Source organism: Talpa occidentalis, unplaced genomic scaffold (assembly GCF_014898055.3).
Source record: "Talpa occidentalis isolate TD23 unplaced genomic scaffold, MPIMG_talOcc4v2.1 talOcc4.18, whole genome shotgun sequence".
Taxonomy (NCBI): domain Eukaryota; kingdom Metazoa; phylum Chordata; class Mammalia; order Eulipotyphla; family Talpidae; genus Talpa; species Talpa occidentalis.
Window position 1 is genome coordinate 18,155,020 of NW_023601851.1, and position 72,089 is coordinate 18,227,108.

Sequence of the window (72,089 nt, forward strand, 5' to 3'; positions counted from 1 at the left end):
ATACATGCAGCAAACTCCGCCTCATCAGTGTGTCCCACGTTCCTGCTAAGCGATAGGAAAAAAGTTCTGCATCCATCCTGTGCTATCAGTGTTAAAGTCTTTTCCACATCCTTCTGAGAGCAACATCCTGGTGTTCTCACCGCACTCCTGGAACCTGTGTTTCTGCTTTGTTCATAGCAGCTCCAGTTTCTATGTTGTGTGTGACTCTCAGCTACATCACACTGTCGTCATTCCTTTACTTTCCTCCCAATGATTCCCACGAGAAGGTGGAATTGCACAGGTCACACTGCTCCCAAGGTATGAGCCCCCAACCTAAAACTCTTGGTTCCCATGGCTTTAGAAACACCACCTCAGGCCACCCTCCCATGTCACAGAACATTCCTTCCAACGCTGAACAATTCTGGGTCCTCCTCAGACTCACAATTACTATGAGGGCGGTCACAAGGCTTGCCCCGGAACACTATCATGTTCTAAATAACTCTCCAGTCAACGCCCCTCTATCCTTTTGAGTTAGTCACTCGTCCAATAGCAATACATAGCCTCTATCCCAGACTGCAGGGAACTGTAGATATGACATGTCAGTGCAAGCCATTCACCTCACCTGAGCTCTGAAGAAAAGAATTAATCTCTATGATGCATATGGAGCACACAACAAAAACAACATCTCCACTTTGTTTCACTCATGCTGGTCAAACATCCTCTGTGGCTTTACCTCTCTATTATAAATGTATTTATTACATATTCTTTCCTCACAGAGTGTATAGCTTCAGAATGTAAAGATCATTTCTGTGAGTACTGTTGTTCTCCCTGTCATAGAAATTTATTCTGGCTAAATTCCCATAAACATACGGAAAGAATAAAAAAATTCCTCAACAGGTACCTAAAGAAAACAGTCTATGAGAATACACTGAGAGAGAGAATAGAGATACGTGATTACTGCAGAATAATCCCCATGTATCAGGGACTGCATACTGGCTTAAGAACATAGACAACCATCATTAAAAGAGCAGGACGAAATTCACAAGAGAGTAATATTTGGGAACTGAATAAAGAATCAGTTTGATATATGCAGACACACTCTCAAGGTTGGACACTGGAAAAGCACCTCCCAGCCTCCTCCCAGCCTCTCCTCCTCCCGGCCTGGCAAGCACTGACGACCTGAGTGGTCCTGGTTTGGGGATCATCCACAGTCCAAACTGTAATCCCTGCTCCGACCTGATGCTCTCCTTAGGATCGGTAACACAGTGTCCTGTGATGAGAAACAGTGTTGGTCTTCATCAAGTTCAACTTCAGTCTTTGAAAAGTAACAAATGCAGTGTGACGAGCTGTGCAAAAGAGGCCAATCTGAATCTTTCCAAATGAAAACCGAAAAACCCACAATGTACACTGCCTGCCATGTTCAACCTCACACAACACTCAGTTTCATAAGCAAGTGCACACTTATCGGTGCAGAAGACAGCATTGCACTAGAGTGTTACACTGGAGCTTCCTCACCTAGGGACACCAGGTGATTGCAGGTATCCAGCATCACATCCCAGTACAGGGTCCTCTGAGCTTCACTCAGGTACCGCCACTCCTGCCACATGAAGTTCACAGCCACATCTTCAAATGACACCGTCCCTTCTGAGAGAACATTTCTCATCTCAGGGCCGGCAGCCTGGGTCAGACAGAGCAAGTTCAAACACATCTTATTTTGTGGGTCTTCGGTCCTGTATAGAATTCGTAGTTGAAAGAGCCTCACCTCTACATTCACCCATTTGGTCCTACAACTAGAACTATAGCTTACCTTAATATTTGGAAGTGTCTATGATTCTAAGAATAAAAAGATGAAAAAAATTTGTTCCTTGAGGAGCCGATAGCCTGGCTGGCAGGTGTAACAGACACACCCGGAATCATGTGCTAAATGAGCTTCATAACAAATAAAAGCATGTGCAACTTTGTGTCAATATTTTACTCCTGTGACCTCAAAGCCTGGTATCTCCAACTCACAGTAAACAAAAAGTGAACCCGAAACCAGAATGTTCAAGCAATGAGGTGGCAAAAATCACAGGTAAGAGATGTTCAACTACAAGCAAGTATAAACCAGAGATGCACTATGGGGGGTGGAGGGATTAGGGTCAAAATAAGGGGGTGGGATGTATGGGGACTATAACCAAGATGAAAATGCATACCTTGTGCAGAAATAAAAAATGATGTAAAATATATATAAAATAAAATTTTAAGAAAAGATGTTCAGCTGACGAGTCAGAAGACGACAGAACAGGTCATCTCTTCTAAAATGGAAGGACAAAGGGGAGGAGAACTCGGTAATAACTTGGTGGCTGAGGTACGAGGAATGTTTTCCTAATATGGGCTGGTAGACACTGGAATTCCACACACAACTGGACATGTGTCTGATAGATCAGGAAGTCTATGAAAACAGAAATTTGGGAATCAGGGCCTCCCTGGTGACACAAGGTTTAAGTCTCAGCACTATGAAGCTATCGGCAGCTGCTGCAGCACAAATTTGATCCCCAACCAGGGAGCTATCCACAAGGCACAGCAGATAACTCCTGTCTCCCCACTGCTCCCCTCAGCAGAGTATTTCAGTCAGTCTGCCTGTTCTGTTCCCCACTCTGTCTCTGGTGAATCCTCTCATCACCTGCACCTGTGGCTTACACCCGAACGTTTATATGCATACATAAAATAAATATTAAAGAAATGAATTTGGGAATCTTCAAGATATTATTGATAGTTTTCATCACCGTAGGGGAGAACATGGTGACCAGAACAAAAGGTATCAAAAGAAGAGGAAAAACAACTAGAAGAGACAAATATTTCTTTTGGAGAAAGGAAAAAGTAGATCATAGCAATGAAAGAGTTTTGAAAAATAAGATATGCGGTATAAGAAAACAAACATCTTAAGAAATCGGTAAATTTATTCCATCATGTCCTTTCCTGTGTAGTAAATCCTGTGCACCTCCACATACATATAGAACAGGAACCCTTTAAAAAATTTTTTTTTCCATTTGTATTAGCTAAAAAAGGATTCAGAGGATTTTTCCTCAACACAAAACAAGTCCTTGACACAGCCACAGGCGACATCAACATTCCCAGTGAGAGAAAGACTAACAAAGATGCTCAGTGTCCCCTATTCACAATGGGTTCTGGTGACGCTACGTAACAACAAAAAAGACAACATACATAGAAATGGTCATAACTAGTTATAATTCATTCTTGGAAAACTAATGAAAGCCAAAGTAAAGCGACTCTGGAAAGGAAAACCCAGTGAGCAGACTATAACACACACCCGTGTTCACACACACAGGAGCTCCTGTATGTTGCCAGTGAAATGACGAAACAGTAAGCAATGCATGTAGCGGAACCAAGGGTAGAGACTCGCTGGAATAAAGAAACCCGGAGGGTTAAACAATGAATTAAACAAATGGAAAGACACAACAGCATCCAGGACACGATGAGCATGCTGCACTGACAGCAGCTCTCGCAAGGTAACACGGCACATCCCAGTTCTAGGAAAACAAAAATACATTTATTTACAGGTTCATTGATTAAAACACTAATACGAGAAATAAAACAACAGCAGAGAGAAGGTGGATGGCTCATTTCTGTGCACAGAAACTCACGGGGACCTCCCAGCAGGAGTAGGCTCAGGATGCCATAAAAGGGCCGTATGACGAAATGGGACAATACAATCTCCTTGCGCTTTCGACCCTGTTCAAAATGGAAATGTGCAGCGATGAGTAAAGGACTGGAATACACAGCTCTGCAAATCACATACCCAAGTGGGTCCTAACACATGAACGTGCTCAATACGACCAGTCACGAAGGAAAAATGAATGATAAGTACAAGAGATGAGATTTTACATCTGCTGGGATTGCAATGATTTAAAAAGAAAGAAAAGAACAAGTACTGGCAAAAATCGGGACCTGGCTCCCTTGCGCACTGTTGGGGCAAACATAAATGATGCAGCCAGGAGGGAAGACAGGAAGGTGATTCTTGGGAAAAGGGAACTCAGAATGACAGGAGGACCCACCCCAACCCCGGGGTGTTCACCAATAGCAGGGACAGCAGGGACGGGCAGAGACGTTTGCTCACCTACGGTCACTGCACCACCAGTCATTACAGCCCAAAGCAAAATCAACCCAAGCCCCAGGTGATGGATTAATGGATAAATAAGACTGGAAAATACACATAAGAGATTATTAATGAGCCTCACAATGGAACTAAACAATGACACACACTACAATATGAATGCACTCCTGCACGATACCTATGAAATGACAAAACAGTTATCAATGCAATAAAATAATAGATTCGCCAAGAAAACAAGGTGTAATAAGACTCCATTCATACAGGTCTGAGTTGTCAAACTCTTGAAAACAGTAAATGATGGACACATGGGCTGAGGGACAGAGCAGTTGGGAGCGAGTGTTTAATGAGTACAGTATTTTATTACTGGAAAATGAAAAAATCTGGAAGGTGGTGATGGCTGTATAACACTGGCAGATACTAAAAGCCAAAGAACACCACATGCAATTAACAGTGAAAGGACACTTTTTATTTTACATTTAAATAAAGGGTCAGGGGCTTTCCTGGTGGCTCAAAGGTAAAGACACTACCTATGGAGCTGTCCTGCAGCATGAGTTCAATCCCCAGCCAGAGAGCTACCCACATGGCGTGGCAGACCTCTCCTGATTTGCCCACTGCTCACCTCAGCAGTGTATATCAATAGATTCGCCTGTTTTGCTCCCCAATCTGTCTCTGGTGAATCCTCCCCCCTCCCACACCTCTGGCCCATACCCCAGTTTTTGTATGCATAAATAAGTTCGTCTTTTAAAAAAATGAATGAATGAATGAATGGAGGGCCACATTTACTAGGAAAGGGAGAAAAAGAAGCAAGTCACGCTGGACAGAAGAGCAGCCACTGCTGCTCCCCACAGTGCAAAGGTTTATAAAATGAAACACTTGCATGGTCACAGGTGACAGAAGAGCTGGTAAAATTAGGTTGCAAAATATATTCATTCTATCAATATTCTATTAACATCTATCAAAATTAAAAAAAAATTACCATTAACCGTAACTTCACCAAGAATCATACGTATGACAAATGCAAGCACACCTACTATACTCCAGACTCGATGACAGAAACCTGAAGCTCTTCATTAAAAACTACATTGAGCATCACTGACATAAACTCCCGACAACCAAAGGTCAAATGATGAACATCTGGGCTACCTGGTTTTACTCAGCAAGTGTCTGTGTCATGACCCTTGTTCAATCATGTCCCACTGACCCCTGAGTACATTCTCCCCCTGAACTCTGAGGTGTCACCACACCCTGGCCAGTTGGAGGCAGAAAAGGGAGCAGCCTCATCACTGAGAAATTGCATCCATCAGGTTTGGCCAAGAATGAAAACTGTAATGTGAAAGAAAGTGAACACACACACACACTTGCACGCACGCACGGCGGTGCTGTTGTTAGTAACCATTAAGATATCAGGTAATATTGAAGAGTAACTTGCATTGGGTGAGACTAAACTCTGGAACAGAGAAATCCCTTTCTGGTGGCGGGAGACCTGGGCTGAGAAGGATCTAATTCCACACAGGAGGGCACAACACAGAATGAGGTTTGCATGTTGCATGAGCTGCAGTTGCTATCGGGACGGCTACAAGCACAGTCAGGTGGGAGCCGAGCCTGTGGTACTAGGCCTGGGCAGGAGGCCCACGCTCAAGTGTAACTGGCAGAAATGGCAAAACACAGTTGACTGACTCACTCAGGAGAAGTGCAGACTGAAGACGGGAGACCAGATCGGAACACAGGGACTAGCTACATTCAGGAGCACAAGATACTCAAGCATTCAGGGACACAGAAAAGAAATCATCAGAGAGACCATGACAGAAGCAAACACAAAGAAATTTGCATCTTCCAAAACACTGAAGACGGAGGAAAACTCACCAACACATACGATGAGGTCAACGCTTCCCTGATACTCACCCCAAAAAAGACAGCATAAAAGGGAAAAATAGACCAACACCACCAAAGAACAGAGAAGCGAAAATCCTCAACAAATTCCAACTGACTTAATACAGCAACATGGAGTCTCCCTGGTGAAGCAAGGAGTTAAGTCAAAGCACTATGAAGCTATCCACAGCCCCTGCAGCATGAGATCGATCCCTAGCCAGGGAACTCACCCACACAGCACACCTGACCTCTCCTGTCTCCTTGCTGTTCCCCTTAGTTGTGTAATTCACCAGATCTGCCTGTTTTGTTCCCCGCTCTGGCTCCAGTCACTCCTCTCACCCGCCACATGTCTGGCCTGTACCCCAGCTCTTATATGGATAAATAAATCAATCTATAAAATCCCAAATGGAATAAATATTTGGTGATGTACTTGACAGAAAATATAGGGACACACTAAGGACAGTTGCCCCAAAGTGCACTAGGGAACACAACCCCAACACCCAGGGAAACAAAAGCAAAAATCAACAAGTGGGACACCACTAAACCTAAAAGCTTTCACACCTTAAAAGAAACCAGCCCCAAAACTGAAAGGCAGTCTACAGAACAGAAAAAGAATCTGCATGCCACACGTGACAAGGGGTTCATTCCAAAATTTATAACATCCCCAAACAATGCGAGATATCAACTGATGACTCAATTAAAAATGGACAAAGGGGAGCCTCCCTGGTGACACAAGGGGTTGGGACACAGCCTATGAAGCTCTCCACACCCTCTGCAGGGCGAGTTCGATCCCTGGCCGGCAGGGAGCAACCTGCATGGCGCAGCAGGCCTCTCCTGACTCCCCACTGCTCCCCTCAGCAGTGTGTTTCAGTAAGTCTGCCTGTTCTGCTCCCCACTCTGTCTCTGGCGAATCCTCTCACCCTCTGCACCTCTCACCTGTACCCCAGTTCTTGTATGCATAAATGAATAAATCTTAATTAGAAAATGGACAAAGGAACTATATACACTCTTCTCTAGAGAGGGAATTCTGACATCCTACAGACAATAGGAATGTTCACCTTAACTTATTTTAAGAGAAATGTAAATTAAAAGCACACTTAGATGCCACCTCACCCCTTGAGAAGGCCCAAATGAAAACGAATGGATTTATACAAAACGGGGGGTGAGGGGTGAGAATTTTATGGGGACTATAACGAAGATGTAAATAATTACACTGTGCAAAAATGAAAATGATGTAAAAATATGTAAAATAGTATTTAAAAAAGTGAAACACTAAAAAAAAAATATGGAATGAACAACGCTGGAGAGGGCGCAGAGAAAAGGGAGCTCTCACCCACGGCTGGTGACCATGACAGTCGCAACAGACCCTGTGGATGAGAGTGCAGAGGTTTCTTAAGGAAATAAAAACGGAAATTCCATGTAATCTGGATACTTCTACACATTATCCTCACGGGAAAACTCAAATTCAAAAAGATTTATCCCATCCGTGAGCAGAGCAGCTGTGTTTCCAACTGCCCAGTCATGGCCCAATCTACATCCCTTTGGCAGAGGCAGGGCAGGAAGGGTGGAGCATACGCAGGGGAGCACTGCAGGTCTGTGAGGAAGGAGCAAAGGGTCACACTGAGGATAAAATGGGTGGGCAAGGAGGTTATATTTTGTTTTTTTTTTTTTTTTTTTAAAGATTTATATATTTATGCATAGAGGAGCTGGGGTACAGGCCGGAGGTGTGGGGGAAGAAGGTGAGAGGATTCACCAGAGACAGAGCAGGGAACAGAACAGGCAGATAGACTGAAATACACTGCCGAGGGATGCAGCAGGCCAGTCAGGTCTGCTGCGCCATGTGGGTAGCTCCCTGGCTGGCCGGGGGATGGAACTTGTGCTGAACATACTACAGACAGCCCAATCAGTTGCATCTCAACCCCTTGTGCCAACAGGGAGGCCCTGGGAGGTGCTATTCTTGAGTGAAATAAGCCAAAAAGTAAAGACACATATGAGATGGCTTCACTCATCTGTGGAAAATAAATACCCAAAAAATATTTACAGCCAAAATACTTGAATAAAACTTGAACAGGGTCATTTGAAGGTAAAGATGACCACCAGAGGGAACAGGGGAATGGGTGGAGAAGTTAGGAAGGGAGGCAGACGGGGGATGGGCCAGGGTGGTTTGCTACAGGGGGAAACTAGGGGTAGGGCAAGACCCATTAGGATTGTAGGAAAAAACTGGCAACTATTTCAGCAGAAGGCTTTTAGTGCTACACATGTCAATGACAGATCGAGGAGGGAAAATAAGTAAAAGAATAAGAAAAAAAATATAAGAAGCTTTAAAACAATTAAAAAAAAATGAAATTTCCCAGAGGTCACACACGGTGTTCTCAAACATGGCAGGAACTTTTGGGGAGTGTAACTGGACTGGAGAGCAACTTAGGGTGTAGTGAGTGTCACTAGAAATGCATTCAGACCACACCAAGGAGAAATGCGCAGGAGCAGTGGAAACAACGGCCTGAAAAAAGGACTCTGAAGAGTCTACTGGGCACCTTCGGTTTGCAGGCCACCTGAGAGAAAGGCAGGGGCAGGTATGTAAGGATCCCCCATTGGACTCAACGGCACACATGCCAAGACTGATGCCTGCATGAAAGTCTCCGAGAGTTGTGTAGGACACAGTATATGATTTTAGCTACTGCACAGAAACCTTAAAAATTCAGTTGGGGCCTCCTGGGGGGCGCAAGGGGTTGAGCGTTGGGTTGTGAAGCTGCCCGCAGCATCTGCAGCACCAGTTCGATTACCAGCGAGGGTCCCACATGGCGCGCAGACCTCTCCTGCCGCCTGCTGCTCCCCTCAGCAGTGTACTTCGGTCCTTCTGCCTGCTCTGCTCCCCGCTCTGGCTCTGGTGAATTCGCTCACCCTCCCGCGCTTCTGACTGTACCCAGTGCATGTATAAATAAATAAACCAATCTTGAAAAAAAAAATTAGTTGTCCTTTTTAAAAGACATGTGGCTCCTTCACCCCCATTCTGCACTCAGGTCCTCAGGCCCCATCCTCCCCCTCCTCCCTCACCCCGCACCTGACCAGCGCAGAGCTGGGAAGTGTTTCTGTCCAGCGGGGTGAAGAGCCACAGTCCACACCTTCAGCGTCATCAACCGCGACCCAGGTACAGACTCTGACTCTGCGCTGCGTGAGCACCAGGGCAGAGCCCCATCTTCACACATGCTGGACATGTGAAGTGCCTGGATCTACGCCACACCTTTCTCTGGTGAGGAATGTGTCCCTGGAGAAAACTATGTTTCTAATTTACGTGTCCGTTGACGAACTCACATAAAGTCAATGCACCCGGAGCTGAAGCAAATACGTCACTCACCAGAGACTGGTCCATTGTTGCTGCTCTCACAGAGGCATGAGGGCTCTGGAGGCGGCGCTGGGAGGGGCGATGGGGTCCAGCACAGAGGACGGAGGCAGCTGCACGGGGTCCTGGAGTCTCCTGTCCAGAGCCCGCCACACGCTGCCTGGAGACACCAGAGAGTCACTGCGGGTGACGGCCGTGTGACACTTCTAGCAGGGGCAGGAGAGGCCCGCGAGTCCATGAGCGGCAGAAGCTGGGTTCACGGTTCACCATAACTTAACAAAAGGTGACACTGCCCACTGCCTCATCAACAGTCACGCCAAGAACAACCGTCTCAAAGCTGATGAGTCACTTCAGAGTGTGGACACGACTTCCAATGAGAGGACGCCCCAAACGCATTATTCTGCCAGGACACCCCGGCAGTGGCTCCGCGCCCATCCCGCCCTCCTCTCCGTGGACACCCCGACAGCGACGTGGTCCCCCGAGTGCACACATCCAGGCAGGAGGCCGGAATGCAGCAGCCAGCAGGACGCCGCCTGGGGGCGGCAACGCAAAGCGTACCCGGAAATTCAGACAACAAGCCTCTAAGGCCCCAGGAACTGCCCACCCCTCCCCCCGCCCTGCCAACCCAATTTCCAGCCGACCTCCCTGCCCCCACAGGGGCCCCCTCCCCCTGGCAACCCGCGCGACTTCACCCGCCCACCTTGGGTCCGCGAATCCCGCCCCGGGCGCAATAACCCCCCGCCAGAAACGCCGCCTGGCTCTCCCCTCCCTCTCCGCCCGACTTCTGGGGGCCAGAGGAGTCAGCGCGCATGCGCACAGGCGGACCCGCGCTTCCCCAGGGCCCCCGCCTTGGGAACCCCGTGCCCCGCCCCGGGAAGACCCCGGGCAGCGTCCGGGGTCAGGGCCGGGCGGCCGCGCCGGGGACACCCCGGAAAGGCCGGGACGTTCTCCCCAACGCCCTGCCCCGCCCCCCCACGCGCTCCGGGGGAATCGGCTCCAAAGCGCCCGACTCCACGCGGCCGGGGCCCCCGCTCGCCCGCGCCCCCGCTCCCCAACCCCCGGCGTCTCCGCTCACCCGAGCCCGGCCTCCCGGGACAAAACCGCGCTCACCTCGGGGCGCCCCAGCGCTCGCGGAGGCGCCAGAACGTTCGGGCGGACGGGGGCGGGGCCGCGCCTGCGCAGATCGCAGAAGCCCCGCCCAGAAACCTCCGCGGGAACCACGGGGGCTGGAGACTACATTTCCCACAACCCCTTGCGCAGCCCGTCAGGCCGTCGTTGGGGTGGGGTTGCGGCCTGGAAGTGGGAGGAGTGGAGGTTGAGGAGAACCGGCAGGTGGGCGAGGCCTGTGAAAACTGCGGGGCCCATAACGGGTTCAGGGCTCTGAGGGAAGAGAGCTCAACAGGGCCGCCCTGGGGCTGAAGGGGTTAAGCACCGCGCTGACTGACAAGCTATCTGCCCCCTCCACAGCAGGGAGCCTCCCACAGGGCATGGCCGACCTCTCCCTTCTTGCCCACTGCTCCCCTCAGTAGTGTATTTCAGTCAGTCGGCCTGTTCTATGCCCCACTCTGTCTCTGGTGAATCTCTCTCTCTCTCTCTCTCTCTCTCTCTCTCTCACACACACACACACACACACACACACACACACACACACACCCCTTTGGCCTGCACGCCAGCTCTTGTATGAATAAATTTTAAAAATATACATAAGAAGTTCACATATAGTCTAAATAAGACATTCAGATACCAAGACACATTTCATCAAAACCAACATTCAGGTATTTAAGAAGCATCTTGACCTTCTGATATCTGGATCACAGAGTCGGTGTTCAACATAAAGATGCTTTGCTTAGCTAATGTGAATGCACAAGAATTCTACGCTGTTATGAAAAGCTCACCTGCTCTTTCATCACATGCTTGTGAAGATTTCTTTTGGCAACAACGTCCAATAATATTCATGGCTCCATTACTACCATGAAGAAACATGAGGATATTAATAAACTGTTAGTGTATTCCCATGAATGTGAAAATGATGAAATGAGTTGAACTTCAGCACGTTTCCGTGTGTAACTTTTATGCCCACAATAAAGTCCACGACTCCTCTGGGTGATTTAGATCAACCTTTTCAGTCAGACACAAACAGCATATCCATTTAGATTTTCTTCATCCATGATACATGACACCATTGTAAATGTACCCAAGCAATTAAGATGTAAAGAAACTCATAATCTGGAGAGGATCCCTTGGATGTTTGACACACGAAAGTCAAATACATGACTCCAACTACATACCAGGAGAAAGCCATAGAGTGAAGTGATTTAGGGCTGAATTATATTCATCAGGTCTCTTCACAATATCTTAAATATGGTTGATAAAAAAAAAGGACAAAGAAAATATACAGGGCCCCAAACCATCATCTTGAACTCTTATTTATTTTTTTAAAGATTGATTTTATTTATTTATGCATACAAGAACAGAGGGGTAGGCCAGAAGTGTATGGGGTGAGAGGATTCCCCAAAGACAGAGTGCAGAGCAGAACAAGCAGATTGACTGAAACACACTGCTGAGGGGAACAGCAGATAAGTCAAGAGAGGTCTGCTGTTTCATGTGGTCAGCTCCCTGGCCAGGGACCAAACGATAGCTTCATAGTGCTGTGACTTAACCCTCTGCACCACCAGAAAGGCCCTCAGACTTTTCAGTTATGCTAGTATTTAGTGTTTTAATGTTGGCTTATGTTCCATAACAATTTTATGACTTAAGGAATGTAAAGTGTTTCTCACTTCCTGCTGTATTGCAATATCTTAATATGAATCTAAATTTCATTATAAATTACTTAATCATATATTCACTTCTTTCAAGTTTCCAGTATGAAAATCTGGTGGCTTCAAAATTCATATTTGGACAAACCACTCATCACTTTCCATTTACAGTTTCTCTTGGTTTGCACTCTCTGATGTTTAGGATGATCTGACTTCTGGTTAATCACTTTGACACTCTGGTTAAACTTCTGGACTTCTGGTTAAAGACACCAAAGTTGGGACCTCACTGGTGGCACAAGGGGTTAAGACACAACCTTTGTAGCTATATGCAGCCACTGCAGTACGAGTTGGATTCCAGGTCAGGGAGCTACCCACATGGTGCAGCAGACCCCTCCTGTCTCGCCTGCTGCTCCCCTCAGCAGTGTATTTCATTCAATCGGCCTGTTCTGTTCCCCACCTTGCCTCTGATGAATCCTATCACACACACCCACCTCTGGCAGATACCCCAGTTCTTGTATGCATAATAAAATAAATCTTGAAAAAAAGAGACTAAAGTAAAAAAAAAAAAATTGACTTCACAATTTTAACATTTCTCTCTGATGTGAATTCTCTAATGTAGAGTAACACTTGACTTGCGGTGAAAGGCTTTGCCACATTCTTCACATTTGTAAAGTTTCTCCCCAGTATGAATTCTCTGATGTTGACTTAAATGTGATGGATGGTAGAAGGCTTTGCCTACATTCTTCACATCTCGAAGGTTTCTCCCCTGTATGAATTCTATGTTGTCAAGTAAGACATGACTTATTGTTAAAGGCTTTGCCACATCCTTCACAATTGTAAGGTTTCCCCTCAGTATGAATTCTGTGATGCTAAGATAGTTAAAGGCTGACAGTTGGTTAAAGGCTTTCCCACATTCCTCACATCTGTAAGGTTTCTTCCCAGTATGAACTCTCTGATGTCAGGAAAGGTGACACAGCACAGGAAGGTGTTACCACAATCAGGACGTGTGTAGGCTTTTCTCCAGCATGAATCGTTAGATGGCTAGTCAGCTGTGGATGCCAATACAAAACTTTACCATGCTCGTCACACTTGTGAGGTTTCTCTCTGTGATGTTCAGTAAGTCTTGGGCCCCATTTGGTAGCTTTGCCATATCCTTTACAATTGTAGAGTTTCTCATGAAGTACATGATGCTGGAAAAGTATTGAGGACTCCTCAATATGATCCTGTGTAGATTTTTCATCTTCCTTTCTAATTCTCTGATGTTGAGAATGACATGACTGAAAGTTTAAATCTATCCCACATTGACAGTGTTTTGAATAATCATTTGCATTATGGACTAGGGGACTTCCCATATGTTCCAACATTCTTCTCAGAGATTGTGTCTTGTTAAAAATGTCACATGGATCTTTGCTAACAGAAACATATTTATCTCTACCTGCAACAAATGTAAAATGGAGTTTTACACAGCATGGTTTACACACAGGATCACTTTGTACATATGTGTTATGCATAATTGTCCCATATTGGGAATCTTCATTGCAACAACTGTTGTGCCCTTCACATGTCTCTTGACATGTCTGGTCTATCAATAATTGTAAATTCTCAAAAGTGCCAATTCCATCTCCTCCCGATCCCACATTTAGCAACAAATCTTCTGTGCCTGACTGTGGCATGGAGACATGGTTGTCTTGAGAAGACAGGGCAGGAAGACAATGAGGAATAACTACCCCACGCACAGCACTCAAGACAAAATACTTTAAATATTTAAGACATAAAATCAATACCATATAAAGATGCCCGACATGATATTTGGATAGCAACACACATGCTTATGAATAGGTAACGTCCTTAGGGAAAGGTAAATACATAGCAAATACTGATATAACCCTATAGTAAAAATATCGTTTCTGCTTCAGAATTTGGAAATATGGCACACAAAAAAAAAATCATAGATTCATGTTATAGAATACAAATATCATGAGATATAATTTGTGATGTCAGTAGGGGTAGAAATGTTAGAGTGGAGTTTTGGTATGCGGCTGAATTTACATGGTTTTCAGGTTTTCACTTTAGAAAAGACTGTCATAACTATTCAACAGGCTATGGAATGCCCATGAGAAAAAAGATACCGTAAAATACATGGGAAATAAATAAAAACAGAGACTGATGTTACATGTACATAGGTTGGATGACAATTCTTTACAATGTTTGTAAATAATATTACAAACCATTATACCTCCATTAACATCAAAATGTGTGAAAGTGGAGGGAAATCAACAACAAGAAAGGAGAGAGGATTTAAAGCATAAAAGAAAAGGTCAAAAAATTTACAGTGATGCAGTAGGTTGGAAATGGGGTATAAAATGGCTGAGAATACTGCATCCACAGTGGTGCAGCGGTTGAGCGCTGGGTCGCAAAGATGCCTGCAGCCTCTGCAGTGCTGGTTAGATCTCCGGCCACCAGTGAGGGTCTCACATGTTGCACAGACCTCTCATGCCGCCCAATGCTCCCCTCAGCAGTGTACTTAGTCAGTCTGCTTGTTCTGTTCTCTGCTCTGGTTCTGGTGAATTCTCTTACCCTCCCGTGCTTCTGACTGCACCCCATGCTTGAATAAATAATAAATAAATCTTAAAAAAAATTTAAAAAATAAAATGACTGAGAATAGAGGAACCATTCTTTAATAAAGTTAACGCCTCCCTTTCAGTAATACTTTGGTGTAAATAAAAGTCCACAATACAATGGCAAATGTGTCTGAATTAATTAAAAATAACACCAATTCAATCTTACCTATATGACACTCAACAGAGCCTTCAGTGCACTATGTGGAATGTAAGGATGGAACTAGATTCTATGAAGACTAATCATGAAAATGGAGCCGTGTGGATCACTCTAATTATATTATCTGAGTATAAAGCATCACAGAATGAAAAGAATGACCCCAGAAAATAACAGAAAACTACCTGTATTGAGAAGTCATTTTAATATTACCTATACACTAAGATGAGGTCCTGAATGTGTGCCACAAAGACAGAACTCAAAGCAGAAGATGAAAACAAATAAAATCAAGGAGAGGTTCAAGCCCCAATTGCAATTGGAAGGAAAATAATGTTATAAATTCAGGAATCAGAGTTGACAAACGGGTGAAAAATAATTTGAAAAGAAAGATGTGGTATATAGAAAAGATGAAATACTACTGAGCTATGAAAAATGATACATCTGGCCATGTGCAACAACAACAATGGAATGCTGGGGGAGGATTATGCTCAGTGAAAAGAATCAGAAGGAAAAAGACTTACTGGATGAATACACTCCTATTGGGACTTTGGAAAAACAAGGCAAATAAACTGACAATACAAACCAAAATAAACCCTAGGAATAGGACTGCAGAATGAGGGTACAAAGAGGGAAGGACAGTGGGTGTGGGAACAAAAGTGGCAGGGGATTCAAAGATTTATGGAGAAGCCCACAATGCACTGGTGGTGGGTATGGTGGTGACAGACATCTGGGGATATGATAATCTATTCCCTGAATCACGAAGAGTGAGGTAAACCCATGATTCCTTGATTCCAAAAAAACTAAGCAATACTGAGAAAACATTGCAACAAAGCAAACTCCCTGAAACTTGTGATTCAGAAAACAATACTAAGAGGTAAATTTAAAGCATTAAACAATTACACTAGCAATAAGAGAGATCTCAGTTGAGCAATGTAAATTCACACCTCCAGGAATTAGAAAAAGAACAATTTTAGCTCCATATTGGCAGAAAGGAGGACATTGAAAAAAAATAAGAAATACATAAATAGAACATTATGACCAAAAAGCCAGTGCTTCTCTATGAAAGGAAGTCTGGATTTTGAAAGATCAACAAAATGGACAAAACCTAAGTTCAATTAAGTAAGAAGGAAAGACAGAGGACTCAAGTGTCAGAGAGGAGACACCCCCAGGTAGAGCAATACTAAGACTTCTCTTCACATCCCAGGGCTCCATTTTTCTGCTATAACAAGATGACCAGCTCGGGCGTAGACACAGCAAGATCTGTTTATTAGGACAGGTGATATGAGATGGCCTGAAGATTCTCAAATTCCCAATACAGTATTGTGTTCAGTAGAGGGGACAGTATAAAAGGTTCTGGAAAAGGATTACTGCAAATACTTTTTCTGACAGCATCTTTACCAGAAATCATTGAAATTTTCATATCCTAAGAACCATTTCTACACCTCTGAGTCCTAGCAATGTTATAGAGAAGCTGGGATTTTGCTTGTAGCAATAACGCTTAAGTCACATATTTTCTTGAATGAGCACTCATACAGAGAGCAGGTTGCAGATCATCCTAAGACAGGAGAAATTTAAGCCATGATGAAACATCATGAGACTTTCCAACAAACCCACACTGTTTTTCTTTAAAATAGGGACCTAAAAGTATACGACAATCCTGGGCATCCCTGGAGCACATCCACATGCGGTACAGGAAACACTGAGGGCAGATGAGGAAATCTAGAGGGATATTCTCCCCACCCAAGGACACCAGATTTCTGTAGGTCTCTAGCACCACGTCCCTGTACAATTTCAACTGCAGGCCCTCGTGCTCCTTGTGTGAGAATTTGATGGCCACATCTCTGAAGGTCAAGGGTTCCTGAAATCAATTACACAGTTACTACATGGCCACCAGCAGAACTCTAAATAGGGCACAAGGTGAAAAGAGAGTTGTGAGGGGCCCCATGGTGGCACAAGGGGTTAAGTCTCAGCACTATGAAGCTATGGACAAGTTTAAGGACAAGCTATGGACAAGTTTAAGCTATGGGCAAGCTTAAGGACAAGTTTGATCCCTGGCCAGGGAACTGACTCACATGGCGCAGCAGACCTCTCCTGTCTCGTCCGCTGCTCCCCTCAGCAGTTTATTTCGGTAGATCTGCCTGTTCTCCCAACTCTGTCTCTGGTGAATCCTCTCACCCTCAAGAACCCTCACCTTTGGCCCATACCTCACAAATTTATATATAAGTAAATAAAATAAATCTTTAAAATAAAGGGGGAGACCTGGTTCTGAGAAAGAATGCCCTTATGCAGTGACATCCATGTTTACACAGCAACAGTCTAATGCACGCACTGAGCCCAGAGGATCACATATGCCCACAAAACCACCGTGGACAGTGACATCAAATCTGACCCAGGGCACATATCTGTACAACAAGGAGGCAGGACAATTGGAAACTCATAGCAGAAACGGAGATGAAAGACTGAAAGGAAATTGTAGGTAATGATCAAATACTAAGCAAAGCAACAACAACAAAAATGATCATTTTTACAGATTTTTTTTTATTTATGCATACAACAACTGGGGTATAGGTCAGAGGTGCGGGAGGTAAGAGGAGTCACCAGAGAGACAAAGTGGAGCACAGAACAGGCAGACTGACCAAAGTACACTGCTGAGGGGAGTAGCGGATGAGACACAAGAGGTCTGCTGCGCAATGTGGGCAGCCTCCTGGCCTGCCAGGGATCAAACTCGTGCTGCAGAGGCTGCGGATAGCTTCACAGCGCTGTGCTTAGCCTTTGCCCCACCAGGGAGACCCCGTTCCCACAGCATTCATTAGAATCATGTATGAACCAGATATAATTCTCTGAGCTTTTAATATATTTATCTTTTATGTGACCATTTCCTCAAACACCCACGATATTACAGACCAGGGTTTTCCCTACAGATCTGAGGTAAAATGAATCAAAGAGGACCCTAAATGAATGAGCACAGCAGGTTTTATAGCCAACAAGAATGGTTTGGTTGAAAAAGGGAAAGACACAGGACATAGTATATAATGTTACGTTTCAATTAATAAAAATGGGACCATATACACACTACATGGATGAATGTAGTCTTGTCAACAAATTCAAGATTATTCAAATACTATGAAGGAATCCGAGCTGTGGGTGATACTGTGTGCATACTTCAAAACCACTATGTAGACATACAATGTGGAATCCATTAGAATAAAAGCTACTGTTTTTGAGTGTAATTTCTCAAAAAAAATGTTACATTATATAGGTTCAACTATTTTAAAATTTTACTACAATTCAATACATGGTAACATTTTTGGTTCATTTCTCTGGAAGTATAAACAAGCCATGAGAGAGAACGTGTGTGAAATGACTGGCATTTCCATTGACATTCACACCAAAAGGAATGAAATAACTGTGACTGTATCATTCAAGTGAAAGCAGGAGGTGAGGGACCTGAACCCTGAAAATTAAAAAAAAAACTCTATTAAAGGAAATAAAAGACACAGAGAAATACAAAGATGTCCCATCGTCCTAGGTGGGGAGAATTAACATCATAAATGTCTTTATTGTCTAGAGCAATTTACAAACTTATGCAATACCTACCAAATACCAAGGACGTTTTTTATAAGGAAATAGAACAATCCCCACATTTAAATGAACCCACAGAAGGTCCCAAATAGCAAAAAATCTTGGGAGAAAAGAAGAAAATGTAAGTAATCATATTTCCTGACATTATTTTACTGGAACAAAACCAGAATCGAAGAGCAATGGAAGGCAACTAAAAATCCAGAGAGCAAATGATATAAATATGAAGAGTTCAATCTTGGACAAAGGAGCTAAAATCATACAATTAAGACAAGACAGCCTCTTTAATAAATAATACTGGGATGGGCCCCCTGGTGCCATAGGGGTTAAGAGTCAGTGCTATCACGGCTATTCCAGGCCAGAGAGCTGACCCACATGTGGCACAGCCGACCTCACCTTTCCCTCTCACTGATTCCCTGAGCAGTGTATTTCAGTGGATCTACCTGTTCTGCTCCGTGTTTCTGGCAAATCTTCTCAAACCCTGAACATCTGGTCTACACCCCAGTTCTTCTATGCATAAATAAATAAATGCATATTTTAAAAAAAATGGTGCAGGGAAACATGAATAATGACTTACAAAAAATAAGAACCAAGACCCATTCAAAACTCCATACAGGGCCTCCCTGGTAGCACAACATATGAAGGTATCCATAGCCACTGCTGCATGAGTTCAATCCCCACGTAGTGAGCTACCCATATGGTGAAGCAGACCTCTCCTGACTCACCCGCTGTTCCCCTCACCAGTGTATTTCAGTCAGTATGCCTGTTCTGTTCCTCACTCTGTCCCTGGTTGTGATACATATTGAATCCTCTCACCCCCCACACATCCGGCCTGTACCCCAGATCTTGTATGCATAAATAAATAAATCTTTAAAAGAAAAACTCCATACAGAAAACTAATTCAAAATGGATTAAAAGTTTGGACATAAGAGCCCAAAGCATGAAGCACTGAAAGAAAATAAAAGGGTACACTACGGGACAGCTGCTGCAAAATGTACGAGGGAACACAACCCCAACACCAAGGGAAACAAAAGCAAGTTTCACAAGTGGGACAACACCAAATCTAAAAGCTTTTAGAACTCAAAAGAAACCAGCACAGAAACAGAAATGCATCCTATAGAATAGAACACATGCAACACATCTGGCAATGGGTTCATTCCAAAATTTGTAATGTTCCCACCCAGTGCGAAAAACCAACCAATGAGTCAATTGAAAAGGGCAAAGGAAATAAACACTTTGCTAAAGAGGAAATTCTAAGGTCCAACAGACATAGGAATGTTCACCTTAATTTATTGTAAGAGAAATGTCAAAACCACACTGAGATGCCACCTCAACACTTGAGAATGGTCCAAATAAAAAAGAGTGAAATGAACAACGCTGGAGAGGGTGCAGAGAAAAGGGAGCTCTCACCCATGGCTGGTGGCCATGAGAGTTGGACAGTGCCTACAGATAATGGGGCAGAGATTTCTTAAAGAAATAAAAATGGAAATTTCATATGTCAGCAATACTTCTACAAGTTATTTATCCAGGGCCTCCCTGGTGGCGCAGGGGTTAACATGCAACCTATGATGCAATCCGCAGCCACTGCAGCACGAGTTTGATTCCTGGCTGGCCAGGGAGCAACCCACATGGCGGGACAGACCTCTCCTGTCTTGCCTACTGCTCCCCTCAACAGTGTACTTCGGTCTGTATGTCTGTTCTGTTCCTCACTCCGTCTTTGGTGAATCCTCTCGCCCTCCTGTGCATCTGGACTGTACCCCAGTTCTTGAATAAATAAATAAATTTTAAAAAATAAATAAATAAAAATTTGAAAAAGAATGAATTAAATCTTTTGGAAAAAATCAATCGACTTTATTAAAACCTGCATTAGGTTCACATATAGTCTAAATATTTACATATCACTGTATGCTCCATATTGAAAATAAAAATGCAGGCATTTAAGAAGCATTCTTGTTCTTTTGAAGCCAGGATCCCTAAGTTGGTGGTCAACAGAGTCATTACTTAGCTACTGTGCATGCACAAATTCTATGCCCAGTACGGGACAGTCACCTGTTCTGTCATCATGTGTCTGTGAAGATTTCTTTTGGCAATGATATCAAATAATATTCATCTCTCTATTACTTCCATAAAGAAACATCACAATTTTAATAAACTGTGCATTTCCTCAAGGAGTCCATCGTGATATGATTTGACATTTTCCTCTGTCTGACTTCAATGGCAACATTAAGGCCCAGAACACTTCTTGGTGATTTAGATCAATGTTTTGAGTCAACCAGAAGCAGCGTGTCCATTCATATGTTCCTGATACATGGCACATTACTGTCCTAAATTTACCCTGCAAGTTAGATATAAACAAATCCATCAACTAGGACAGTCTCTCAGATGTTTGAGGCAGCAAAAAAAAAAAAAAAAAATCAAACACCTGACTTCACATACACAAGGGGACAAAGCCAGAGAATGAACTGATTTAGAGCAGAATTATATTCATCACCTCTTCATAATATCTCAAGCATGATTGACAAAAAGTACGTGGAATGTAATTATACTGGTCCCCAACACATCATCTTGGACATTTAAACGATACTAATACATACTTAGTGCTTTCATGTTGGTTTATGCTCCATAAAAATATCTGATTTAAATATCAGTGAAGTTTTTGAATTATTATTGTACTGCAATTTTTAAATGTATACTTAGAGTTGATTATTCTATGACAACTTAATTTTCCATATATTTATTTCTTCAAAGTATCATGCTAGCATGAAAATGGTGGTTGCAAAATATCTATTCGTACAAACCACTCATCACTTTACATTTGCAGGTTTCTCCCCAGTGTGCATTCTCAGATGTGCAGAGTGATTTGACTTCCGGTTAAACAGTTGGCCACATTCTTCACATTTTGAACATTTCACTCTTACATGAATTTGCCGATGTTGAGCAAGTTTTGCCTTCTGCTTAAAGGCTTTGCTGAATTCTTCACATTTATAAGCTTTTTCTTTCACATTTGTATGAATTCAGTGACGATGAGTAAAACTTGACTGCTGGTTAAAGGCTTTCCCAAATTCTTCACATCTGTATGTTTTCTCAGCATTATGAACCCTCTGGTGTTCAGAAAGGTGACACAGGTAGAGAAAGGCTTGACCACAGCATGGACATGTGTAAGCCTCTTCTCCAGTATGAATCCTTACATGTTTAGTGAGCTTGGATGCCAACAAAAGGCTTTACCACACTCTTCACATTTGTGCCATTTCTCTCTCTGATGTTGAGTGAGTCTTGAGCACCATTTGTTAGCATTGCCATATCCTTTACAGTTGCAGGGATTCTCCTGAAATGTGTGATGTTGGAGTAGTTTTGAGGACTCCTCAATATGATCCCAAGTAGATTTTTTTTTTTATCTTCCCATTCGCATCTCTGATGTTGAGTACTATTTGACTCAAAGTATACACCTGTCCCATATTCACAATGTACTGAATGATTATTGCATGATGGACTATGGGGCAGCCTACATGTTCTGTCTTCTCAGAGAATATGTATTATTAAAAATCTGATAGAGATCTCTGCTTACAGAAACACCCTTATCTATGCAAGGGACAGACATAAAATGCGGCTTGACCCAAGACATTTCACACACATGATCTCTTCTTGTGGGAAGAGTTGTATTCTGGGTCATTGTTCCAGCTTGGCTATCTTCATTGCAACAAATGTTCTGCCCTTCAATGGATCTTTGGCGTGTCTGGTCTTCCACTAATTGCAAATTCTCAAAGGCACAGATTCCATCTCCTCCCAGTTCCATATCTGGAAGCAAATCTTCTGTGCCTGACTATGGCATGAGGACTTGGATGTCATGAGAAGAGATGACTGGAAGAAAGCAAGTGACTATTTACCACATTTACAGCACTCAAGACAAAATACATTAAATGCATAGTCTATAAAAGTAACATCAAGTAAAGAACATAGGCATGATGTTAGAATAGGTAACACTATGACTTTGCTCTTCCTATAAAGCCAAAAGGATTCTAGACAGCAACACAAAAGTTTATGAAAAGGTACTGTCCTTAGGGAAAGGTAAATACAAAGAAAATATACAAAATTGCATGATACAGTCCTGTAGTAAAATTATTGATTCTTCTTGAGCATTTGGAAAAGCCACATCAAAAATACCCATGGAATTATGTTCTGGAATACACGATGTAGAGAGATGTTGTGATGGCAACAATGTTGGTGTAGGGTAGGAATGTTAAAGAGTTGAGTTTCATGTGTGCAATTGAAATTACATTCTTTTCAGTCTAAAAGGTTTCATAGCTTTTCAATATGGCACGTAATGTACATTATAACAATAAAGACACCAGGAGAACACATGGGAGGGAAATGAACATGGAGCATGATGTCCTGTGCACACAGGCTAGATGACAATACTGTACACAATAAATAGTATTATGAATCAATATACCTCACTAAGCATAAAAAATATGATGACATATTAGGCAAAAATCACCAGACAAAAAAGGAGAAAGGAATAAAAGCATGTCACACAAAGTCAAATAAACACAGAGATGCAATCGAGAAGAAATGAGGTATGAAAAAGGCTGATCATAAAGGAAACATTTTTAAATAACAATACCTGAGTCTCCCTTTCTGTAATTAGTTTGTTCATAAATAAAAAAATTCCACACTGAAATGACAATGTGTCTGAATGAATAAGAAAACGACACCAATACAATCTTATCCATATCACACCCACCAAAGATTTACGTGCACCATGAGGAATGGAAGATGGAACTATATGCTGGGAAAAGTGATAATCAAATATGGAGCTGTGTTGAACACACTAATATCAGAAGAATATAAACTGAGTCAAAACCATCACAGAATGTAAAGAAGATCACAACAATAGAAAATGACATATTTTGGGTAGTCATTAAAAATATTCCACATGCACTAACGTGAGGTCGCTGAATGTGTGCAGACCACACAGGCAGGACTGAATGCAGAAGAGGAAGACAATACAATTCCAGGAGAGGTTCCAGCCCCAACTGCGATTAGAAGGAAAATGATAATGTAAGTTCAAGAAGGTGAGTTGACCACTAGGGCCAAATTTAAATCTGAAAGCAAGATGCACTTCACATACACGATAGAGTAGAGACAGCTAAGCTATAAAAAAGGATGAACTCAGGCTATTTGCAACAACAGGATGGAACATAGCAGGAGCATAGCTAATGTAGAAAATCAGGAGAAAGACACTTGCTGGATCGCTTCACTCCAATTTCAAATCTGGAGAAAAAAAGAAAGGAACCAACAAACCAGAACAAACTCCAAAAATATGACTGCAGAATTGTGGGTATTACAGAGGGATAGAGAGTGGGTGTGGGTACAGAGGTGGGAGGTGTTCAAAGATCTATGGAGAAGGCCCACGAGTGCACTGGTGGTGAGTGTGGTGGTGACAGACCTCTGAGAAGATGAAACTCTATTCCCTAAATCAAATGTTACCTCGATTCAAAAATTAAAGAATATATTGAAAATATGGAGATGAAACAAATTTCCCAAAAACTGTGGACTCAGAAAACAATAAGATGTAAATTTCAAGCACTGACACACTAACAATAACACAGATTTCAGCCATTTAAATTAACTCCACAACTCAAGAAACTAGAAAAGGAGCAATCTAAACTTTAAATTTCCACAAAGAAGGACATTTCAAAATAAAGAAGAAATACATAAACGTAACATGATGGCAAAAATGTTTGGGCTTCTCTATGAACAGAAGTCTGGAATTTGAAAAAAACAATAAATTTAACAAAATAATAGTTCAATTCACTAGAAAGGAAAGGCAGAAGACCAAGAAAATCAGAAGTGAAACCCATAAAGATATTTCCTTAGTTTTTATGTCTCCTCGGCACAGGCTACAGTCATCTGTAGATGTTTTCAAAGGCATGTACTTCCCTTCATGGTAGGGAGAGACCTTTCTGTCAATTCTTATTTAAATGTTATATCACACGCTGCTCAGAATGACAGCATATGCAGCAAACTCTCCCTCATCTTTTGTCCAACTTTCTCCTGCTCATCGAAAGGAAAAAAGTTCTGCATCCAGCCTGTGGTCGTCACTGTGAAAGGCTTTCTGCACATCCTTCTGACATCAACACTCCTTGGCTGCTACTGGAGTCCCTGCAATACTTGGTACCTGTTTCTATGTAATTCATAGCAGCTCAAGTTTTTATCTAGGATTTAGTTGTACTGTATCATCCTTTCAATGATGCTTTTGCTTTCTTCCAGATGATTACCACAAGAAGGCGGAATTGCACAAATCAAACTCCTCCCAAGTTATGAGCCCCCAACCTGAAACTCTTGGTTCCATGGCTTTAGAAACCACAACCTTAGGTTTCCCCTCCCATGTCAGAACATCCCATCCCTCACTGAATGATTTCTGGTTCCTCCTCAGTTTCACAAAGGCTGACTGAAATCCACTGCTGAGGGGAGCAGCAGAAGAGACAGGAGAGGTCTGTCGTGCCATGTGTATAGCTCCCTGGCTGGTCGGGGATGGAACTCATGCTGCAGAGGCCACAGATAGCTTCACAGTGCTGTGCTTAATCCCTTGCACCACCAGGGAGGCCCACATTTTCCTTTCTCACAGCATATCACTTCAACAAAGCAAAGACCACTTCTGTGATTACTGTTCTTATCCCCACTCATAGATAATTTATTACTGTCAAAAACTTCCCATGAACATACTGAGTGAAAAAACAAATGTCTGGGGCCTCCCTGGTGGCACAGTGGTTGAGCGCTGGGTTGGGAAGCTGCCCGCAGCCTCTGCAGTGCTGGTTCGATCCAGGGCTGCTCCCAGGCCACCAGAGGAGGGTCCCACATGGCGAACAGACCTCTCCTGCTGCCCGCTGCTCCCCTCAGCAGTGTACTTCGGTCCTTCTGCCTGCTCTGCTCCCCGCTCTGGCTCTGAGAAATTCTCTCACCCTCCCGCGCTTCTGACTGTACCCAGTGCTTGTATAAATAAATAAATTAATCAATTAAAAAAATGCCTGAATAAGTACCTTAAAGAAAACTGTCCGTGAGAATAAACTAATAGAGAGAACACAGAAAATGTGACTGCTGCAGAATAATTTCCTGCAGTATCAGGGACTGCATACTGGTGAAGTCCAACATTGACAACCATTAAAAAAAGAGCAGGAGTAAATCTAGGAGAGAGTTTATGTGGAAAGTGAATAAAGAATCACTTCAATAAATGCAGATAAACCGTCCAAGGTTTGGACACTGGAAAAGTAGCACAGTGTGGCCAATATCACTGGCCACTCTCCCAGCATCCTGCTAGCCTCCTGCCAGGCAAGCACTGACTGACCTGAAAGTTTCTGGCTTGGGGCTTCCTCCACAGTCCATGGCTTTACTCCCTTCTCCAACCTGATGCTCTCCTCAGGATTGGTAACAAATGTCCTATGATGAGGAGCAGTGTTGGTTCAGTCAAGTTAAACTTCAGTTTTGAAGACTAACAAAAGCAGTGTTAAGAGCTGTGCAACGAAGGTCAACTAGAACTTTTCAGAAATTGGGCAAACACCCACAATCTAGTCTGTTTGCCATGTTCAACCTCACCACCACCCAATTTCACAAGAAAGACCACACTTAATCAGTGTAGAAAACAGCACTTGCACTCGTGTTACACTGGAGCTTCCTCACAGAGGGACACCAGGTGACTGCAGGTCTCCAGCATCACATACCGGTACAGGGTCCTCTGAGCATCATTCAGGTCTTCCCATTCCTGCCAGGGGAAGTTCACAGCCACATCCTCCAATGACACCATCTCCTGTGAGGGAACATTTCTCCTCATTTCAGGGCCGTCAGCCTGGGTCACACAGCAACAGTGTAAACACTCCTTCTTGTGCTCTTGTACAGGAGGCACCATCTTCCTACTCACACTGTGCTGTGAACAGAATTCTCAGGGGAAATAGTCTTACCTCTAGATTAACCCATTTGCTCCTAAAAGAACCACAATAGTTTACCATACAAATTTGGAAGTGTCCTTGAGTCTATGAATACAAGGATGAATAAAATCTTCTCCTTGAAGAGCTTATCACCTGGTTGGCAGGTAGAATAACACATACGTGGAATAACATGCTACGTAGTGGTGTGAAAAGCCTGCTGAATGCAGACACGGTACAAAAGAAGAAAAACCAACACTTTGTAGTGTTGGGTTACACATCACTGAAGACCCAAACGCTTAGCTCTTCCTTGTAAATCACACTGTCATGAGGATGAGACAACAGCAGATGTCATAGAGTGAGAAAATGAAAAACACTCGCCATGATAACTGAGCTGCAGAGAGCACGCTGCCAGGCAGAGTCCCCAGCAGGAAGGCAGGAGAGTCAGTGAAAGTATTCTGGAACTGAAGCCAGTCAGCTTTTATGAACTGTGGGACATGTGAGCTGAATTCACCAGAATAGAAGGATATGCGGGGTCTCCCTGGTGGTGCAAGGAGTGAAGCACCTCAGATCTGCCTTTTCTGCTCCCCACTCTGTCTCTGATGAGTCCTCTCACCCTCGCACCTCTGGCCTGTACCCACCTCTTATATTCATACATAAATAAAAATGAATCTTTTAAATAAATCAAGCTTGAAGGGGAGTTAGGTATTTGGGGGAAATATACTCACTGGGCAGCAGGCTGAGCCACACAGCAGGACTGGAGTGGACAGGCCCGACACAGGAAGGTGAGGGGCCAACGGCCTCCCCTCTTCACCAGGTGAGTATCATGGAGAATGAAAAAGACAGGGGGAGTTGATAGGTAAATTTCCATCTGGTAATTACCAAGAGGCTGAGCTGCCCCAGCACGTGCATTAATCGGATGCAGGGGTGTGAGCCTGTGTGGACCCTGGGGAGGACACTCGCGGCTCTACAGGCACTTCTGTGACAGGAGGATTACATTTACTGGGCGCTCCTGGGAGTCAGACGGAGGGGCTCCGACAGGCAGGTGGAGGTTGACCTTTTGTGAGACTCATTTCCACGAATAAGAGAACATCCCCGTGAGGAGGCATCCAGGTTCTCACGTTGGAAGAATTTGTCCAAATCTCTCCATCCCTTATCAGAGGGAGAGGCAGCCCCTTAGGACTGCACCACTCGCACCCTTGTAGCTGGGCTTCCCACTGCCCCCCAGGGCTGACCCCCATCCTCTGTCCTTTCTCTGGAGTTGAAGATGTCATTGCACAGGGGGCAGAGACCATGTTGGTGGGTCACTCAGTGTTCCTGGGTCTTCCCCAGGCGAGCGAGGAGGTGTCCACGTGTACTCAAGTGTATTTTCTACCACTGATGCCCTTTATTCCGGGAAGGTCTCCATGGAGAACCGCAGGGTAGATGAGATGATGTTTCCTCCCAGGATCCTGGCGCAGACCCAGAGGAGTATACAGAAGGGGAGACAGGAGGGGCTTCAGGACAAACCCAAAGGGAAGGGTTGACCCAGGTGGGGAGTCCTCAACACGTGCTGGGGAATCCAGGGCGAGGCCCCCCAATGAGCAGAGAGAAAAGGGACCTTAAAGGTATTACCCCAGGAGCGAGAGGAGGGAAAGCCGAGGGAGACAAGGAAAGGGAAGACGCGCGGCAGCAGCAGGTGGCAGTGTTGGGGCAGACCCAGAGGCACCCTGAGACCCCAGACCCTGCGCACCCTCCACTGGCACTGCCATCTGTTGCGTGCGGAGCAAACACCCCCTCACGTGAAAGCCCTGCTGTGGAAAACAACAGGGTTGGTGTGCAAGGGAGAGGAGAAAGGACAGGGTTAAACAGTTTCCAAGGAATCAAAGCCTCCCGGGCCTGCAGGGTCAGTCCCATAACCCCTACAGTGATGACCCCAGCTTTGGGCACCGCCTGCGGCATCCTCTCTGCAAGTCCCCCTCCAGGGGCTGTGGGGGAAGCGGACACACCTGACTTGCCCTCAGGCTACAGAATTTTCGGGGACTTGCTGTCGGGGTCTCCGCCATCTCGCATGTCTGTCCTGGAACGGACCTGCCCCAACAAGGGGCCTGAGCCACGAGGGGTCTCTGTCCCCCCCCCCCGGCCTCTTTCATTCCTGACCATGCTGCAGTGATCCCCGGACCCACTGCGGGGACATCCCTGGGGCAAACACCTGCCCAAGAGTGTGGCTTCTGCACGGGAGTCTCCAGCTGGCCAGGGATGTCCACGGGAAAGCGGAAGGGGAGACCCCAGCAGGTGGCACCTCCGTGCACCCCTCCACCTGCAAGGGAGAAGAATAGCCCCCCCACATGCCACTGTGGTCCTAGATTCAGTGCAGGACAGGCCCTGGAGAAAAAGCTGGGTCAAGAACACCGACTCCCACACCCCTGAAAGCAGGAGCTGAATCTCCCCTGCCCGGGGCTGCCCCAGGGAGAAGGGAAATCACAGGGGTCTGCAGGTCCGTCTCCCCTGATCGGAGCTGGCGCCCCCGACCTTCCCCGTTTGCTGTCCCCCCAGAGCCTTCCCTGCCCCAAGGGTGGCGCCCACTGTGGTCCAAGGACCCACCCGGAGTCTGCTTGTCTCTCCCTGGAGAAGAGATGTGTGTGGGGACGGGACACCTGACGCCCCCCACTATTCGAAATTCCTTCCCGGTTCGTGTGCATCACAGGGTTGGGTGGAGGCTCCTCTGCACTTACCCATCAATTTCTCTCCCACAGGATTTTCTTCTAATGCCGCTGGGAGCAGCACTTGGAGCCCCCGCGCCATCTTCTGGCCAAGACAGATAGTAGCTGTTTGAACAATGAGAGCGAAGGATTGACATTTTCCCAGTTAGCAGAAGTTACCGAACAGCTCTGAAGACCCATTGCTCCTCCCCACTGAACGAAGGTTTGCCCCGGTGGCCTGGCTGCTGCATGCAAGGTGGGTGAACTGCAGCGTGCCCTCAGCGAAGCGTCACCGGGCAGTGGGGCTCAAAGCGCAGACTGAATTTTCAGGGCATCCCTTCCTGCCCCCAGGGATCTGATGGAAACTGTTTTTGAGCCACAGATCTTGGAAACAGCGAGAAGGATGGGACCAAGGCCCACGTCGGAAAACGTCTTTAAAAATATTTTTATGGGGCCTCCCTGGTGGCGCAGGCAGTTGAGGGCCGCACCATGAAGTAATCCGCAGCCTCTGCAGCACGGGTTCAATCCCTGCAAGTCAGGGAGAACCTCACACGGTGCAGCAGACCTCTCCTGTCTTGTCCGCTGCTCCCCTCAGCAGTGTATTTCAGTCAATCTGCTGTTCTGTTCCCCACTCTCTCTGGTGGATCCTCTCAACCCCTGCATCTCTGGCCTATACCTCAGCTCTTGTATGCATAAATAAATATTTAAAAAATCATTTTATGGTGCCTCCCTGGTGGGGCAAGGGGTTGGGACACAGGCTATGGGGCTGTCCATGGCCACCGCAGCACAGGTTGGATCCCCGGCCAGGGAGATACCCAGGTGTACAGCAGACCTCTCCTGTCTCCCCGATGCTCCCCTCAGCAGTGTATTTCAGTCAGTCTGGCTGTTCTGCTCCCTGCTCTGTCTCCGTTGAATCCTCCCACCCTCCCAAGCATCTGGCCTGTACCCCAGTTCTTGTATAAAAATAAATAAATCTTTAAAGAATAAACAAATGGATAAATAAATAAATAAAAAGGTGGACTGCGGTCCACTCTAACTTGACTTTAAATCTCACCCAACTTTCCTGAGAGTCTGACTAGCCTCCCAGTGATCATGCTCACAACACTGTCCCTAACTAAACTAAGAAACTAGTAGTTTTCACTGGCCTTGCGACTCTGCACACACAGCAAGCCAACCCTCCCGCAGAGTTCCTGGCAATGTGCCTTACTCCAGCATTTCAGGGCTCCCCGGGTGGGTGTTGCCCTAACTAGGGACACACGGGATTTAGAACAGCTCCTCTGCTAGGAACAAATATCCCACCAACATTCTTTTTAGTCTAACAGCACTCTAAAAATGGGTTGCTTCCCTGGTGAAATGTACTCTCATGTCACAACCCCAAAACTTGCTAGCTATTTTACTACTGCTCGTCTTGTTACTAAGCCTACCACTCAGCGGCTGGCCGCAATGACTTTGCTACAGGGCAGGGAGAGGGGCAGCCCAGACCCCACAAACCTGTCTGCTCTAAACAGGTTCTGCCATCCTGCTTCCTTCCTTCCTCAGTCTCCTCTGCAGCTTCTTCTCTCCCTGCTCAGCTCCACCCTCCCTACGGTGGGGCAGGGAACCTGGAACCTCCCCCTTTCTGGGGACCCACCTTACAACTTCACCTGTGATCGAGGGCCCTTAGCCGCTGCTGTACTTCTCATTCTCCTCTTTAAATCTTAACATACACAATCTCCTACTCAAATTTGTTTCTTCTAACCTAGGGGGAGCGCCTCAAGTTTAAACTCCTCCTCCCAACAAATAGCTCACCCGTACAAGAGGATCAGCCTGTCCAGATGCCCCACCCTTGCACTCCAGATGCCCCCCCCCGCCTCCTCCCAGAACCACCAACAGACAGCTCAGGGACTAGTGTTAGGGAGACCATCTCCCAGGCCCTTGGAGGTAGGGCCAGCTCTACATCCCTCTCCAGCAGGAAGCAGCTATGGAAAATGAACCTCCTCCCTGCAACTCCCCAAAAGATTTTGGGCTGGATATGGTCATGGGGGGATGATGGAGGACAAGAATGGAAAGACTGGAAAGGATGTGCCCCAAGGCCAAAACCTGACTCACACAAGGAGGTGGGGGTTGAGGAAATGCACAAGACCCTTAACCCAGCTGTGGAGGACGGACCCTCAGGCGCCAGCACCTTGTCACGAGGCAGGAGAGGCGAGCAGGATCCGATGCTCTAGGGAGTGGGACACAGGCCTGAGGGGAAGGATGTGGAGACGGGGCTTACGCTGGAATCTCTGGTCCCTTTTCTAGCGCTGCCTGTTGCCCAACATCTGCAACAAGCAGCCGCTCCACGGAGGAGTGAGCCTCCCATGGAGAAAGGGACTGTGGCAGGGCAGGCTCCGCACAGGCCTGGGGCAACCGTCCCCCTGCCCGCCCGTGACCATGCAGGAGGCTCTTCTCACCAGCTCTCGCCTCTGCGGGGCCGCAGCCTCCTGGCTGGTGGCCTGTACCTGCCAGGACGTCTCCACTGATCTCCCTCAGCGGTGTCCGCTCTCCTCAAGGTCGCCCGCTTGCAACCGTGCAGGCCTCTCTAAGCAAATCTGTCCCCTTCCCTTTCCCTGAGAAACCAGCCCTTTAAACACAACTAATGTCTCCGTCTCGTGGAGAAGTGATCTGGGAAACTCCAGGGTGCTGCTTAAACAGGGTCTGGGGAAACATTTCCCAGAGTGAACCCCAGGACCTCGCACTCCAAAAACCCCATCACACCCACTCTATTCCCCCGAGGCCCACGGAAAAAAAACCGCAGTTCTGGAAGGACACTAGGAAAGATCTCTGGCGCCACCTAGTTCCCAGAACAAAATAACCACCTTCCTGATAGTGGGAAGCCAGGGATCCCAAAACCACCCTCAGGTGCTGAGAGGGGCTGGGCCGCGCCTACAGGGTAAGAAGGGATACCAGGCTGGAGCAAGACCCCATCCTGGAGCTGAGAGCCAGGTGCAGGAACCCGGGTGTGGATGCGCCCTAGCAGCGGGCACTGCACAGGGTGACAGCCAGCGTTTTGGACCTGACAGCCCTGGAACTGAGACCTAGAGTGAAGCATTCAGGGGCGGGATCCACACAGCTGCGGGCACAGCGCCAGGTGAACACGCGGCAGACACAGCACCCGGCTTGAACCACAGCCCCTGTGTTGAGGTGCCCCCCCCCTTTTCTCAGAGAACCACTGGGGAAAAGCACAGGTCAGCAAGTGCAGGTCTCTGGCGCCACCCGGTGACCAGAAAAAAGCCACGGACGAGCTGATTCCCTGCTGGAACTGAGTAAACACAGAGGGTGGGAACCTCAAGGGGCAGAGCCCAGCAACAGGGCATCAGCGCCCTGGTGGTGTTTTGGTTCGCGGTGCTGGACTCAGTCTTGTGAACAGATGTAAGCAGGTTGACTATGTGTTGAGGACTCTCCAGGCCAACTATATGGAACTTAAGCATCTGTGCACTTCTGCTATCTGCTGGGGGTGTGGGGGTGTCATACCTAAATCCAACTCCCCCAGATACCAAGGGATGACTATAAAGGTTCTGGGGGCTCAAAAGTCCTACATCGATTTTTCACTGCTCAGAATCAGCGCCCCAACCCCATGTTACTTAAGGGTCAGTCAACTGTAAAAGCAAAACCAATCATGAGAGCTGAAAATACATGTGGTTCTGCTGGCAGGACAATCACAGACGCTGCTACTACAACTGTAATTTGATGCCACCATTAAATAAAATGCTAAATTTCAGTTAGAATTAGGGAAAATCAAGATGCATTTTACCTCTTCCCTGATTCCATACTTCTGTCCTATTGAAGGATAAAGGGTTGAGTTCAGTGAACAGGGAGTGTTCAAGGTGGGGAATCTGAGCAGGTTGGAGACCAATTCCAGCTAGATGTCGTGTCAGGGATCTCAGCAGGAGAGGACCGCCTTGGTGAAGTTTTTCAGAGGGCTGAGGGGAAGTGGAGCCAGGTAGAAGTGAGGAAGACACAGACACCATCTCTCGTGCAAGTACCTCCTCCTGAGGGTCTCAGCAGGTCTTTTTTTATACCTTAAGGCCAGCAGTGAGATGACATCAGCATAAGCATCAAAGCAGAACATAGACAATCATTACATATTTTCTCATGAACATACAAAGACCCTCTTGATCTCATACTACAAAAGGACACATCCTTAATCTGATTAAGAAAATCTACAGGAACAATGACTCCCTTAGGTACTCTTTTTCTAACGTAATCCATTGTCTAAGACAGTACAATGTTCAGTAACAATCAATCACCCTGTCAAGCCTTCCTAATTTCTGAGTGGACATGAAAGTCCATTGTTATGCTGTATTACTAAAATCAACCCATTCCCTGGTACTCAATTCCTCTAGCCCATTATCAATTACTTCAAAGTGATCTAAAGGAACTCATCAATACTCTTCAGTTCTACAAAAATCTAACTTCTGGGCCTCCCCGGTGGCACAGCGGTTGAGCACTGGGTTGTGAAGCTGCCTGCAGCCACTGCAGCGCCGGTTCGATCCCAGGCTGCTCCCGGGCCACCAGAGGAGGGTCTCAAATGTCACGCAGATCTCTCCTGCCGCCCGCTGCTCCCCTCAGCAGTGTACCTCGGTCCTTCTGCCTGCTCTGCTCCCCGCTCTGGCTCTGGTGATTTCTCTCACCCTCCCGCGCTTCTGACTGTACCCAGTGCATGTATAAACAAACAAAAACAAATAAATAAAAAAAAACATGCTTCTTTAAAAAAACTCAATGAGCATTATTAATATATATATATATTTATATATATATAAAGTTCACATATAGTCTAAATAAGACATTTAGATAGCATTGTATGCTATTTCATAAAAGTCAGGATTCAGGTATGTAAGAAGCATTCTGGACCTTCTGATACCAGAATCCCGTAGTGTCAAACACAGAGCCTCTTTAATTAGCTAATGTGAATGGATGAGAATTCCATGCCCTTTTGTGAAAGTCACCTGCTCGTTCATCATGTGCCTGTGAAGATTTCTTTTGGCAACAACATCAAATAATATTCATGATCTCTATTACTACTCTGAAGAGACATCAGGACTTTAATAAACTGTCAATGTATTCCCTAAGGACAAAAGGATGAAACGATTTGAACTTCAGCATGTTTCTCTAATTTCTATGCCAATTGGGTGATTTACATCAATCTTTTGAGTCAACCAAACAGCATATCCATTCACATTTTCTTCATACATGATATATGACACCACCTTAAATTTGCAGGAGCAAGTCAGATGTGAGCAAATCCATCCATTAGAGAAGGATCCCTTAGATGTTTGAGGCAGCAACAATCAAACACATGATGTGACATACATGAGTAAGTCATAGAATGAAGTAATTTAGGCGTGAATTACATTCATCATGTCTATTCATATCTCAAGTATGGCTGATGAAAAAGGACATAGAAAATAACTATACATGACCCAAACCATTGTCTTCAAGTTTTATTTATGTTTTTTAAAGATGTATTTTTATGCATACAAGAACTGGGGTATAGGCCAGAGGTGAGGGGCGTGAGAGGATTCACAAAAGACAGAGTGGGGAACAGAACAGGCAGATCCACTGAAATACACTGCTGAGGGGAACAGCAGGCAAAACAGGAGAGGTCTGCTGCTCCATGTCGGTCAGCTCCCTGGACAGGGATCAAACTTGTGCTGCAGTGGCTGCCAACAGCTTCACAAAGCTGCAACTTAACCCCTTGCACCACCAGGGAGGCCTCCTGAACTTTTAAATTATGCTAATATTTAGTGTTTTAATCTTGGTTTATGCTCCATGACCATATTCTCATTTTAGGTTATGTCTGGCCAAGTGGAATTAACTTACTACTGCACTGCAATGTCTCAATATGCATCTAATTTTCATTATAAATTACTTTCTCCTATTTTTTGCTTCTTTAAAGTTTCCAGTATGAAAATATGGTGGTTTCATAATATATATTTGGACAATCCATTGGTCACTTTCATTTACGGGTTCTCTCACTAGGCACTCTGATGTTTAGGATGATTTGACTTCTGGATAATCACTGCCACTTCTGGTGAAACGTCTGGACTTCTGGTTAAAGAGACTACAGTAAAAAAAAATGACCTTTGAATTTTAACATTACTCTAATGTGAATTTTGTGATGTAGAATAAGACTTGACTTCCAGTTAAAGGCTTTGCCACAGTCTTCACATTTGTAGTTTCTTCCCAGTGTGAATTCTATGATGTTGACTAAGATATGACTGTTTTTTTAAAGACTCTGCCACATTCCTAACAGTTCTAAGGTTTCTCTACAGTATGAATTCTGTGATGTCGATTAAGATGTGACTTCTGGTTAAAGACTTTGCCACATACTTTACATTTGTAAGGTTTCTGCCCAGTATGAATTCTTTGATGTTGAATAAGTTTTAAATTATAAATAAAGGCTTTTCCACATTCATTACATTTGTAAGGCTTTTCCCCAGTATGAAGTTTGTAATGTTTAGAAAGATTTGACACCCAGTTAAAGGCTTTGCCACATTCTTCACATTTGTAAGGTTTCAGGCCAGTATGAATTCTCTGATGCTGACTAAGACTTGACTTCACCTTAAAGGCTTTCTTACATTCTTCACATTTGTAAGGTTTCTCACCATTATGAACTCTCTGATGTTGGGAAAGGCGACACAAATATAGAAAGGCTTTACCACAGTCTGGACACATGTAAGGCTTTTCTCTAGTATGACTTCTTAGAGGTCGCGTCAACTGTGAATTCCAATAAAAGCCTTTACCATGCTCTCCACATTTACGCCGTTTCTTTCTCTGATGTTCATTAAGGCTTGAGCAGCATGTGTTATCTTTGCCATAATCTTTACAATTGTAAGGTTTCTCACCAATTGTCTGATATTGGAGAAGGTTTGAGGACTCCTCAATAGGATCCTGTGTAGATTTTTCATCTTCCTTTCTAATTCTCTGATGTTGAGAATGATTTGACACAAAGTTTAAACCTACCCCATGGTGACAATGTTTTGAATAATCATTTCCATTATGGACTAGGGGACTTCCCGTATGTTCCAATATTCCTCTCTGAGAACGTGTATTGGTAAAAATGCCACATGGATCTTTGCTAACAGATACATATTTATCTATACATGCAACACACATAAAATGGAGTTTTACCCAACATGGTTTACACACTGGATCAGTTTTTGCAGGAGAAATTTTACTAAGGATAATTGTCACTGCTCGGCCATCTTCATCGCAACAACTGTTGTGCCCTTCACATGCCTCTTGACATGTCTGATCTTTCAATAATTCTAAATTCTCAAAGGTGTCGATTCCATCTCCTCCCAGTCCCACATTTAGGAATAAATCTTCTGTGCCTGACTGTGGTATGCAGTCCTGGTCGTCTTGAGAAGACATGGCTGGGAGACAGCAAGGAATAATTACTGCACTCACAGCACTCAAGACAAAATAAAATATTTTAACTATTTTATACACAAAATTAATACCAAATAAAGACCCCCGGCCTGATGTTAGACAGGTAACATGAGCACTAGACAGCAACACACATGCTTATAAAAGGTGATGTCCTCAGGGAAAGGTAAATGCATAGCAAACAGAGAAAAAGGTATGATATAATCCTATAGCAAAAATACTGTTTCTGCTTGAGAACTTAGAAATGTTAAACAGTTGGGTTTTGGTATGCAGTTGAATGTAATTGTTTTCAGTTTAGATAAGGCTGAGTAACTTTTCAACATGGTATATAATCCCCATGTGACAAAAAAGATACCAGTAAAATACATGGAAAAGGAAATGGAAACAGAGAATGATGTCATATGTAACAGGTTGGGTGACAATGCTTTTTACAATGTTTGTAAATAAGATTACAAACCAGTATACCTCAATTAGCATATGAAGTGAGAGCAACTGGAGGGAAATCACCCACAAGAAAGGAAGAGAAGAATAATACAGAGCTGTACTAGGGAGGAAATGAGGTATAAAATAGCTGAGAACACAGGAATCATTTTTTAATAAAGTTAATGCCTTCCTTTCAGAAATACTTTGTGTGTAAATTAATTAAAAGTCCACATGAAAATGACAAATATGTCTGAAGGAATTAAAAATAAGACCAATTCAATCTTACCTATATGAAACTCAACACAGACATCAGCACACCATGTAGAACGTAAGGTTGGAACTAGATTCTATGAAAACTGATCCATGGAGTCACGTTGATCACACTAATATCAGAATTATATGATCTGAGTTTAAAGCCTCACAGGATGAAAAGAATGCCCCAAGAACATAACAGAAAACTACATGTATTGGGAAGCACTGTAATATAACACATGCACTAACATGAGGACCTGAATGTGTGCAGCACACAAAGACAGAACTGAATGCAGAAGAGGAAAACATAAGATCAAGGAGGGGTTCAAGCCCCAATTGCAACTGGAAGGAAAATAATGGTATAAAATCAGGAACCGGAGTTGACAAACAGGGGTGAAAAATAATTCTAAAGAAAGGTGTGGTATATACACAGGGTGGAATACTACTGAAAAAGGATACATCTGGCCATTTGCAACGACAAGGATGGAATATTGTGGGAGAATGATGCTCAGTGAAATGAATCAGAAGGGGAAAGACTTACTGGATGAATTCTCTCCTGTTTGGAATATGGAGAAACAAAGCAAAGAAACTGAAAATACAAACCAAAATGAACTCGAGAATTAAGACTGCAGAAGTGAGGGTACTGAAGAGGTAGGGGCACTGGCTGTGGGTACAAAAGTGGGAGTGGATTCAAAGATCTATGGTGAGGCCCATAAGTGCAGTGGTGGTGGGTGTGGTGGTGACAAACATTTGAGGTGATGAGAATCTATTCTCGAATCACATAGAGCAAGGTAAACTCGTGTTTCCTAGATTCTAAATAACTAAGAAATACTGAGACACTGAAAGGAAGCTAACTTCCAAAACATGTGGGATTCAGAAAATAACACTAAGAAGTAAATTTAAAGCATTAAACAATTACACTATCAATAAGAGGGATCTCACCTGAGCAACATAACTTCACACCTCCAGGAATTAGAAAAAGAATAATTTAAGCTCCATATTAGCAGAAAGGAGGACATTTAAAATGAAATAAAAAATACATAGATGTAACATCATGGCCAAAAAGCAGGTGCTTCTCCATGAAAGGAAGTCTGGATTTTGAAAGATCAACAAAACGGACAAAACCTAAGTTCAATTCAGTAAGAAGGAAAGGCAGAGGACTCGGTGTCCGAGAGGAGACGCCCCCAGGGAAAGTAAGACTAAGACTCCAGGACAAAATAGGAGCATGTCTGCAATCCCTGAAACAGAGCTTCCTAGACATATTTAGGATGCTTTCCTGTACCACTGAACCTGCCAGCTGCGGCCTCTGCCAGATTCATTCCACCTACCTGGGAGGAGGACGGGATTTGCACTTCTCTTCACATCCCAGGGCTCCACCTTTTGCTCCAACAAGACGACCAGGTCAGGCTTACACATAGCAAGACCTGTTTATTAGGACAGGTGATATGAGATGGCCTGCAGGTTTTCAAATTACCAATACAGGATTGTGCTCAGTAGAGCGGAGAATACAGAAGGTTCTAGAAAAGGATCACTGCAAATACTTTTTCTGACACCACCTTTACCAGAAATCATTTAAATTTTCAAATCCTGGGGCCTCCCTGGAGGTGCAAGGGGTTAAGGAGCATCCTGTGAAGCTGTCCGTGGCCTCTGTAGCGAGATTTCAATCCCTGGCTGGCCAGGGAGTGGCCTACATGGCGAGGTGGACGTTTCCTGACTCGACCACTGCTCCCCTCAGCAGTGTGCTTCGGTTGATCTGTTTGTTCTGTACCCGGCTCTGTCTCTGGTGAGTCATTTCACCCCTCACACCTCTGGCCTGAACCCCAGCTCTTGTATGCATAAATAAATAAATCTTTAAAGAAATAAATTTTCAATCCTGAGAACCATTTCCAGACATCTGAGTCATAGGAATGTGCAATAACACACTGATTTTAGCTTGTAATAAGGAACTGATTTTCTTGAATGAGCACTAATAGAGCAGGCTGCAGATCACCTAAGAGAGAAGTTTAAGTCATGATCAAACAGCATGAGACTTTCTTTCCAACAAACTCACACTGTTTTTCTGAAAATCAGGGATGTAAACATAGCCTACAAATCTGGACATCCCAGGAGCATACACACATAGCACAGGAAACGGTGAGGGCAGATGAGGAAATCTGGAGGGATATTCTCCTCACCCAAGGACGCCAGGTTCCTGTAGGTCTCTAACATCACGTCTCGGTAAAATTCCCACTGTGCCGGGTCCAGGTAGTCCTGCTCCTCCTGCGAGAATTCTACGGCCACATCTCTGAAGGTCAAGGGTTCCTGAAATCAAAATATACAGTTACCATGTGGCCAACAGCGGAGCTCTGAATAGGGTATGAGGTGAAAAGAGAGTTTTAAGAGTATCCTCATGGTGGCACAAAGGGTTAAGTCTCAGCACTATGAAGCTACGACAACTACCAAAGGATGAGTTGGATCCCTGACCAGGGATCTGACTCACATGGCGCAGCAGACCTCTCCTGTCTCCCTGCTGCTCCCCTCAGCAGTGTATTTCAATAGATCTGCCTGTTCTGCTCCCCACTCTGCCTCTGGTGAATCATCTCATCCCCCACCCAATGCCCTGACCTCTGGTTTACATATAAATAAGTAAAATAAATCTTAAAAAAAGGGAGACCTGGTTCTAAGAGAGAAGAATGCCCTTATGAGACCCATGTTTACACATTAACAGTCTAATGCACCCACTGAGACCAGAAGATCACATATACCCACAGAACCACCATGGACGCTATAATTTCAGTGATGTCAAATCTGACCCAGGGCACACATTTGTACAGCAGGGAGGCAGGACAATTGGAAAATTCATAGTAGACTGACCTGAAAGACTGGAAGGAAATTGTAAATAATGATCAAATACTAAGCAGAACAACAAGAAAACAATCATATTTGAACCCTTGGTGTCCATTATATATGTTGAACTATGTTACCACTTTTTACAATTGAATACATGATAAAATTTGTTTATTTCTCTGAAAGTATAAACAAGTTATGAAGAGAATGTGTGTGAAAAGACTGGCATTTCCATTGATATTCACACCAAAAAGAATGAAATAGCTGTGATTATTTCATTCAAGTTAAAGAAGGAGGGGCCTCTCTAGTGGCACAAGGGGTTAAGAGGCAGCACTATGAAGCTATCTGCAGCCACTGCAGCATGAGTTCGATCCCCGGCCAGGGAGGTGACCCAAATGGCGCAGCAGACCTCTCCTGTCTCGCCCGCTGCTCCCCTCAGCAGTGTATTTCAGTCAGTCTGCCTGTTCTGCTCCCTACTCTGTCTCTGGTGAATCCTCTCACACAACCCCTTCTGCCATACCCCTGGCCTGCAGCCCAGCTCTTGTATACATAAATAAATAAATCTTAAAAAAAAAAGTTAAAGGAGGTGAAGGACCTGAACACTGAAAATTATAAAACTCTAGTAAAGGAAACAAAAGATAAGAAGAAATAGAAAGATGTCCTGTGCTCCTAGGTGGGAAGAATTAACATCATAAATGGTTTATTGTCCAGAGCTATTTACAGAGCTAATACCTATCCACATACCAAGGAGGTTTTTTGTAAGAAAAGAGAACAATCACTGCATTTATGTGAACCCACAGAAGGTCCCAAATAGCAAAAAAAAAATCTTGAGAGAAAAAGTGAAATGTAACGATCACACTTCCTGACTTCAAAATATATTAAATGGCAATGGTAATGACAACATTATTTTACTGGAACAAAACCAGAACTCAGAGCAATGGAAGGCAATTAAAAACCCAGAAAGCAAATAATATAAATACGAAGAGTTCATCTTGGACAAAGGAGCTAAAATCATACAATTTAGACAAGACAGCCTATTTAATAAATAATACTGGGATGGGGACCCCTGGCGGCAAAGGGGTTAAGAGTCAGTGCTATATATACAGCATGGCCATTCCAGGCCAGAGAGCTGACTCACATGTGGCACAGCAAACCTCACCTGTCTCCCTCACTGCTTCCCTCAGCAGTGCATTGCAGTGGATCTATGTGTTCTGCTCCTTAATTTCTTTCTGGTGGACCCTCTCAAGCCCGGAACATCTGGTCTACACCCCAGTTCTTCCATGCATAAATATATCTTCCTAAAAAATGGTTTCAGGAAACATGTATAGTGACTTGCAAAACTAAGAAGCAAGACCCATTCAAAACTCCATACAGAAAACTAATTCCAAATGGCTGAAACGTTTGGACATAAGAGCCCAAAGCATGAAGTACTGAAAGCAAATAAGGGGTACACTATAGGACAGCTGCTACAAAATGCATTAGGGAACACAACCCCAACACCAAGGGAAAGAAAAGCAAAATTCAACATGTGGGACAACACCAAACCTAAAAGCTTTTGGAACTCAAAAGAAACCAGCATAGAAACAGAAAGGCACCCTATAGAATATAAAAAATAATTGCATGTCACACATCTGACAAGGAGTTCATTCCAAAATTTATAATGTATCCGGGCCTCCCTTGTGGCGCAAGGGGTTAAGACACAATGCTAGGAGGCTATTCCCAGTCACTGCAGCATGAGTTTGAGCCATTAGAGCAGTACAGTCCCTGCAGATAACGGTGCAGAGATTTCTTAAAGAAATAAAAATAGAAATTCCATATGATCAGCAATACTTCTATTAAGTTATTTACCCCAACGTGAAAACTCATTACAAGATTCATCTATACATAAGAGCAGAGCAGCACTGTTCCCAACTGCCCAGCTAAGCTAAAGAAAACAAATCACTCACCAGAGATTTATCCATTGTCCACTGCTCTCAAAGATGCCAGAGGACTCTGGAGGCGGCGCTGGGAGAGGTGATGGAATCCTGCAGGAAAGGACTGAGGCAGCTGGTCCCGGGTCCTGGAGTCTCCTGTCCAGAGCGCTCCACACACTGCCTGGGAGAGACCAGAGTCACTGCACGTGACAGCTGTGCTTACACTCTGAGAAGGAGCAGGAAAGGACCCACTAGTCCATTATTAATACTATTTGGGTTTACAATTTACCGTAAGTTAATAAAAACTGATGATTCCTAAGACTGACTAGTAGTCCATGTGAAGAACTAAACAAAAGTTTCAAAGATGATTAATCACTTAAAAAGGGCTTTCCCTGGTGGCCCAGGGGGTGGAGCCCAGCGCTGTGAAACCGTCCGCAGTATCTGCAACACGGGTTTGATCCCCGACGGCCAACCCGGGAGAATCCCACATCTCGCAGCAGAAATCGCTTGTCTCGCCCACTGCTGCCCTCTGCAGTGTATTTCAGTCAGTCGGCCTGTTCTGCTCCCCGCTCTGTCTCTGGTGGATCCTCTCACCCTTCTGTGCATCTGGCCTGTACCCAGGTTCTTGTACACATGAATAAATAAATCTTAAAAAAAAATCACTTAAGGGCCTCCCCGGTGGTGCAGCGGTTGAGCACTGGGTTGCGAAGCTGCCCGCAGCCTCTGCAGTGCCGGTTCGATCCCGGGCTGCTCCCCAGCCACCAGAGGAGGGTCCCACATGGTGCACAGACCTCTCCTGCCGCCCGCTGCTCCCCTCAGCAGTGTACTTCGTCAGTCTGCCTGTTCTGTTCCCAGCTCTGTCTCTGGTGAATCCTCTCACCCTCCCGCGCTTCTGACTGTACCCAGTGCTTGTATGTATAAGCAAACAAATAAATAAATAAATCTTAAAAAAAAATTTAGAAAATGAATTAAAAAAAATTGGACACAATTTCAAAGGAAATGATGCACCTTATGCACTTCTTTGGCAGGACGGACACTCCCAGGAATGGTTCCGAGAGCCCGGCTTCATGTCCTCGTACACCCCGGTGACCATGCCCTGGATGTGCCTGGGGTGTCCCCCCAAGGGAAAGAGGGCGCACACGCACAGGAGGAAAGGTACTTTTCCAGGGGTCTGGCCTCCGGGACACCGTCCTCCTGGGGAGACCCGGGGTCACGGGCAGGCACGCGGCGGGGCGGCGGCCACGATAAACGGGCACAAAGGACGGGAAACTCTTACCCCCCAGGCCGGTCAGGGCCGGGACCTCCGCAGCCCGCGTGTCCTCGGGCCACGCCGCGAGGGACGCGAGACCCCGGAACGCAGCCCCATCCGCGTCCGGAGGGAAACGGCGCGCGTTCTCCAGGGTGAGCTCGGGGTCTCCGGGAGAAAACGCTCGGGGACCCGCGGAAGCCACACCCGGGGCGGGCGCACGTGGCGGGGGTTCCGCAGCCCACGACAGCCGTCCCAGGGCGTCACAGCGCACGGAACTCCCGGAAACGCGGAGGGGCGGCCGTCGGGGGGCTCGCCCGTGTCCAGGGCGGGGACCCCGCTCCCCTCGCCCCCAGCCTCGCCCCCGCGGACCCTCCTGGCGCCTGTTCCGGGCCACGGGCCCCCCTCACCCGCCTCAGGCCTCCCCCGGCGACTCCCCGCCGCGCCCGCCCCCCGCTCCCGCACGCGGGCCCTCAGCCTCACCCCAAGCCCAGCCTCGGCGACAAGGCCGCTCGCAACCCGCGGCGGGGGAGCAGCGACCGCGGAGGCCCCGGGCCCCGGAAAGACGGGGAGGACGCGGGGCCGCGCCTGCGCAGATGAGGCCGGCGAGGCAGGACGCCCCTGGGCAGAGCCCTGGGCGGGAGCCGCGTGTCCTCAGGAGACTACATTTCCCACAATCCCGCGCGCCGCGCGTCCGGGAGCGTCAGGGCGCGCGTCCTCCCCCAGTGGGGCTCAGGGACATATTGGGTGGTGGGGCCACGTGAGCGCGGCCTTGCAGACCGCCCAGCGCGCCGGAACCGAGTCTGTTTGGCGAAGAAAAAGAGGAGAGTGTTTTGATGCCAGAGAAGTGGGTTCCTCTCACTCTGCTCTCTCCCTGCGCTTGGGGAGCTGCACCCCCAGGAGGGTGTTTAGGGCACACTCCCTGGACAGCATCTTGAATAAACCCATGTGAAGGCCTTTCTTGTGTCGTAGCTTTGCCTTTCTGGGCGCCAGTGAGAAACCGGTTTGGAGGCTCCCAGATGGGACTCTGTACCCTCAGACCCCATTCTCTCCATGCACCGTGTTGTTAGGAGTTGGCGCCTCAACTCCTTCCGGGGTTCCCAAAAACTACACGGAGCCAGAGATGCAAAAGCAAAAAAGCTTTATTGCTAGCTTAAGCTAGGGCCCGACTCTGCCTGGTGTACTGACACAGCAGTCTCATCAGGTTGAGAGAAGGACCCCTTTAAGGGTGACAAGTTGTTTTTTATACTCTGTTACAGCAGAAAAAAAGGGACCTTTCATATGAGAAAAAGGGGACCTTTCACAATGGGGACCAAGTTCAATCTGATTGTGTACCTTTCTTTGGCAGCCTTTAAGTTTCGTTCACCCTGGCCTTGTGGTTCTTGTGGTTTTACCCTGCAACGGACAGCTGTGCTCTTTAAAACGGTCGTTTTTCCTTAAAATGGCTGCTGTCTTGCTATGTTTAGTCCTTTAACATCTTACAGTGTGAGGGCTTAGAGTTGCTGGAGGCCTCCAGGCTGAGCCAGGGTCCTTCCACCTGTATCTTAAAAGTTCTGATTTTGAGGGGCTCGCAGTCTCCTCATTTCTCGCTAAATGGGCTTTTAACGACATTTTCCATCCTGCCAGACAGATTTTAAGAGTTACTGCATCCTGACCAAAAACTAAGCAACTGCTGTGTGACCCACTACCAGCACTGCCTGCCTGTGACGGACATCAGGCCCAGAGACACACACTCTCTTCCCACACATTCTGCCATTCCTAAATAATGCCTCCTAATATATTTACATGTAGTGTTCAACATGTATCACAGCCATGAGAGTGTTCGTTGTATAGGCCGTGAAAATGGACTGTTAAATTGGGTACGATTTTATAGGTCCTGATTGAGAATTGCCGAGGCATTGCTTCTCATTGTACATGTGACTAGTTAAAGTAGAAATTGTTAAGAGTCACGGTTCAACAGAAGACCAGACAAGGAATGGAAATAGAGGAATTTATGACACAGAGATACTGATAAATGTCCACTCACACCTTGTGCAGCTATGTGGATGCGTCAGAGTTCAGAAGGAGAGAGTTGCAGGAAATGGGGCATGTGAATGTATTAGGCTACCTAACTGGAGTGCTTCAACTTTTCTGAACTGAGATTATATTATTTGAGGTAAACCTAAAACAGTAAGACTATTGCCCACTCTGTGGAGGTCCAGGGCCAATCATGGGGAGGGCCTGTGAGGGACTACCATTGCCAATATGTGCAAATGAGCTCATGTAAAGAAATTATATGTATTTGTGATTCTTCAGGGTGTGATTGAGGCAATGTAGCAAGATCCTCTATGAGGGTACCATGGAGTGTTGGACGAAATTTCTTGACAATACTTCTACATAATTATCAATATACACATTACAACGTCCACTGTTACTAAACAGACAAAAGTGTAGTTGTTGCAAAATACAATCAAAACTATTTTAGATTTGAGGCCTGTGTGAATGGAGCCTGACACTGTGTTGACAACCAGTTTATTGTTCCTATAGTTTACCAAATCCTTGAACAAGGAGGAATTGGTTAATGTTGATGAAGGATAATGTAATCAGGGTCTCCCTGGTAGCCTAGAAATTAAGTCTCACCCTTATTACTGCTAAGGCCTGAGTTTGATCCAGGCCAGGGAGCTTACCCACATGGCACAACAGACCTCTCCTTTCATGCCCGCTGCTCCTCTTCACAGTGTATTTCATTTACTCTGCCTGTTCAGCTCCTAACTCTGTCGCTGATGAATCCTCTCACCAACGGCACCACTGGCCTACATTCTTGTTCTTCTATGCAAAAAAAAAAAAAATACAAATAAAGTTATCAAATATACCTGAGGATATACACATAAAAATCAGTCGGGTTTATGGGCCTCCCTGGTGGCAGAAGGGTCAAAGTCTTAGTGGTATCAAGCTGTCGCTAGACACAACAGCATGAGTTCGATCCCCAGGCAAGGAGCGGACCCACATGGTGCAGCAGAACTCTCCTGTCTGGTCCGCTGCTCCCCTTCACAGTGCATTTCAGCAGATCTGCCTGTTCTTCTCCCTACTCTGTCTCTGGTGAATCTTCTCACCATCGCCCCAACCCAACCTCGGCTTCAACCTCTGATCTTATATGCATAAATAAGTAATTTTTTTTTAAAAAAATCAGCTTTATTGAAACATACTTAGTTCAGCTACCAGTGTATGCTCTTTGGTCAAAATCAAGTTGCAGGCATTTAAGAAGCATTCTTGTTCTTCTGATTCCTGAATCCCATTGTTGGTGGTCAACATAGAGGCTCATTACTTAGCTAATGTGCACACACACAACTCTATGCTCTGTGTTTGGAAAGTCACCTGTTCTTTCATCATATGCCTGTGAAGATTTCTTTTGGAAATGTTAAATAATAGTCCTGATCCCTATTACTACCATGAAGATACATCAGGATTTTAATCAGCTGTCAGCATATTTCCATAAGGAGAAATTGATGAAATGATTTGAACTCCAGCATGTTCCTTTGTCTGACTTTTTTGCCAACGATGAAGGCCATACTCGTCTTGGTGATTTAATTTTTTTTAAAGATTTATTTATTTATTTATACAAGCACTGGGTACAGTCAGAAGCGCGGGAAGGTGAGAGAATTCACCAGAGCCAGAGCGGGGAGCAGAGCAGGCAGAAGGACCAAAGTACACTGCTGAGGGGAGCAGCGGGCAGCAGGAGAGGTCTGTGCGCCATATGGGACCCTCCTCTGGTGGCCGGGTAGCAGCCGGGGATGGAACCGGTGCCGCAGAGGCCGCGGGCAGCTTCGCAACCCAGCGCTCATCCGCTGTGCCACCGGGGAGGCCCCCGTCTTGGTGATTTAAATCAATGTTTTGGGTCAACTAGAAGCAGTACCTCCATTCAGAGGTTCTTGATACATGGCACAGTACTGTCCTAAATTTACCTGCAAGATAGACAAGAACAAATCCATCTACTAGGAGAATCTCTCAGATGTTTGAGGCAGCAAAAAAGCGAACGCATGACTTCACACACACAAGGGGAGAAAGCCAGAGAATGGAGTGAATTAGAGCTGTATTACATTCATCCCCACTTCATAATATCCCAAGTGTGACTGATAAAAAGTACACAAAAATAATTATATCTCAACCATCATATTGAATATTTTCTACACTCTCGACATTCATAGGGTTTGGCTCCAATGTGAGTTTCTGATGTACAGTGAGGTGTGATTTCCTGTACAATGTTTTCTTACACTTTAGACATTCATAGCGCTTCTCATGTCCCATGACGGTTGATTTCCAGGAGAAAGTTTTCCTACACTCTTGACTATCATAGAGTTCCTTTCCAGCGTGACTTCCTTGAAGTACAAAGAGGAGTGATTTCCGGTGGAACGTTTTCTTACACTTCGAACTTTCATAGGGTTTTTCTGGTGTGTGAGTTGTCTGATGAACACTCAGGCCTGACTTGTGACAGAATGATTTCTTACATCCTTTACATTTATAATGCTTCATGCCTGTGTGAATATTTTTTAAGATTTATTTATTTTACAAGAACTGGGGTACATCCCAGCCGGGGGGGAAGGGTGAAAGGATTCACCAGAGAGAACAAGAGCAGGGAGCAGAACAGGCAGATGGACTGGAAACATTGCTGAGGGGAGTAGGAGGAGAGACAGGAAAGTTCTGCCTGCACTGCAGGGTAAATGGTTTTTCAGGCTTTTCTGCCCTCCCACAATTAGGATCGCCCCTGCTTGAGGGGGCACCTATAGTGTTACATTATTGCAAACTGTCTTATTTACTTCTGTGGGCCATGGGAGGAGTATTGAGAGATTCACCAAGAGAAGCAGAAGCAGAAAAGCAGAAGAGGCAGGAGAGAGAACGGTAGAAAGGAAGTCAGAGAAGCCCAGACTTGCCGGGAGCTTGGAGGCCTTCTGGCCTCCTGGCCCCCAGGGAATCTCTGCCTGCCATGTACCTGTTTGCCACACTACATGAGAAAGCTCAATAAAAGCCTGAGAAAGCCACTGAGGGCTCCAGGACTCTCCTTTACCCGTCTGCTGGATCAGAATACCTGCTCAGTGCCCATCCTGCCCCTACAGGCACCATGTAGGTATCTCCCTGGCCTGCCCAGAATCGAACCGGCACTACAGAGGCTGCAGACACCTTCACAGCACTGTGCTCAACCTGCTGCACCACCGGGGAGGCCCCCTTATGAGTTTTGATGTACACTGAGGTCTGTCTTCCAGGAGAAAGGTTTCCCACTTTCTTTATAGCCAAAGAACCTTGTAGTGACACTTCCCTGATACCTTTTGTGTAAGGAAATATCAGATGTTTCAGAAGGTTTATCACCTCTTTGTATTTTCTCATGCTCAGTAAAAAGACATTTCAGACATTTCACCACATGTATTATATTAAAAAATATTCTGTTCTAATAGAGTTCTCTCAAGCTGACTGACATGAAATTGAAGCTGAGTTTACCCCCACTTTCATTACATGTATGCTGTTCATCTTCAAAATGTTGATGAGTCAAATGTACTGGTTTCTCATCAATACATTTCCTCCTTTTGTTAAATGTACAGGGAGTCTTCCCTATTTGAGTTTTATCTTAACCAATGAAAGGTACCATATCATAGGTATGCTCACATTCATTGTATTTCCAGGCAGTCTGTCCCATAAGAGCACCTCGATGTGTAAAGAATATTGCTTCTTTGTTGAAGGCTATCCCTTGTTCATGTAAGTGAAAAGGGTGCTGAAAAGGTGGGATCATCTGATGACTACAGTGCTCAGGATACCTTACAGTTTCCCTAGTCATACTAAAGCCCCCAAGTTTCTTTGTAGCACGCATCTCATGAGGCTCAGCAGGGATAAACATGTTCTCACATACAGCAAAATTCTCAGGCATCAATGCTGAAACGTTTCCATTTCTGCTATTAAGGTTCAAACTATGACTTGAGTCCAAATAATTTGTTTTCCCAAAGTTCCTCCATGGTTGATGTTTTGCTGTTGGCAACAACAACTTGCCTCAAAAGTGTCCTGATTTGGCTGGTTGGCTTTAATCAGGTACTCCACAGTATGGACATCTAAAAGTAGATAAAAATAGGGTCTCGCCGGGCCTCCCCTGGTGGCGCAGCAGTTGAGCGCTGGGCTGTGAGGCTGCCTGCAGCCTCTGCAGCACCAGTTTGATCCCCGGCTGCTGGCGAGGGTCCCACATGGTGCACGGACCACTCCTGCCATGCCCGCTGCTCCCCTCAGCAGTTATTTCATCAGTCTGCCTGTTCTGCTCCCTGCTCTAACTCTGGTGAATTCTCTCACCCTCCTGTGCTTCTGACTGTGCCCAGTGCTTGTATGAATAAATAAATTAAAAAAAAAATAAAATAAAAGTTAAAAATAACCATCTCTGTGAACATCTAAACATTTCCTGTGAATGTTAATATAAAGGCACAAAGTTGCTTTACTACAACACAAAACAAAACAGAGTACCTGGTTTTGATTTTCTGATTGAAATTTCTACCCCAAACAAATTATATAAAATTAAAAGAATAGATTTCCTATGGCCAAAACAGGTTGAAAAGCAATCAGTAATGCGTCTTTCATATTGCATGACTTTTTATATTCATGAAGAAATATTTGGTAAACATATTCAATTAACTCTAGATGAAGATGACAGCTAGTAGCATTTAATCTACCATTTAGCCTGCATTCTACTGTTGTTCCTATAACTATGTGACTTAAGTGGTACTTTTTGAACAACAATGCTTTCTAGATGTCATCACTTTCCTGGAAAATCTATCAGATGTGAGTGAGGGACATGTTTTAGTCACTTCAGCAAGACTATTGCTTTGAAAATAAGGATTCTGCTTCTACTTTTCTTCAGTTTTTACTTCTCCTTGGCACAGGCCATAGTCATCTGGGTTCTTTTTTTTTTCTTTTTTTAAAGTCACATCATGATCATTGTGGGGGAGAGGGGGCAGATACATTACAGGAAATTCTTTTTTTTATTATATTTTATTTTTTTTAAGAGGCATGTTTTATTTATTTATTTATTTGTTTGTTTGTTTGTTTGTTTATACATGCACTGGGTACAGTCAGAAGTGCGGGAGGGTGAGAGAATTCACCAGAGCCAGAGCGGGGAGCAGAGCAGGCAGAAGGACCGAGGTACACTGCTGAGGGGAGCAGCGGGCGGCAGGAGAGGTCTGCGCACCATGTGGGACCCTCCTCCCATGGCCAGAGAGCAGCCGGGGATCGAAGTGGCGCCGCAGAGGCCGCGGGCAGCTTCGCAACCCAGCACTCAACCGCTGCGCCACTGGGGAGGCCCCCATTACAGGAAATTCTTAATTAAACATTACAATACAGGCTTCTCAGAACCTCGACAGAAATAGAAAACTGGCTCACCCTTTTGTCCAACTTTAACTTCTGCAATCCAGGCCGTGTTAGTCACCATTAAAAAGCAATTTTTATATCCTCTGAAATCATCACTCCTGATAGTTTCACTCCACTCCTCGGAACGAGTGTTTCAATGTGATAATTCATGGCATTGGACCATTTTATCTAGTATTTTAGTTTTAGCTATCTCATACTTACATAATTGGAGTCCCAAGTATTTATCTTATTCTTTTGCTTTCTTCCCAGTGATTCCCACAGGAGGATATATAACTGCACATTGCAAACTGCCGAGATGTGAGCCCCCAACCTGAAACTCTGGGTTCCATGGCTTTAGAAACTACATTCTCCAGTTTCCTCTCCTGTGTCACTGATCATCACTTTTTCTGCTTCACGATTTGCTGGGTGCTCTTCAAGTCATAGTTTCTGGTGTGAGTGGGGTCACAAGACTCATCGTTGGAAGACTATTCATATTCTAAGTAACATTCTATTCAACCCCCTCTCATTCTATCACATTTGAGTTCATCAGCTGTTAAATAAATATACCTTCAACAGACAGGCACAACCTCTAACCCAGATAGATTATATAACTATATACAGTGCATGTCAAAATGCAATTCATCTCAAACTAGAGCTCGACAATGAAAAGACTCCATCTCCATAACTAAGCCTTGAAAGCACTCACTCTGAAATAACCTCCATGGTTTTCTCTCATCCTAGCTAAACATTCTCTGTGGCTTTATCTCACAATTTGATATACTTATTTACTGCATTTTCCTTCCTCACAGAACATAATTTCAATAAAGCACAGAACATTTCTTTGATTATAGTATTTCACAAATACAAAATTTACCACCGTCTAACACTTCCCATGAACGTGCTGAAAGAATAAACAAATGGCTGAGGAAAATACCTGAACAAAAACGGTCCATTGAGAATGCAGGAATATTGCAAATATGGAAAACATGCCTAATGCAGAAAAAGTTAGAGAACAGTCAGGAAGGAGACACCGGACAGGTCTATGAAAATTAACCACCATTCAAAAACTAGGGGAAGATTGACAAGAGTCATAATTGAAACTGACTGATGAACACGTCTGATTCAGGCAGACAAACTGTCCAAGGTTTGGGGATTGGGATAAGTAGCTCCATATGGTCAATGTCTGCCAGTCTCAGTTCCTTCCAGCCTCCCTGAAAGATGTACATTGACTGACATGAGAAGTGCTGGTTTTGGGGTTCTTTATGGTCATTGGCTCTGCTCCCTCCTCCAAGCTGATGCTCACCTCAACATTATTAACACAATGTACTTGAACAAAAAACAATTTTAGGGCCTTCCTGGCGGGGCAAGGGTTTAAGCACAGCACTGCAAGGCTATCCGCAGCTCCTGCTGCAGGAGTTCAACCCCTGGCCAGCCAGGGAGCCACCCACATGGTGCATCAGACCCTCTCCTGTATTGCCTGCTGCTCCTCTCAGCAGTGTATTTCAGTCAGTCTGCCTATTTTGTTCCCCACTCTGTCTCTGGTGAATCCTCGCACCTCTAGCCTGTACCTCAGTTCTTGTATGCATAAATAAATAAAACTTAAAAAAAAAACAATTTTGGTCCTTGATCAAGTTGCATACGCTTCAGTTTTGGATAAATGACAAAAGCAGATGCAAGACTATGCATATATTTAACAGTGTAGAAGACAGTGGTTACACTTGAGGATTACAAAGGTGTTTCCTTGCCTGGTGACACCAGGGACTGTAGGTCTCCAGCATCAAATCCCAGTACAGTGTCATCTGAGCATCACTGAGGTCCCGCCACACCTCCCAGATGAAGTTCATAGCCACATCCTCAAATGACACCATCCCCTGTGAGGGAACATTCTTCTTCACTTCAGAGCCATCAGCCTGGGTCAGAGAACAGCAAGTGTGAAAGCATAATCTTCTGTGGGTCTTTGATCTTGTGTAGGATGTACTGGTGGTTTTTTTTTAAAGATTTATTTTTATTTATTTAAAAAAATGTTTATTTATTTATACAAGCACTGGGTATAGTCAGAAGCGCAGGAGGGTGAGAGGATTCACCAGAGCCAGAGCCAGAGCGGGGAACAGAACAGGCAGAGTAACGAAATACACTGTTGAGGGGAGCAGTGGGCGCAGCGGGAGAGGTCTGCGTGCCATGTGGGCCCCTCACCAGTGGCTGGGGATCAAACCTGCGCTGCAGAGGCTGCGGGCAGCTTCACAGCCCAGCGCTCAACCCCTGCGCCACCAGGGGAGGGCCAAGATTTATTTTTTAGGAACCTACCTGGTTGTGCAGTTGGTTGAGTGCAGCACTATGAAGCTGTCCACAGCCTCTGCAGCACGGGCTCTATTTCTGGCTAGCCAGGGAGATTCCCACATGGCAGGCCAGACCTCTCCTTTCTCGCCTGCTGCTCCCGCCGGCAGTGTACTTTGGTCCTTCTGCCTATTCTCCCTGCTGTGTCTCTGGTAAATTCTCTCACCCTCCCGTGCCTCTGGCCTGTACCCCAGTGCTTGTATAAATAAATCAATCTTTAAAAAAAAAAAAAAACTGGGACTCCCGGCTGGCGCAGCAATTGAACGCTAAGTTGTGAAGCTGCCCACGGCCTCTGCAGCGCCAGTTCGATCCCCGTCTGCTCCCTAGTAACTGGAGGAGGGTCCCACATGGCGCGCAGACCTCTCCTGCCGCCCGCTGCTCCCCTCAGCAGTGTACTTCGGTCCTTCAGCCTGCTCTGCTCCCCGCTCTGGCTCTGGTGAATTCTCTCACCCTCCTGCATTTCTGACTGTACCCAGTGCTTGTACAAATAAATAAATATTTTTTTTAAATAAAATAAAAAACTTAAAAAAAAGATTGGTATTTTATTTATGCATACAAGACCTGGGATGCAGGCCAGAGGTACTGTGGGGCATTGCAGGGCTTCAAGAAGCTTCACCAGAGACAGAGTGGGGAGCAGAACAGACAGACTGACTGAAATACACTGCTGAGGGGAGAAGCAGGTGAGACAGGAGAGGTCTGCTGTGCCATGTGGGTCAGCTCCCTGGGTTGAAATGGAACTTGTGCTGCAGTGGCTCCGGATAGCTTCATAGTGCTGAGACTTAGCCCCTTATGCCATCAGAGAGGACTCTGAACTGTCAATTTACTCTAAATTTTGATAGGAAGAGACTACACAGGAGAAAATATCCTTACCTCTGGATTAACTCATTATTTCCTCAAAGCACTTTTAATAGCTTACCTTATAAATTCACACTTCATCATTTGTAAACCTAGATGTCATGAAAGGTGAGAACAATTCCCTGACCTTGAATTGCATGTCTACTTAGTGAAAATAACTTTTATTCTAACATTTAACATAGTTGATTCATATTGTACTGTAGTTACATTAAAGAGGAATTATATCTCTAAAACAAAAGAATGAAAACATTTTCGTAATGTATAAAAGTGTATATCTTCTTAAAATAGAATAAATGGGTGAATCAGTCAGTCAGGACTGGTCATTAGCTTCCACCTTGTCTTAACATTGATTTCTCATTGCTTTTTGTTTGATTTTAAGAAACAAATATAGGGGCCTGCCCGGTGGTGCAGCGGTTGAGTGCTGGGTTGCAAAGCTGCCCATAGCCTCTGCAGAGCCTGTTTGATCCCTGGCTGCCAGCAAGGGTCTCACATGGTGTGCAGACCTCTCTGGCTGCGCCCACTGCTCCCCTCAGCAGTGTATTTTGTCAGTCTGCCTGCTCTGTTCCCCGCTCTGGTGAATTCTCTCACTCTCCTGTCCTCTGACTGTACCCAGTACTTGTATAAATAAATAAATATATATATTTTTTAAAGAAACAAATACAGCACATAAAACTCTGATGATATCCACTCTACCTGAAAAATGCAACCTACAAGAGAATAGAAAGCAGCCCTGGTCAAGGACTCAGACCTTGTAAGAACATATATGCCATGAAAAAAGTGCTAATCAAGAGAAAGTCATTTTCAGAGGGCCCCACAACCAGACAGAGCATGCTTTGATCTTATGGGGACTGTATGCAAATATCATTAAATTTAGACAAGCACAGAAATGGTAATTCCAGAACAGTTCCCAGTGTGTTGACTTTCTTTTTGCCCTGATTTATTCTCCCATAAACACAAGACAATCCAAGAATGAAATACAATATGTAAAATATCAACCTTGAGATCACCTATTTTCATTTCTATGAGAAATATTAAAAATAACATATCTAAGCAGGAAGAAGAATATATTCAATTCTAATCACAATATTTTTAGGTTAAGCATACAGAGAACTGCATCTCTTCACAGATGAGCAAAGGGAAAGAAAAACACAGCAACAAGATGAATTTTACAGTTTTTTTCCTTGTTTTATAAATATTTTATTTTATATAATTCTTACATCATTTTTCATTTTTGCACAATGTATGCATTATCATTTTGGTTATATTCCCCATACAATTGCACCCCCTCCTTATTTTGACCCTAGTTCTTCCTCCCTCCTTCCCTCCCCTCACCTTATTTTATAGTTGCTTGTTGATTTTGATTTTTTTTTTAAGGAGAACTCTTGTTGTTTTGTTTGTTTGTTTATTTATTTATTTATTTATTTATTTATTTATTTATTTATTTATTTATACAAGCACTGGGTACAGTCAGAAGCGCAGGAGGGTGAGAGAATTCACCAGAGCCAGAGTGGGGAGCAGAGCAGACAGAAGAACCGAATTACACTGCTGAGGGGAGCAGCGGGCGGTAGGAGAGTTCTGCACACCATGTGGGACCCTCCTCCAGTGGCCGGGGAGCAGCTGGGGATCGAACTGGCGCTGCAGAGGCTGTGGGTAGCTTGGCAACCCAGCGCTCAACCGCTGTGCCACCGGGGAGGCCCGTTGATTTTGATTTTTACATTGTATTAATTAGTCTTTTTCTTGGTCCTTTATTTATAGGTTTTCTAAATTCCTGCTATGAGTGAGACCATCCTGTATTTTTCTTTTTCTTTCTGACTTATTTTGCTGAGCATGATCCCTTCCAGCTCCATCCATGTTGCTGAAAACTTCATGCTTTTATCTTGTAATCAGGGAAATGCAAATCAATGAGATACCATCTTACACCAGTGAGAATGGCACATATTAAAAAAACTAGCAACAACAAATGTTGGCGAGGATGTGGAGAAAAAGGAACTCTCCTGCACTGCTGGTGGGAGTGCAAACTGGTCCAACCACTATGGAGAGCTGTTTGGAGATTCCTCAACCTACTAAAGATAGAGCTTCCATAGGATGCAGCAATTCCACTCCTAAGTATTTACCCAAAGGACACAGAAACATCAATTCCAAAGGGCATCTGCACCCCTATGTTTATAGCAGCACTGTTTACAATAGCTAAGCTATGGAAACAACCCAAATGCCCAAAAATAGATGACTGGATCAAGAAGATGTGATATATATACGCCATGGAATATTACTCAGCATTCAAAAAAGATACAGTTCTTTTTCCACATCCCCCTCACACCCATCCCCAGGGCCTCTCCGTGAAGGGCACATGGGGGGTGATGGGCGACTGTCCAGCTGTCTAGACAGGGGCTCAGGGCACTGTTATGACTGATGGTGGCCACCACAGCAGACACGACAGAGGGGGAATGGAACCTGGACATGAAGATTTGTCTATTCACGTCCATAGAGGTGTGAGCCAGACACAACATCACAGCTGCACACCGAGTGTGATAATTACTCGCTGAGACGCACTGCAGGACACTCCAATTAACACAGTTAAGTAAACACACACTTTCCCTCTAGAGGAAGGTCCCTGAGGGCTGGAATCTGGACAGTGTCCAACACGCAGACACGAGCTCCAGAGCTCAAATAGCCCAGCCCTGAGGCCCTGTTCTGTCCATGAGGCGGCGCAGGACGGGTTGCAACATCCTGTGAGTGCTCAGAGGCTCCCCACTAGCCCAGGCCCTGGACTGAGAGGCCGGGACGCCTTCTGTCCCACCATGGGGACAACCTCAGGACACAGATGGACACGGCAGCCAGAACTTTCCTCCCCAATTTGCAAGTATTCAGTTCTTTGGCAGTTTTCAGAATGGAAATCATTCAGACTTGAATGTTTTTAGAACGCAAGCTTCATTTTAGACGTGAGAAAGCAAGGTAATTAAAATGCTCATTTTATAAATCATGAAAACGAATAAATTCTGAAGAGGCACAAGTTTCTCAGGGCCCCACTGCCTTATCATGCTGGATGAGTCTCAACCAGAGGAAATATTCTCTCCTTGAACTTAAAGTGTTCAAAAGATTGACTTGTAACTTTATATATTAGAATGTTTTGATGAACGTGACAATAAATGCTCCATAACTGCCATTTGAGCATTCAGCACCCTGAGTTGTTGTGGGCACTGTGTAAAAGACAACAGCTAATGGAAATACACTGTGATGAAGAAATTCTGGGGGAAATTAAATATAATACTTATTGTTAAAAATCAGATGTTATGCCTTTTGCCTACTTATTATGACAGACCTAAGAGTCAAATATAAATTCTGCAAATTTTACAGCAACATTATTGATTATTTTATGGCTCTGGCAATAAAGAGAAGTTGGGTGTGGACTCAGGTCTCTTTACGGACATGAATTTGGGTAAATTTCCCCAACTCCACCACTGAGGGGTCGTGACTGATACTGCACAGGAAGAGAAAATATCAGAGTTTCTGTCATCAATAATGTATGTTTCATATCACTCGTAAGATGTCAACATCTTGGATCACTTCATATCCTGATTTATTTCCTTGTTTTTATTGAATTATTAGGAAGAATTCTACCAACATGTTGTAATTGTTTTAAATTACTATGTGACCTTAAAAGTCCTGCCTCCCCAGGGACTGCCCCTCCGCCACCCCATGGAGGGGGGAGAGGGTGAGATTGGGGGAAGAAGAGAGGACAGGGCTGCCCCGTGTCCACACGTCCCCACTCATTCACAGGCCTGGGGGGAGGAACAAACCTGCACCCGGGGGACCCGCAGCCCTGGAACCGGCAGGGACAGCCACAAGCACAGACCATCTGGCTCAGCCGTGGAGTGGCCTCCTCGCATGAGTTTGAGGGGGACTGAGTTTGAGGGGCACTGCATGAGTTTGAGGGGGACTGAGGGGCCGGGAGGGACCCGGGGTGGACAAGCCCATCCTGCAGGAGGGACGTGTGGGGGTGTCCCAGGAGGAGACTCTGTGGGAAATGTGGTCTCTGAGTCCTCAGATGTGGGGAGTCAGGGGCAGGGAGATGAGGAGATGAGGGGACAGACCAGGAGTCAACAGTGAGGCCACAAGGGCAGGAATCTGACAGAGGAAGCATCAGGACATGCCGCACGGGGGTGCCGAGCCCAGATCATTCAGTTCCAGGACAGTGTCGGGTCCCGGGGAGTAGGAAAACGGGGAACCCCCACACCCCATCTCCCTGCACACCCGTCACTGTGGGGCATCCCCAGACCAGGGCTGTGCTGGGGGAGCAGGGACAGACTCTCCAGGGTGGGGAGGGGCTGGGCATGGTCAAGTGTCCTCTGGGGCTGTGCCCTGGACAAGCTGGGCGGAGACGCTGGGGCCTGGCAGGAGGGGGAACTGCGGGCCTGGGAATGACTAGGCACTGGTGGTCTGTCAATACTGTTCACTGAGAGACCTGATATTCAGGTTTTATCAAGGTTGTTTAAAATTTCATTTCTTTAGAAATTTATAGACACATGTTTGGACAATACATCAATAGCACATTCACATGAGATAAAATATGAATTTGCTCAGATAACGATAAAGCATAAATATATTGCAAGATTGTTTTATGCAGATAACTCATTTTGTGTTCAATATTGAAAGATATGGGAATGTTTTCTTCCTCTCTATTTTTTACACAGATGATGGCTGCTCCAGTGGTGACCAATCTCACAGCTGTGACAGAATTCGTGCTCCTGGGGTTCCCCACCCAGGAGACCATGGGCTTCCTGCACCCGCTGCTCTTCTCCCTGTTCTACCTGTGCGCCCTGCTGGGGAACGAGCTCATCGTCCTCATCACCACTCTGGACTGGCACCTTCACGCCCCCATGTACTTCTTCCTGAGGAGTCTGTCCTTCTTGGATATCTGCCTCATCTCAGCCATGGTCCCCAAGTCTATTTCCAACTCTCTGAGGCACAGCAGCTCCATCTCCTTCCCGGGCTGTGTCCTCCAGGTCTTCATGATGATTTTTTCAGCAGGTACAGAGATGCACCTGCTCACGTTGATGAGCCTTGACTGCTATGCTGCCATCTGCCACCCCCTGCACTATGAGGTCATCATGATCAGGGACAGGTGTGTGCAGCTGATAGCTATGTCCTGGCTGGGTGGGGGTCTCCATGCTGTGATGAACACAGCTGGAACCTTCTCCTTGTCCTTCTGTGGGTCCAATGTAGTCCACCAGTTCTTCTGTGACCTCCCACAGTTACTGGCTATTTCCTGCTCAGGAAATATAATGAATGAACTTGTCCCCATGCTCATCACTGTGGTCTGGGGTATCTGCTATTTCATATTCCTTGTCATTTCCTATGTCCACATCTTCTCTGCTGTCAGGAAGATCCCATCCACAGAAGGGAAGGCCAAAGTCTACTCCACCTGCCTTCCCCACCTGCTGGTTGTGGTGCTGTTTGTCTCCACTGGATGCTTTGCTTATCTGAAGCCGACCTCAGGGACCCCGTCCATGTCTGACCTGGTCATTTCTATGTTCTACACGGTGGTGCCCCCTACCTTTAATCCCGTCATATACAGTCTGAGGAACCAGGCCATGAAGTCGGCTGTGGGGAGACTGATGAAGGGGAGACTCACCAATATGTAATAGAGAAGATGACTTCATGTCCCCTTTATGAGAGACTTATTTTAAATTTTCTCATAACATGGTTGGCAGAACCTGAGGGGAACCAGGGAGGCTGGAGGAGGCCTCACCAGGGATGGTGGTGTAAGCAGAAAAAGTGGATTTACTTATTATCCTCCTGCAGGAGTCAGGGGCAGAGGCTGGTGTCTGAGGAAGAGGAAGTGTAAGCAGGTTTTGTCTCTGAACTTGGGGTTTCCTGAGTTGAGGCCCCAAGTTTTTGCAGCCTGGAGCCCAAACAGGTATCCGGAGGAATGCCCTGTATCCTCGGTTCCCACCAGCCCTTGTGGTTGTAGGTGGGCTGGGCCTTGTAGTGACCATCACGGGATCCCCATCTGCAAAGTCTCAGGGCCGTTCCATGAGACCCCTCAGTTCCCTGGTCTGTTGGGAACTCTCTGCTGGAACGAGGACACTGACCTGTTACCCAAAAACTCAGGGTCCTGCAGTGGGGAGCTGACTCTCCCATGGGCAGCCGGGTCCAGCCAAGCCAGGGGGCAGGTGTACTGGGTGTCCTGTCCTGGACAAGCACTAACTGTCTTTTGCCCAAATCCCAGTGGACATCATCAGACCTAGAGGAGTGATGGCCACCAGAGTTCTGGCTTCTCTGATGGCTTCAGGCCTCGCTAAGCAGCCTGGCCTTTCCCCTGGGGAGCTGGTCCTGGGGATTGTGGTGCTGCATGTTGGGGTTTCAGGGAAAGGAGAGAAAGGCCCAGGCAGGTCTAGGATACAGGTGGCGGGTCCAGCCCGCCGCTGCAGTGGACACAGGGCTGGGGTGAACGTTGTATCCTGTACTGGTGTAGCTGCCCTAGGCTGACTCCAGGAACCCCAGGTGGGGGTGCACACCACTCCAGAACTACTGGTGATGTGTGGCCTCAGGGTGGCAGGCCTGGAAGGGGGCCTGTCCAGGCTGCCGGAGGGTCCAGGAACTCGGGTTGTGGCAGGGCCTCAGGAGCAGTGACCACATACACCCACAGCCAGGATGGGGCCCCAACACCGCCCACCCCAGGCCTCCAGCTTCACTTCCCCCAGGGTAGTGCCCTCTCGCTGGGCAGCTCTGGACTTTACCTGGTGGATGTTGCGGACATAAATGGGACAGTGCGTGGGCCCAGGACTGTCCATCCCCTGTGTCCTCCACAAGTATCCCCTGTTGTCTAAGACCCTGACCTTTTGGGGCCGTGAGGTTCTGGGGGAATCCCACACCCGGAGAGGGCCCCCTACTCTGCTGTGTCAGAGCCAAGTCACAGACCACCCCGAGGACACACCAACAGTGTCGCCTCGGGACTGCCCCGCAGTGGAAGATAAACACAAGCTTCCCTCACATACGACAACAGTTCAAATGTGATGACAGAGTCACTGGTGCTGAGAGTAAATGGCCTTTTTGAATAAAATAATTCTGAGAGACGCGAACAAATTCCTGTGCCAGAAGACCCTCTCGCTCCTGAGGGTTTCTTGGTTTCCCGCCCTCTCCCTCTGCCTCCACATGCCTGTCCCCACCTGCCAGGCCCAGGAGGGCGCAAAGCGGGTGGCGGCGAATTTCCTGCTCCCTGAGACTTGGCTCATCTGGGGTTCTGATAATGGGGCCACACCAGGTTCCCCCTTCTGGTCAGTGGAGGATGATGGAGCCTGAGGATGAGGAACCACAATCCAGTCCTCACAGGGGTCAAAGCAACAAAACTGCATCTGGCACACTCAGTGCACTAACAGTCACTGAATGTGTTATAGGACGACGCCAATTAAGACAGTTAACGTCAACAACACATTGCACATGTCCCTCTGGAGGAAGGTCCCTGAGGGCTGGAATCTGGACAGTGTCCAACCCGTGGACACCAGCTCCAGAGCTCAAATGGCCCAGCCCTGAGGCCTTGCTCTGTCCATGAGGCGGCACAGGATGGGGTGGAACATCCTGTGAGTGCTCAGAGGCTCCCCACGAGCCCAGACCATGGAGTGAGAGGCCGGGACGCCCTCTGTCCTGCCATGGGACAACCTCAGGAGACAGACTCGAAGCGGCAGCAGGAACTTCCCCCGCAGACTGAGGGTATCTGCTCCCAGCCGTTTACAGGGGAGAATCCACTCACACTTGGAAATTTTCAGATTCAAGCTCCATTTTAGACTGGAGAACGCACCACAGTTAAACTATTCACTTTGTAAATGGTGACATCTGATGCTAACGGGGCCCAAGTTGTCATGTCCCACTGCCCTGTCAGCCTGGGTGAGACTCGGTGAGAGAAAACACATTCTCTTGTAATTTACAGTGGTCAAAGATATTGACTTTTAAAACATTGATCATAGGTTTTAATACGTGGGAGCCATGACGATTTCTGCTGCACACCTGGGATGAGCATCGGCGCACTCAGTGGGTTCTGGCCACTGAATAAAATCACAGCAATTAATAGAATTGGATGGTGAGGAAGACATTCCAGAGGGAATTAAAAATTACACTTATTGTTCAATTCAGAATGTTATGCCTTTTCTCCTGAACATGATGACAGGTATGAGTCAGGAAGCAATTCAGTAACTTGTCAGCAACATGTTGACCCCTTCATGGCTCTGGCACTAACATGATGGTGGTGCCCACATCTGTCTATTTGTGGACGTGAACTTGGGATTTTTCCCGATCTCCACACTCAGGGATTGTCAGTGTAATTGTGAAATGATTCACAGTATTTAATCAAGGCCAGGAGGAGATATGTCAAGTTATTTTATAAATTTTAGAGATGTATTTAAGTTTACCCGACAGATGTCAACATTTTTGACCACTACAAACCCTGATTTATTTTCTTGTTTTTATAAATTTCTGGAATTATTCCTACCAATGTGTGGCAATAATTTTATATTACTATATCTTCTTACAAATCCTTCCTCCCCAGGGCCCGACCCTCCATCACTCCACCAAGTGGGGAGGGGATGAGACTGGGGGGAGGTGGAGTGAGGACATGGTTGCCCCATATCCAGACGTCCCCACTCACGCACGGGCCTGGGTGGAGGAACAAACCCACACCCGGGGGACCAGGGACCCTGGGACTGGCAGGGACAGCCACACGCAAAGACCGTCCGGCTCAGCCCCAGAGCGGCCTTCTCATTGCACAGACTTGCATGAGTCTGAGGGGTACAGAGGGGCCGGGAGAGACCCGGGGTGGACGAGCCCATCCTGCAGAGGGGACGTGTGGGTGTGACCCAGGAGGAGACTCTGTGGGAAATGTGGTCTCTCTGGGTCCTCAGATGTGGGAAGTCAGGGGCAGGGAGATGAGGAGATGAGGGGATGGACCAGGAGGCAGCAGTGAGGCCGTATGGGCAGGAATCTGACAGAGGAGGTGTCAGGACACGCCTCACGGGGACGCCGAGCCCAGATCATTCAGTTTCAGGACAGAATACTTTCATTGTCTCTCCTGCCTTACTGCTGGGGACTCTGCCTGGCAGCATGCTCTCTGCAGTTCAGTTATCATGGCGAGTGTTTTTTATTTTCTCACTCTATGACATCTGTTGTTGTCTCATCCTCATGACAGTGTGATTTACAAGGAAGAGCTAAGCGTTTGGGTCTTTAGTGACGTGTAACCCAACACTACAAAGTGTTGGTTTTTCTTCTCTTGTACCATGTCTGCATTCAGCAGGCTTTTCACACCGCTATGTAGCACGCTATTCCACGTATGTGTCTATTCTACCTGCCAACCAGGTGATAAGCTCTTCAAGGAGAAGATTTTATTCATCCTTGTATTCATAGACTCAAAGACACTTCCAAATTTGTATGGTAAACTATTGTGGTTCTTTTAGGAGCAAATGGGTTAATCTAGAGGTAAGACTATTTCCCCTGAGAATTCTGTTCACAGCACAGTGTGAGTAGGAAGATGGTGCCTCCTGTACAAGAGCACAAGAAGGAGTGTTTACACTTGCTGTGTGACCCAGGCTGACGTCCCTGAAATGAGGAGAAATGTTCCCTCATAGGGGATGGTGTCATTGGAGGACGTGGCTGTGAACTTCCCCTGGCAGGAGTGGGAAGACCTGAATGATGCTCAGAGGACCCTGTACCGGGATGTGATGCTGGAGACCTGCAGTCACCTGGTGTCCCTCTGTGAGGAAGCTGCCGTGTAACACGAGTGCAAGTGCTGTTTTCTACACTGATTAAGTGTGGTCTTTCTTGCGAAATTGGGTGGTGGTGAGGTTGAACATGGCAAACAGACTAGATTGTGGGTGTTCGCCCTAATTGTGAAAAGTTCCAGATCACCTTTGTTGCACAGCTCTTAACACTGCTTTCGTTAGTCTTCAAAACTGAAGTTTGACTTGACTGAACCAACACTGTTCCTCATCACAGGACATTGTGTTACCGATCCTGAGGAGAGCATCAGGTTGGAGAAGGGAGTACAGCCATGGACTGTGGAGGAAGCCCCAACCCAGAATCTCTCAGGTCAGTCAGTGCTTGTCTGGCAGGAGGCTAGCAGGAGGCTGGGAGAGTGGCCAGTGATATTGGCCACACTGCACTACTTTTCCAGTGTCCAAACCTTGGACAGTTTATCTGCATTTATCGAAGTGATTCTTTATTCAGTTTCCACATAAGCTCTCTCCTAGATTTCCTCCTGCTCTTTTTTTAATGGTTGTCAATGTTGGACTTCACCAGTATGCAGTCCCTGATACTGCAGGAAATTATTATGCAGTAATCACATTTTCTGTGTTCTCTCTATTAGTTTATTCTCACCGACTGTTTTCTTTAAGGTACTTATTCAGGCTTTTTTAAAAATTTATTTATTTATACAAGCACTGGGTACAGTCAGAAGTGCGGGAGGGTGAGAGAATTCCCCAGAGCCAGATTGGGGAGCAGAGCAGGCAGAAGGACCGAAGGACACTGCTGAGGGGAGCAGCGGATGGCAGGAGAGGTCTGCGCGCCATGTGGAACCCTCCTCCAGTGGCTAGGGAGCAGCCGGGGATCCAACCAGCGCTGCAGAGGCTGCGGGCAGCTTCACATCCCAGCGCTCAACCGCTGTGCCACCGGAGAGGCCCCAGACATTTGTTTTTTCACTCAGTATGTTCATGGGAAGTTTTTGACAGTGATAAATTATCTATGAGTGGGGATAAGAACAGTAATCACGGAAGTAGTCTTTCCTTTGTTGAAGTGATATGCTGTGAGAAAGGAAAATATGGGCCTCCTGGTGGTGCAAGGGGTTAAGCACAGCACTGTGAAGCTATCTGTGGCCTCTGCAGCATGAGTTCCATCCCTGACCGGCCAGGGAGCTATACACATGGCACGGCAGACCTCTCCTGTCTCATATGCTGCTCTGATTTCAGTCAGCCTTTGTGAGGCTGAGGAGAACCCAGAAATCATTCAGTGAGGGATGGGATGTTCTGACATGGGGGGGGAAACCTAAGGTTGTGGTTTCTAAAGCCATGGAACCAAGAGTTTCAGGTTGGGGGCTCATACCTTGGGAGGAGTTTGATCTGTGCAATTCCACCTTCTTGTGGGAATCATCTGGAAGAAAGCAAAAGCATCAGTGAAAGGATGATATAGTGCAACTAACAAACTAACATACTAGATAAAAACTTGAGCTGCTATGAATTATGTAGAAACAGGTACCAAGTATTGCAGTGACTCCAGTAGCATCCAAGGAGTGTTGATGTCAGAAGGATGTGCAGAAAGCCTTTCACAGTGACGACCACAGGCTGGATGCAGAACTTTTTTTCCCTTCGATGAGCAGGAGAAAGTTGGACAAAAGATGAGGCAGAGTTTGCTGCATATGCTGTCATTCTGAGCAGCGCGTGATGTAACATTTAAATAAGAATTGACAGCAAGGTCTCTCCCTGCCATGAAGGGAAGTACATGCCTTTGAAAACATCTGCAGATGACTGTAGCCAGTGCCGAGAAGACATAAAACTAAGGAAATATATTTATGGGTTTTCTGATTTTCTTGGTCTTCTGCCTTTCCTTTCTAGTGAATTGAACTATCATTTTGTTAAATTTATTGCTTTTTTTCAAATTCCAGATTTCTGTTCATAGAGAAGCCCAAACATTTTTGCCATCATGTTACGTTTATGTATTTCTTCTTTATTTTGAAATGTCCTTCTTTGTGGAAATTTAGAGCTTAGATTGTTCCTTTTCTAGTTTCTTGAGTTTTAGAGTTAATTTAAGCAGCTGAGATCCGTGTTATTGTTAGTGTGCCAGTGCTTGAAATTTACATCTTATTGTTTTCTGAGTCCACAGTTTTTGGGAAATTTGTTTCATCTCCATATTTTCAATATATTCTTTAATTTTTTGAATCGAGGTAACAATTGATTTAGGGAATAGAGTTTCATCTTCTCAGAGGTCTGCCACCACCACACTCAGCACCAGTGCACTCGTGGGCCTTCTCCATAGATCTTTGAACACCCTCCCACCTCTGTACCCACACCCACTCTCCATCCCTCTCTAATCCCCACAATTCTGCAGTCATATTTCTAGAGTTTGTTCTGGTTTGTCGGTTCCTTTCTTTTTTCCTCCAGATTTGAAATTGGAGGGAAGTGATCCAGCAAATGTCTTTCTCCTGATTTTCTACATTAGCTATGCTCCTGCTATGTTCCATCCTGTTGTTGCAAATAGCCTGAGTTCATCCTTTTTTATAGCTTAGCTGTCTCTACTCTATCGTGTATGTGAACTGCATCTTGCTTTCAGATTTAAATTTGGCCCTAGTGGTCAACTCACCTTCTTGAACTTACATTATTATTTTCCTTCTAATTGCAATTGGGGCTAGAACCTCTCCTAGAATTGTATTGTCTTCCTCTTCTGCATTCAGTCCTGCCTGTGTGGTCTGCACACATTCAGTGACCTCACGTTAGTGCATGTGGAATATTTTTAATGACTACCCAAATATGTCATTTTCTATTGTTGTGATCTTCTTTACATTCTGTGATGGTTTTGACTCAGTTTATATTCTTCTGATATTAGTGTGTTCAACACAGCTCCATATTTGATTATCACTTTTCCCATCATATAGTTCCATCTTCCATTCCTCATGGTGCACTTAAATCTTTGGTGGCTGTGATGTGGATAAGATTGTATTGGTGTTGTTTTCTTATTCATTCAGACACATTGTCATTTCAGTGTGGATTTTTTTTTCATTTATGAATAAACTAATTACAGAAAGGGAGGCCCAGGTATTGTTATTTAAAAATGTTTCCTTTATGATCAGCCTTTTTCATACCTCATTTCCTCTCAGTTGCATCTCTGTGTTTCTTTGACTTTGTGTGACATGCTTTTATTCCTTTCTCCTTTTTTGTCTGGTGATTTTTGTCTAATATGTCATCATATTTTTTATGCTTAGTGAGTTATATTGATTCATAATACTATTTATTGTGTACAGTATTGTCATCTAGCCTGTGTGCACAGGACATCTAGCCTGTGTGCACAGGACAAAGCCATGTTCATTTCCCTCCCATGTGTTCTCCTGGTGTCTTTATTGTTATAATGTGCATTACGTGCCATATTGAAAAGCTATGAAACCTTTTAGACTGAAAATAATGTAATTTCAATTGCACACACGAAACTCAACTCTTTGACATTCCTACCCTACACCAACATTGTTGCCATCACAACATCTCACTACATCGTATATTCTAGAACATAATTCCATGGGTATTTTTGACGTGGCCTTTCCAAATGCTCAAGCAGAATCAATATTTTTTACTACAGGACTGTATCATGCAATTTTGTATATTTTTTTGTATTTCCCTTTACCTAAGGATAGTACCTTTTCATAAACTTTTGTGTTGCTGTCTAGAATCCTTTAGGCTTTATAGGAGGAGCAAAGTCATAGTGTTACCTATTCTAACATCATGCCTATGTCCTTTACTTGATATTAATTTTATAGACTATGCATTTAATGTATATTGTCTTGAGTGCTGTAAATGTGGTAAATAGTCACTTGCTTTCTTCCAGTCATCTCTTCTCATGACATCCAAGTCCTCATGTCATAGTCAGGCACAGAAGATTTGCTTCCAGATATGGAACTGGGAGTAGATGGAATCTGTGCCTTTGAGAATTTACAATTAGTGGAAGACCAGACACGCCAAAGATCCATTGAAGGGCAGAACATTTGTTGCAATGAAGATAGCCAAGCTGGAACAATGACCCAGAATACAACTCTTCCCACAAGAAGAGATCATGTGTGTGAAATGTCTTGGGTCAAGCCGCATTTTCTGTCTGTTCCTTGCATAGATAAGGGTGTTTCTGTAAGCAGAGATCTCTACCAGATTTTTAATAATACATATTCTCTGAGAAGACAGTTAGACCATATAGGCAGTCCCATAGTCCATCATGCAATAATCATTCAGTACATTGTGCATATGGGACAGGTGTATACTCTGAGTCAAATAGTACTCAACATCAGTGATGCGAATGGGAAGATAAAAAAATCTACATGGGATCATATTGAGGAGTCCTCAAAACTACTCCAACATCACACATTTCAGGAGAATCCCTGCAACTATAAAGGATATGGCAACGCTAACAAATGGTGCTCAAGACTCACTCATCATCAGAGAGAGAAATGGCACAAATGTGAAGAGTGTGGTAAAGCCTTTTGTTGGCATCCACAGCTCACTAAACATGTAAGGATTCATACTGGAGAAAAGGCTTACACATGTCCACACTGTGGTAAAGCCTTTCTCTACCTGTGTCACCTTTCTGAACACCAGAGAGTTCATAATGCTGAGAAAACGTACAGATGTGAAGAATTTGGGAAAGCCTTTAACCAGCAGTCAAGTCTTACTCATCATCACTGAATTCATACAAATGTGAAAGAAAAGCTTATAAATGTGAAGAATTCAGCAAAGCCTTTAAGCAGAAGGCAAAACTTGCTCAACATCGGAGAATTCATGTAAGAGTGAAATGTTCAAAATGTGAAGAATGTGGCCAAATGTTTAACCGGAAGTCAAATCACTCTGCACATCAGAGAATGCACACTGGGGAGAAACCTTCAAATGTAAAGTGAAGAGTGGTTTGTACGAATAGATATTTTGCAACCACCAATTTCATGCTAGCATGATACTTTGAAGAAGTAAAGATATGGAAAAGTAAGCTGTCATAGAATAATCAACTCTAAATATACATTTAAAAATTGCAGTACAATAATAATTCAAAAACTTCACTGATATTTAATTCAGATATTTTAGGGAGCATAAACCAACATTAAAGCACTAAGTATGTATTAGTATCATTTAAATGTCCAAGGTGATGTGTTGGGGACCAGTATAATTACATTCCACGTACTTTTTGTCAGAGTGCTTGAGATATTATGAAGAGGTGATGAATATAATTCAGCTCTAAATCAGTTCATTCTCTGGCTTTGTCCCCTTGTGTATGTGAAGTCAGGTGTTTGATTTTTTTTTTTTTTTGCTGCCTCAAACATCTGAGAGACTGTCCTAGTGGATGGATTTATTTATATCTAACTTGCAGGGTAAATTTAGGACAGTAGTGTGCCATGAATCAGGAACATATGAATGGACATGCTGCTTCTGGTTGACTCAAAACATTGATCTAAATCACCAAGAAGAGTTCTGGGCCTTAATGTTGCCATTGAAGTCAGACAGAGGAACATGTCAAATCATATCACGATGGACTCCTTGAGGAAATGCACAGTTTATTAAAATTGTGATGTTTCATTATTGTATTAATAGAGAGATGAATATTATTTGATATCATTGCCAAAAGAAATCTTCACAGACACATGATGACAGAAGAGGTGACTGTCCTGTACTTGGCATGAAATTTGTGCACGCACAGTAGCTAAGTAATGACTCTGTTGACCACCAACTTAGGGATCCTGGTTTCAAAAGAACAAGAATACTTCTTAAATGCCTGCATTTTTATTTTCAACATGGAGCATACAGTGATATTTAAGTATTTAGACTATATGTGAACATAATGCAGGTTTTAATAAAGTTGATTGATTTTTTCCAAAAGATTTAATCCATTCTTTTTTAAATTTTTATTTATTTTTTAAATTTATTTATTTATTCAAGAACCAGGGAACAGTCCAGATGCACAGGAGGGCAAGAGTATTCACTAAAGACGGAGTGAGGAACAGAACAGACAGACAGACCGAAGTACACTGTTGAGGGGAGCAGTAGGCAAGACAGGGGAGGTCTGTCCCGCCATGTGGGTTGCTCCCTGGCCAGCCAGGAATCGAACTCTTGCTGCAGTGGCTGCGGATTGCTTCATTGGTTGTGTGTTAACCCCTGCGCCACCAGGGAGGCCCTGGATAAATAACTTGTAGAAGTATTGCTGACATATGAAATTTCCATTTTTATTTCTTTAAGAAATCTCTGCCCCATTATCTGCAGGGACTGTCCAACTCTCATGGCCACCAGCCATGGGTGAGAGCTCCCTTTTCTCTGCACCCTCTCTAGCATTGTTCATTTCACTCTTTTTTATTTGGACCATTCTCAAGTGTTGAGGTGGATGCAGTGTGGTTTTAATTGACATTTCTCTTACAACAAATTAAGGTGAACATTCCTATGTCTGTTGGACCTCAGAATTTCCTCTTTAGCAAAGTGTTTGTTTCCTTTGCCCTTTTCAATTGACTCACTGGTTGGTTTTTCGCACTGGGTGGGAACATTACAAATTTTGGAATGAACCCCTTGTCAGATGTGTTGTGTGTGTTCTATTCTGTAGGATGCATTTCTGTTTCTGTGCTGGTTTCTTTTGAGTTCTAAAAGCTTTTAGATTTGGTGTTGTCCCACTTGTGAAACTTGCTTTTGTTTCCCTTGGCGTTGGGGTTGTGTTCCCTCGTACATTTGTAGCAGCTGTCCCGTAGTGTACCCTTTTATTTTCTTTCAGTGCTTCATGATTTGGGCTCTTAGGGTGTCCAAACTTTTAATCCATTTGGAATTAGTTTTCTGTATGGAGTTTTTCTTTTAAAGATTTATTTATTTATGCATACAAGAACTGGGGTACAGGCCGGAGGTGTGGGGGGTGAGAGGATTCAATATGTATCACAACCAGGGACAGAGTGAGGAACAGAACAGGCAGACTCACTGAAATACACTGGTGAGGGGAGCAGCGGGCGAGTCAGGAGAGGTCTGCTGCACCATATGGGTAGCTCCCTACCTGGGGATCGAACTCATGCAGCAGTGGCTATGGATACCTTCATATATTGTGCCACCAGGGAAGCCCTGTATGGAGTTTTGAATGGGTCTTTGTTCTTATTTTTGCAAGTCATTATTCATGTTTCACTGCACCATTTTTTTAAATATATATTTTTTTATGTATGCATAGAGGAACTGGGGTGTAGACCAGATGTTCAGGGTTTGAGAAGATTTGCCAGAAACACAGTATGGAGCAGAACAGGCAGATCCACTGTAATACACTGCTTGGGGAATCAGTGAGAGGGACAGGTGAGGTCGGCTGTGCCACATGTGGGTCAGCTCTCTGGCCTGGAATAGCCATGATAGCACTGACTCTTAACCCCTAGGCCACCAGGGGGCCCATCCCAGTACTATTTATTAAAGAGGCTGTCTTGTCTGAATGGTATGATTTTAGCTCCTTTGTCCAAGATTGAACTCTTCATATTTATATCATTTGCTCTCTGGGTTTTTAGTTGCCTTCCATTGCTCTGAGTTCTGGTTTTGTTCCAGTAAAATAATGTTGTGATTACTGTTGGCGTTATATATATTTTGAAGTCAGTAAATGTGATACTTACATTTTCTTCTTTTCTCCCAAGATTTTTTGCTATTTGGGACCTTCTTTGGGTTTATATAAATGTGGGGATTGTTCTATTTCCTTATAAAAAACATCCTTGGTATTTGGTAGGTATTGCATACGTTTGTAAATTGCTCTAGACAATAAGGCCATTTATGATGTTAATTCTCCCCACCTAGGAGGATGGGACATCTTTGTATTTCTCTGTCTTTTATTTCCTTTAATAAAGTTTTTTTTTTTTATTTTTCAGGGTTCAGGTCCCTCACCTCCTTCTTTCACTTTCATGATACAGTCACAGTTATTTCATTCCTTTCAGTGTGAATGTCAATGGAAATGCCAGTCATTTCACACATGTTCTCTCTCATAGCTTGTTTATACTTCCAGAGAAATGAACCAAAAATGTTATCATGTATTGAATTGTAGTAAAATTTTAAAATAGTTGAACCTGGAGGAGGGCGGAGCAACATGGCGGCGAGGAGATGCTGCGAGTAAGATCTCCCATTAAAAAAAGTTAATAGGGAGGAAAAGTGGCAGGTCCCAGTGAGAACTGGGACACGGAAGATAAACGGGTGACTCCAGCAAACTACCCGAAGAAGAAAGTGGCCATAAAAGAGGACCAGAAGGGAGGAAAGCGCAGAACCCTGCGCCCCTCCCCCGCCCACAGAGTCGGCACTCTCTGACAGGCAGAGAGGAGGAAAACAATAAACCAAAATGGCCAACAATAACAAACGATGCAGCAAGCGGGACTGGGAGTGGAAAGGAACTATTGCAGCCACCACACCCTGTGAACGGGAGCTGTGGAGAACCCTGCAGGATTCACCTCGGCGGTGAGCGAATGGCTCCGGGCGCCATTAGAGAAGAACAAAGACCCCGGGAGACGCGCACACAGCCCGGGCTGCGGTAAGCAAGACCAAAAAAAAAAAAAGTTATTAAAAGAATAAATAAATAAAATCAAAGGAAAGACGAACACAATGGCAAATACAGATGCTAACATATCAATATTGACTCTAAATGTAAATGGACTAAACTCTTCAATAAAAAGACACAGAGTTGCAGCCTGGATTAAGAAACAAAACCCAACCTTTTGCTGTCTCCAGGAAACACATTTAGCTACAAAAGATAAAAATAGGCTCAAAG

General features: G+C 45.1%; 1 protein-coding gene across 5 annotated transcripts; it reads right to left on the reverse strand.

The window, feature by feature from the left end:
• Positions 1-19,844: 19,844 nt before the first annotated feature.
• On the reverse strand, positions 19,845-43,641 carry LOC119250742 (zinc finger protein 254-like). Of its 5 annotated transcripts, XM_054697728.1 has the most exons (11): positions 41,870-42,039; positions 39,272-39,398; positions 38,426-38,521; positions 33,017-33,052; positions 32,785-32,810; positions 29,046-29,118; positions 28,523-28,630; positions 27,060-27,139; positions 26,131-26,216; positions 25,758-25,849; positions 19,845-22,270 (listed from the first exon to the last, which is right to left on the reverse strand). In XM_054697728.1, the coding sequence occupies exons 1-11, from the start codon at positions 41,882-41,884 to the stop codon at positions 22,233-22,235; spliced, it is 777 nt and encodes a 258-aa protein (XP_054553703.1). In that variant the 5' UTR covers positions 41,885-42,039; the 3' UTR covers positions 19,845-22,232. The 5 variants fall into 5 exon arrangements, with proteins under 5 accessions (XP_054553703.1, XP_054553701.1, XP_037374269.2 ...); XM_054697726.1 differs by lacking the exons at positions 19,845-22,270; positions 25,758-25,849; positions 26,131-26,216; ... (3 more) ...; positions 32,785-32,810; positions 33,017-33,052 and adding exons at positions 33,808-36,409; positions 43,566-43,641 and having other exon boundaries at positions 41,870-42,013; XM_037518372.2 differs by lacking the exons at positions 19,845-22,270; positions 25,758-25,849; positions 26,131-26,216; ... (3 more) ...; positions 32,785-32,810; positions 33,017-33,052 and adding exons at positions 33,808-36,409; positions 43,566-43,641 and having other exon boundaries at positions 41,870-42,017.
• Positions 43,642-72,089: the final 28,448 nt, after the last annotated feature.

What these genes read in the sequence shown, in the direction of transcription:
- LOC119250742 (XM_054697726.1), bottom strand. An exon ending in CAGGAACCTGGCGTCCTTGG is followed by an intron (nt 38,522 to 39,271) that starts GTGAGGAGAATA and finishes CCTAATAAACAG; the next exon opens with GTCTTGCTATGTGTAAGCCT. An exon ending in AAATCCCGTCCTCCTCCCAG is followed by an intron (nt 36,410 to 38,425) that starts GTAGGTGGAATG and finishes GCTGTCTCCCAG; the next exon opens with CCATGTCTTCTCAAGACGAC.